General features: G+C 38.7%; 1 protein-coding gene across 1 annotated transcript; it reads right to left on the bottom strand.

Moving 5' to 3' along the window:
- Positions 1 to 32,408: 32,408 nt before the first annotated feature.
- On the bottom strand, positions 32,409 to 33,629 carry b3galt6.L (Beta-1,3-galactosyltransferase 6 L homeolog). The gene has a single exon (XM_018226045.2). The coding sequence runs from the start codon at positions 33,478 to 33,480 to the stop codon at positions 32,467 to 32,469; it is 1,014 nt and encodes a 337-aa protein (XP_018081534.1). The 5' UTR covers positions 33,481 to 33,629; the 3' UTR covers positions 32,409 to 32,466.
- Positions 33,630 to 72,089: the final 38,460 nt, after the last annotated feature.

The following is a 72,089-nucleotide window of genomic DNA, read 5'->3' as shown; positions in this document are numbered from 1 at the left end:
CGGAGATGGGCTTCTGTTCAAGCAAGGACCGCCTTTACATAAAAGGCTATCGCCAGGTAAGGCTGCTCTCTAAAGTGGCTGCTGACAAAGGTACCCAAGGGGTTAAAGGGACTACTAACCCAATAGATAGATATATAGAAATATAACAGGGTTTAGCTTAGTGTTTGCCCTGAGCGTTACATTTCCCATATTTAGTGTTAGAACTTATTAGTGATAGTTGCCATGTTATTTGCTCTTTCTATAGAGATCAATGTAACAGCTCCCCTAGTGGAAATAAATACATATTGTTTTGCTTATTGGCCTATGTAAAGACATTTTCACTTTCATTATTACTGGGGATTAAACACAAACTGCTGGAAACCTTAATGTCTTCTTTTTTCTTACATTTCTCTAGGACTCACAGTGGATCTACAGGAAGGAGGAGGGGATCTGTGAGAGGACGGATTTGGAGCGCATGAGGAAGGAAATCAAAGGCGACCTATGTAGCTTAAAGGTGCTCGTGTGTATGCTGCCATATTACCTTCTATTTCCATTCCCTCCATTGCAATTCCAACCACAGTGTCCCTTCTTTCCCCCTAAATATGATTCCATAGACAGGAGCACCTTTAAGCCACTCTGTAGACCAGTGATCCCCAACCAGTAGCTCGTGAGCAACATGTTGCTCTCCAACCCCTTGGATGTTGCTCCCAGTGGCCTCAAAGCAGGTGCTTATTTTTGAATTCCTGGCTTGGAGGCAAGTTTTGGTTGTATAAAAACCAGATGTACTGCCAAACAGAGTCTCAATGTAGGTTGACAATCCACATAGGGACTACTAAATGGCCAACCACAGTACTTATTTGGCACCCCAAGAACATTTTTCATGCTTGTGTTGCTCTCCAATTCCTTTTACTTCTGAATGTTGCTCACGGGTTCAAAAGGTTGGGGATCCCTGCTGTAGACCCTGCATTCCTGTCCACTCCATCCCTCAGACTGCAGAAGCCGGGTCTACAGGCTGCCTGGGGTCCAATAGAATGGAATGTAGTGTTCACCTTGTAGCTTAAAGACACTCAGGTGTATGCTGCCATATTCTCTTCTGTTTCCCTCACCCTGCTTCCCTTGATTTAATTTGGCACATTGATCCTCGGAGCAAATCCGTTAAGGGGTCAGGAAGGAATTTTTCCCTCTAGTAAGCAGATTGTCCCAAGCTTGCCAGAGGTTTTTTGAATTCCTCTGGATCAAATAGCGCATTTTATCTAATTATTATGAATCAAAATGTGACTTAAACAGATTTAACATCAAGTTGCTTTGTGTGTGTCTTTATTCTGGGTATTGGTCACATTTGGGAGGGGTAACATAGATGGGGTGGGTGGGGTGAGAATGGAACAAATAAGAAACACTAAAAAGTTAAAGAAGAATGAAAGTGAAATCTACTCATGTTCTTGTTTTATAAGAAACCCAATCAGTGGAAACTAAGTGAGCTTCAAAGCAGGAAGTAGTTTTCTGTTCTGTTAAACATGCAGTCACTCCAGTCTTTATACATTACATTTTTGGCTAACTAACCATATTAGAAACATTTTTTTTGCACATCTATTTACCCAGTTTTTATTTTTATTCTGAACAATTCCTTTAAGTTCAGCATAGCAGAGGAATTCTAGCTGCCGTCACCTTTCTGCTATGGAGCACTTTGGAAGTCAGATGCAAGCTCAAGATTTAAAAAAAAAAAAATTAGAGTAAACCTGACCTAGTACTATAGCTATTTGAGGATGAATTGAGTGCTAAAAAATGTTGGTGTTACCGTTCCTTTAAAGATAAGTTCTGTCATCCCAGTGTCTTTACTATAGAGACTTGACAGGGCTGGTAAACACTTGTACGCTGCAGCTACATTTATATGCAAAATGTATTTCAATTAGTGGGGAGAAATTATTGTGGAAAGGGTTACTACAAAGGACAGGATATGGTTAAAACTTAGCTGCACATGGGAGATGAAGGCAAATTATAGACTAAGAAAACTGAAGGGAAAGGATAAAGTGAATGTATGTGTGCACTTTGTGGAGAACGTGAGATAACATGATATCTTTTCCCTCCTATAAGTATAATGGAACACCAAAGGTTTTGTTAAGCAAAATTTTTGTCAATTCATTCTTATGGGAACAGCTTGCAAGTGCTACCTAATGCAATAATGTATTTACAGGCACAAGCAATTTCTACAGAAATGAATTGGGTGGGGGTGGCAATTTGGAGTGGTTTGGTGTATGTTCACAGCACTGAAACCACTCAAGCGGCAAAATGCTGGGTACACATCAATGACTGTTCCATTAAAAGAGGCTAGTATGTGTATAGGATATATTTCATTAATTAGGCTAATCGAAAGGCTGAAGAATTTGTTGCAATTTCCCTTTGATTGAAGCTTGTGGTCTAGGGTACTACCAGACGTGTTCTTCACACTGCTGCTACTTCATCTACTTACCTAAGAGAGCTGCAAAAATTGGAAAGTGGCTCATCTTTTAGGCCAAACTGCTTGGCAACTTCCTGCATTAGAAACTGATTGGTGGTCAAATTCTTCCCATTCCAACTGAGTTTGAGGGCATGGGAGCTGTAGTATGAAGGGATGTTACAGAGGGTTTACTCAGAGTCATGAGAAATTAGTCCATGAAAACTATTCTCATGAAAGAAGGATACTACCTCCAGGTGATGGTCCTCCAAGCTCTGAAATACCTAAAATGCAGAAACGGAGTTTCAGTAAACATATTCAATACATGTTATTATATTTTAAGACTAGAAAGTAGTCGCTGACCCTCTCCCAATTCAAGACATAAGCCTTCATGCACATGATTGACACGTTTCCCAGACAGCACCAGCGGCCCTGTACAAGTGAAGAATGTGATGCTCGGGTGGCACCAAGGAAAAGGCTGGTCAAGATAAGACATATTGAGCTTCACAAGGAAACATGGGCCTTTACTGCATTAGGGCTGCTGTGTATCTGAACTGATAACATCACCCCTAGCACGAGAAACATTATTTCTATTCCAACACTTTTTAATCCATAATACATCATTTAAAGCCTTCTTACCAGGTGCAAGCTTTAAAATGTATCAGTACTGAGATTAACTGGCCACTGCACAGATTACACTTCAAATTCAGATTGTAAAATCCTGCATAGTTCACACCTCTAACCCCTCTATTGTTCACACTCTTAAAGCCCTTTACTGTTCACATCTCAGACTGAAAGTGCCCACACTGTTGACACCTAATGCAAACTGCTGGAGGGGCACCAGCATTGTGTCACTGTATGTAGCACAGTATGAACTGCCAGGGCTGGTTTTATAATGCAGGTGCTCCTCTGCCTACTGCCGCTCATCACCCCCATCCCCTCCCCTTCCTTTGTGTACATGTGGAAATATTTAGCATCGGGTCTGGAGTACTGGTGATTGGTGCACATGGCATTTTAAAAACTATTGTATCTCCTGCAAATTCCCAGTGCTTCCGAACCAATGCGGGCGTGGTTGGGCGGCATGCCACCCCTCTAAAATTCTGCTGCCCTAGGCTCAGGCCTATCTGGCCTTTCCACAAATCCGGGCCTGTGAACTGCTCATATTAGAGTCGTTCTGATAGGTTTCCCTGTCTCCAGCTGTAGTCTGCCTTCCCTATGCTCCCTGTATGTGCCATACTCTGCCTGCCCTATGCTCCTTGTGTGTGCCATACTCTGCCTTCCATATGCTCCCTGTGTGTGCCATACTCTGCCTGCTCTATGCCTCCTGTGTGTGCCATACTCTGCCTGCCCTATGCGTGTCAGAGCTGTGTGTCACACTCAAAGTACAAAGTATGCCCTTGTATTTCAAAGTCTTGTAAATCTAGGGATTGTGAATCCCACTTGGGGTTGTTTGCCTTAAAGGGGTTGTTCACCTTTAAGTTAACTTTTAGTATATTATAGAATGGCTTATTCTAAGCAACTTTTCAACTGGCCTTTATTTTTTATAGTTTTTGAATTATTTGCCTTCTTCTTCTGACCCTTTCAACTTTACAGCTTTCAAATGGGTTTACTGACCCCACGTAAAAACAAATGCACTGTAAGACTACACATTTATAGTTATTGCTACTTTTTATTACTCCTCTTTCTATTCAGGTCTCTTCTATGCATATTCCAGTCCCTTCTCTCCGCGACCTAGGGTTTTCCTGATAATTGATCTTTCCGTTATTTGGATGTTCATACCTTAAGTCTACTAGAAAATCATGTAAACATTGAATAAATCCAATAGGCTGGTTTTGCTTCAAATAAGGATTCATTATATCTTTGTTTGGACCAAGTACAAGGTACCTTTTATTATTACAGAAAAAAAGGAAATTATATTTAAAAATGTGGATTATTTGGATAAAATGGAGCCTATGGGAGAAAGTCATTCCGAAATTTGGAACTTTCAGAATAATGGGTTCCCGGATAATGGATCCAATACCTGTACAATTTTCTGCTATAGGTTGTTTCCCATCACCCAGTATATTTACATCCAATTAGTATTTAGCCAATCACAGCCCTACAGTCACACAAGCAAAGACTGGCCTTAGTCCCCTACCAGGTCAGCCCAGCTGCTGATCCCCCAGTATCTGTCTATATTGCACTTGAGTACTTGTAATGTACTTGTAAAGAAGAATTATATCCCCTCGCAAGTGTCTTCCCCCCCAAGATAAAACCAACACAATAACAGTCTGCCCTCATAATTTAAATCTTCCACCAGTTTAGTTACATATCTTTGCATTTTCTCCAATTATTTATATCCTTCTTTAAGGGGTGGTTCATCTTTAACTTAACTTTTGGTGTGTTATAGAATGGCTAATTCTAAGCAACTTCTCAATGGGTTTTCATTGTTTTTTTTAACTTATTTCCCTTCTCACAGCTTTCAAATATGGGTCACTGACCCCATCTAAAATCAAATGCTCTGTAAGGCTACAAATGTATTGTTATTGCTACTTTTAATTACCAGTGTGGGATCCGTTATCTGGAAACCTATCATGTAGAAAGCTCCAAATTACGGAAAGGCCATCTCCCATAGACTCCATTTTATCCAAATAATCCAAATTTTTAAAATTATTTCCTTTTTCTCTGTAATAATAAAACAGTACCTTGTACTTGACCCCAACTAAGATATAATTGATCCTTATTGGACACAAGACAGCCTATTGGGTTTATTTAATGTTTACATGATTTTCTAGTAGCCTTAAGGTTTGATGATCCAAATTACAGAAAGATCAGTTATCCAGAAAACCCTGGCCCCCGAGCATTCTGGATAACAGTTCCCATACCTATAGTGTCCTACTGTAACATTATTATGGTATTTTGATTTACTAATTTTCTCACATTTTATTTTGTTTAGACTGCAACATCTTAAGCTGGCCATAGACTCAAAGATCCGCTCGTTTGGCGACATCGCCAAATGAGCGGATCTTTCCCCGATATGCCACTAACGGCATGACTATATCGGAGGCAATTCAAACGTTCGGCCGTATGGTCGAACGATTGAATTACGATATGCCAAGGGGCTCTGTCGGGTCGGTCGGGTAAAAATCAAACCTTCCCGATCGATATTGTGGCCAGATATCGTTCGGGAAGACCCAACGGAAGCCCCCATACACAGGCAGATAAGATGTCAAATTGGTCTAAATGACCGATATCGGCAGCTTTATCTGCCCGTGTATGGCCACCTTTACACTGATAACAATTCTTATGTTAACGCACTTTAATCAAAAGGATTGTAACTTAATATGTTGCAAAACCAATAAAAATACTGAAAAATATAGTAACAAGAGAATAACCCCTTTCTAGCCCATTAGTTGGCATCAGAGATAATCTCGAAATAAGCCAGCAGAGAAAGTGCCTTCAAGCAAACTTTACGATATCTTTTAAATTTCCATTATGCAGAGAGAAATGTATTCAGGTGTGGGATCAATTATCATGAAATCCGTTATCCAGAAAGCTCTGAATTGCGGCAAGGGCATCTCCCATAGATTCCATTTTATTTAAATAATGCAAATTTAAAAAAATAATTTGCTTTTCCTTTGTAGTAATAAAACAGTACCTTGTACTTGATCCAAACTAAGATATAATTAATCCTTATTGGAAGCAAAACCAGCCTATTGGCTTTATTTAATGTTTACATGATTTTTTAGTAGACTTAAGATATGCAGATCCAAATTACGGAAAGATCTATTATCTAGAAAACCCCAGGTCCTGAGCATTTTGCATAACAGTTCCCATACCTGTTCTGGTTAATAGGTCCCAAGCATTCTGGATAACATGTCCCATAATAAATGTTATTAAACAGCAATCCAGAAGGCAAAGAAAGGAAAAGAAGAGAGCTTTGCGGTTGAGGCTAAGACTAATCCAAAAAAGTTTTTTAAGTATATTAATAGTAAAAGCAGGTTATTTGAAGGCTTGTTAAGTGATTATGTTCAAAATGTCCTAGTGAATGGCTTTATGAAGGATAGGTCATGTAAGACAAGTTTAATTGCTTTTTATGATGAGGTAAGTAAGATGCGGGACAGTGGGGGGGCAGTAGATGTCAACTATTTGGATTTTGCCAAATCATTTGATACTGTGCCCCATAAACTAATGCTTTCTAAACTAAGGTCTGTTGGGCTTAATGAAGTCATTTCCACATGGATAGGAAACTGGCTACAGGATAGGGTTCAGAGGGTGGTTGTTAATGGGACATTCTCTACTTGGAGTAAGGTTCTTAGTGGGGTCCATCAGGGCTCTGTATTGGGTCCACTTTTATTTAACTTGTTCATTAATGACTTAAGGGAGGGTAGTGTAAGTAATGTATCAATGTTTGCACAAAACTATCCAGCCCAATTAATTCCATCCAGGATGTGGCACTTGCAACAGGATCTTGACAAACTGGCAATCTGGGCAGCTAAGTGGCAAATGAGATTCAATGTTGATAAATGTAAAGTCATGTACCTGGGATGTAAAAATATCCACTTATACCCTTAATGGGACTGCACTAGGCAAATCCATAATGGAGACGGAGCTTGGCATCTTTTTAGATAATAAACTTGGCTGTAGCAAACAATGCAAGTCAGCAGCATCAAGGGCAATTAAGGTCTTGAGCTGTATTAAAAGGGGCATAGATTCACTGGAGGAGGGGGGTCATTCTTCCACTTTATAGAGCACTGGTAAGGCCCCATCTAGAATATGCCATACAGTTTTGGTCTCCATCACTCAAACAGGACATTATTGAATTAGAGAGGGTACAGAGAAGGTCAACTAAGCTGGTAAATGGTATGGAAAATCTTAGCTATGAGGTAAGACTGGCCCAGTTGGGGATGTTCACACTAGAGAAGAGGCAGTTAAATCAATACTGACACAATCCTTTCAAAATCATAGGAACATGTCAGTATCAGGTGCTGCACCCGCAATAGTTCCCCTCAAAGCCACCGCCAGCCCGGGGAGTCAACCAGGGGAGTCAGGTAAGTAAATAACATACAGCCCGGGGAGTCAGGTAAGTAAATACAATTACTTGGGGGTGCCTAAATTTTGGCACCCCAAACACAAAAATACTTTCCATGTCATTTAAAGAGAAATTCACAGTAGAGTGCCTACTAATCACATGCTGACATGGTCCCATATAGCGTACTCTCACCTGCGCCAGCAGTAACATTGAACAGTGTTATAGGGTAAAAGAGTGAAAATTCTGAAAATGTAATATGAGCATCAACTCATGGAAATAAAGAACTTTCTAAATATAATGAATTACAAATTATATACCCTTTCTGAAAACAATATATGAGTCAGTCATTTACATAGGTAGCTCTGGCTGTTATTAGATAAGGTCAAATTAATATATTATAGAGAGAAGATATACATTGTTTTTTAGTAAGAAACCCATAATAACCTATTAATAAAGGGTTAAACTGATTTGGAAATAAAAGTGAATGCCAAAAAGACTCCGTCTCACTTTATCACCCAGGCTGTTATGCACTGACCATTCACAGGTGCTATCCCACTACTGATCAGCATGGGGGCTTTGACCTGCTCTGTCTCCGACCTGGATCGGTTCACCTCTCTTTAGACAACCTGGTGACCCCAAGCTCCCCCAGGAACACCATATTGATACTGAACTTAGTGCGGACACCCGATCGACATGGCTCAGGGCAGACTAGAACTTCTGGACTCAAGCAATCCCTCAGCCTTAGCCTCCCAAACAGCAGGATTACAGGCACACGCCACTGTGCCTGGCGAAGCCAAAGCCCTTTTTACTTTAACTTGAGCCTCTCAGACGTGATTCCCAGTGGGCGTGGCCTAGTTAATTACATTAAATACCCCATTTAATTTAGATTAAACATTTTGAATAAAATCGGAAAGAAAAAATTATTTGCCAATTGTATCTGTATTTATAATTGATAAAAGCAACAGGTTATTGTATGAAAATGGTTGCCGAATGAAAAAAGATAGTTGTTAGAACCAACAGGGGACAGCTGACATACTGTAAATGGTTCACAACAGAAAGCAACACATGTACATGCAAGATACTTTGTATACTAAATTATTATTCATTAAGCACAGTTGGGAGCAGCACATATTTAATCATGTTCCTCTGTGAACATGTCGCTATTTTATCATTAGGGCCAAATCAAAACACTAAAGAGTGAGAGGAGATGTAGATTTGTTTTTAGTAAAAAAAACTACATAAGAACCTGTTAATAAAAAGGTTAAAATAATTTAGAAATAAAAGACTGTGTCTCACTTTATCACCCAGGCTGTTCTGCACTGACCATTCACAGGTGCTATCCCACTACTGATCAGCATGGGGGCTTTGACCTGCTCCGTCTCCGACCTGGATCGGTTCACCCTTCTTTAGACAACCTGGTGACCCCAAGCTCCCCCAGGAACACCATATTGATACTGAACTTAGTGCGGACACCCGATCGACATGGCTCAGGGCAGACTAGAACTCCCAGACTCAAGCAATCCCTCAGCCTTAGCCTCCCAAACAGCAGGATTACAGGCACGCGCCACTGTGCCCGGCGAGGCAAAAGTCCTTTTTGCTTTAACTTGAGCCTCTCAGACGTGATTCCCAATGGGCGTGGCCTAGTTAATTACATTAAATACCCCATTTAATTTAGATTAAACATTTTGAATAAAATCTGAAAGAAAAAATTATTTGCCAATTGTATCTGTATTTATAATTGATAAAAGCAACAGGTTATTGTATGAAAATGGTTGCCGAATGAAAAAAGATAGTTGTTAGAACCAACAGGGGACAGCTGACATACTGTAAATGGTTCACAACAGAAAGCAACACATGTACATGCAAGATACTTTGTATACTAAATTATTATTCATTAAGCACAGTTGGGAGCAGCACATATTTAATCAGGTTCCTCTGTGAACATGTTGCTATTTTATCATTAGGGCCAAATCAAAACACTAAGGGTGCGGACACACTGGACGATTTGTCGCCAACGTTTTAAAAAAGTAAATCGCGGCGACAAGACGATCGTCTTTTTTGAACAGACGATTCACAGCGACTATTGGCACAGAGCGATTTGTATCCCATTACTCTGTGCGGTACGTGCTCCACCCAAACCGGAAACGGTTTGTGCTTCCCGCTGTAACCTGGCGTCTTTACGTGCTTGTGTTCTTGCGTCATTGCGTTCGCATTGTAATTTGAATACAATTGCTGCTACTTATCTGTATGTGTGTGCGTGTCTAGGAGATTTCAGTGCTTTTCTAAGTACATGCTATTTCTGATAAATCGCTCGGAAAAGGGTCTCAGTGCGTTTCGGAGCTACAGGCGATTCACAAACACGCTGTGGGCACAGGAGCTGGCGTCTTTCATTTGGTTTTGTTCAGAGACAAAACGAGCGATATGTTGCCGCGATTTGCTTTTTAAAAACGTTGGCGACAAATCATCCAGTGTGTCCTTACGCTAAAGAGTGAGAGGAGATGTAGATTTGTTTTTAGTAAAAAAAACTACATAAGAACCTGTTAATAAAAAGGTTAAAATAATTTAGAAATAAAAGACTGTGTCTCCCTTTATCACCCAGGCTGTTCTGCACTGACCATTCACAGGTGCTATCCCACTACTGATCAGCATGGGGGCTTTGACCTGCTCCGTCTCCGACCTGGATCGGTTCACCCCTCTTTAGACAACCTGGTGATCCCAAGCTCCCCCAGGAACACCATATTGATACTGAACTTAGTGCGGACACCCGATCGACATGGCTCAGGGCAGACTAGAACTCCTGGACTCAAGCAATCCCTCAGCCTTAGCCTCCCTAACAGCAGGATTACAGGCACGCGCCACTGTGCCCGGCAAGGCCCAAGTCCTTTTTACTTTAACTTGAGCCTCTCAGACGTGATTCCCAGTGGGCGTGGCCTAGTTAATTACATTAAATACCCCATTTAATTTAGATTAAACATTTTGAATAAAATCAGAAAGAAAAAATTATTTGCCAATTGTATCTGTATTTATAATTGATAAAAGCAACAGGTTATTGTATGAAAATGGTTGCCGAATGAAAAAAGATAGTTGTTAGAACCAACAGGGGACAGCTGACATACTGTAAATGGTTCACAACAGAAAGCAACACATGTACATGCAAGATACTTTGTATACTAAATTATTATTCATTAAGCACAGTTGGGAGCAGCACATATTTAATCAGGTTCCTCTGTGAACATGTCGCTATTTTATCATTAGGGCCAAATCAAAACACTAAAGAGTGAGAGGAGATGTAGATTTGTTTTTAGTAAATAAACTACATAAGATCCTGTTAATAAAAAGGTTAAAATAATTTAGAAATAAAAGACTGTGTCTCACTTTATCACCCAGGCTGTTCTGCACTGACCATTCACAGGTGCTATCCCACTGCTGATCAGCATGGGGGCTTTGATCTGCTCCGTCTCCGACCTGGATCGGTTCACCCCTCTTTAGACAACCTGGTGACCCCAAGCTCCCCCAGGAACACCATATTGATACTGAACTTAGTGCGGACACCCGATCGACATGGCTCAGGGCAGACTAGAACTCCCAGACTCAAGCAATCCCTCAGCCTTAGCCTCCCAAACAGCAGGATTACAGGCACGCGCCACTGTGCCCGGCGAGGCCAAAGTCCTTTTTGCTTTAACTTGAGCCTCTCAGACGTGATTCCCAATGGGCGTGGCCTAGTTAATTACATTAAATACCCCATTTAATTTAGATTAAACATTTAGAATAAAATCGGAAAGAAAAAATTATTTGCCAATTGTATCTGTATTTATAATTGATAAAAGCAACAGGTTATTGTATGAAAATGGTTGCCGAATGAAAAAAGATAGTTGTTAGAACCAACAGGGGACAGCTGACATACTGTAAATGGTTCACAACAGAAAGCAACACATGTACATGCAAGATACTTTGTATACTAAATTATTATTCATTAAGCACAGTTGGGAGCAGCACATATTTAATCAGGTTCCTCTGTGAACATGTTGCTATTTTATCATTAGGGCCAAATCAAAACACTAAGGGTAAGGACACACTGGACGATTTGTCGCCAACGTTTAAAAAAGTAAATCGCGGCGACAAGACGATCGTCTTTTTTGAACAGACGATTCACAGCGACTATTGGCACAGAGCGATTTGTATCCCATTACTCTGTGCGGTACGTGCTCCACCCAAACCGGAAACGGTTTGTGCTTCCCGCTGTAACCTGGCGTCTTTACGTGCTTGTGTTCTTGCGTCATTGCGTTCGCATTGTAATTTGAATACAATTGCTGCTACTTATCTGTATGTGTGTGCGTGTCTAGGAGATTTCAGTGCTTTTCTAAGTACATGCTATTTCTGATAAATCGCTCGGAAAAGGGTCTCAGTGCGTTTCGGAGCTACAGGCGATTCACAAACACGCTGTGGGCACAGGAGCTGGCGTCTTTCATTTGGTTTTGTTCAGAGACAAAACGAGCGATATGTTGCCGCGATTTGCTTTTTAAAAACGTTGGCGACAAATCATCCAGTGTGTCCTTACGCTAAAGAGTGAGAGGAGATGTAGATTTGTTTTTAGTAAAAAAAACTACATAAGAACCTGTTAATAAAAAGGTTAAAATAATTTAGAAATAAAAGACTGTGTCTCCCTTTATCACCCAGGCTGTTCTGCACTGACCATTCACAGGTGCTATCCCACTACTGATCAGCATGGGGGCTTTGACCTGCTCCGTCTCCGACCTGGATCGGTTCACCCCTCTTTAGACAACCTGGTGATCCCAAGCTCCCCCAGGAACACCATATTGATACTGAACTTAGTGCGGACACCCGATCGACATGGCTCAGGGCAGACTAGAACTCCTGGACTCAAGCAATCCCTCAGCCTTAGCCTCCCAAACAGCAGGATTACAGGCACGCGCCACTGTGCCCGGCGAGGCCAAAGTCCTTTTTGCTTTAACTTGAGCCTCTCAGACGTGATTCCCAATGGGCGTGGCCTAGTTAATTACATTAAATACCCCATTTAATTTAGATTATACATTTTGAATAAAATTGGAAAGAAAAAATTATTTGCCAATTGTATCTGTATTTATAATTGATAAAAGCAACAGGTTATTGTATGAAAATGGTTGCCGAATGAAAAAAGATAGTTGTTAGAACCAACAGGGGACAGCTGACATACTGTAAATGGTTCACAACAGAAAGCAACACATGTACATGCAAGATACTTTGTATACTAAATTATTATTCATTAAGCACAGTTGGGAGCAGCACATATTTAATCAGGTTCCTCTGTGAACATGTTGCTATTTTATCATTAGGGCCAAATCAAAACACTAAGGGTAAGGACACACTGGACGATTTGTCGTCAACGTTTTAAAAAAGTAAATCGCGGCGACAAGACGATCGTCTTTTTTGAACAGACGATTCACAGCGACTATTGGCACAGAGCGATTTGTATCCCATTACTCTGTGCAGTACGTGCTCCACCCAAACTGGAAACGGTTTGTGCTTCCCGCTGTAACCTGGCGTCTTTACGTGCTTGTGTTCTTGCGTCATTGCGTTCGCATTGTAATTTGAATACAATTGCTGCTACTTATCTGTATGTGTGTGCGTGTCTAGGAGATTTCAGTGCTTTTCTAAGTACATGCTATTTCTGATAAATCGCTCGGAAAAGGGTCTCAGTGCGTTTCGGAGCTACAGGCGATTCACAAACACGCTGTGGGCACAGGAGCTGGCGTCTTTCATTTGGTTTTGTTCAGAGACAAAACGAGCGATATGTTGCCGCGATTTGCTTTTTAAAAACGTTGGCGACAAATTATCCAGTGTGTCCTTACGCTAAAGAGTGAGAGGAGATGTAGATTTGTTTTTAGTAAAAAAAACTACATAAGAACCTGTTAATAAAAAGGTTAAAATAATTTAGAAATAAAAGACTGTGTCTCACTTTATCACCCAGGCTGTTCTGCACTGACCATTCACAGGTGCTATCCCACTACTAATCAGCATGGGGGCTTTGACCTGCTCCGTCTCCGACCTGGATCGGTTCACCCCTCTTTAGACAACCTGGTGATCCCAAGCTCCCCCAGGAACACCATATTGATACTGAACTTAGTGCGGACACCCGATCGACATGGCTCAGGGCAGACTAGAACTCCTGGACTCAAGTGATCCCTCAGCCTTAGCCTCCCAAACAGCAGGATTACAGGCACGCGCCACTGTGCCCGGCGAGGCCAAAATCCTTTTTACTTTAACTTGAGCCTCTCAGACGTGATTCCCAGTGGGCGTGGCCTAGTTAATTACATTAAATACCCCATTTAATTTAGATTAAACATTTTGAATAAAATCGGAAAGAAAAAATTATTTGCCAATTGTATCTGTATTTATAATTGATAAAAGCAACAGGTTATTTTATGAAAATGGTTGCTGAATGAAAAAAGATAGTTGTTAGAACCAACAGGGGACAGCTGACATACTGTAAATGGTTCACAACAGAAAGCAACACATGTACATGCAAGATACTTTGTATACTAAATTATTATTCATTAAGCACAGTTGGGAGCAGCACATATTTAATCAGGTTCCTCTGTGAACATGTCGCTATTTTATCATTAGGGCCAAATCAAAACACTAAAGAGTCAGAGGAGATGTAGATTTGTTTTTAGTAAAAAAAACTACATAAGAACCTATTAATAAAAAGGTTAAAATAATTTAGAAATAAAGACTACATCTCACTTTATCAACCAGGCTATTCTGCACTGACCATTCACAGGTGCTATCCCACTACTGATCAGCATGGGGGCTTTGACATGCTCCGTCTCCGACCTGGATCGGTTCACCCCTCTTTAGACAACCTGGTGATCCCAAGCTCCCCCAGGAACACCATATTGATACTGAACTTAGTGCGGACACCCGATTGACATGGCTCAGGGCAGACTAGAATTCCTGGACTCAAGCAATCCCTCAGCCTTAGCCTCCCTAACAGCAGGATTACAGGCACGCGCCACTGTGCCCGGCAAGGCCCAAGTCCTTTTTACTTTAACTTGAGCCTCTCAGACGTGATTCCCAGTGGGCGTGGCCTAGTTAATTACATTAAATACCCCATTTAATTTAGATTAAACATTTTGAATAAAATCAGAAAGAAAAAATTATTTGCCAATTGTATCTGTATTTATAATTGATAAAAGCAACAGGTTATTGTATGAAAATGGTTGCCGAATGAAAAAAGATAGTTGTTAGAACCAACAGGGGACAGCTGACATACTGTAAATGGTTCACAACAGAAAGCAACACATGTACATGCAAGATACTTTGTATACTAAATTATTATTCATTAAGCACAGTTGGGAGCAGCACATATTTAATCAGGTTCCTCTGTGAACATGTCGCTATTTTATCATTAGGGCCAAATCAAAACACTAAAGAGTGAGAGGAGATGTAGATTTGTTTTTAGTAAAAAAAACTACATAAGAACCTGTTAATAAAAAGGTTAAAATAATTTAGAAATAAAAGACTGTGTCTCACTTTATCACCCAGGCTGTTCTGCACTGACCATTCACAGGTGCTATCCCACTGCTGATCAGCATGGGGGCTTTGATCTGCTCCGTCTCCGACCTGGATCGGTTCACCCCTCTTTAGACAACCTGGTGATCCCAAGCTCCCCCAGGAACACCATATTGATACTGAACTTAGTGCGGACACCCGATCGACATAGAACAGGGCAGACTAGAACTCCTGGACTCAAGCAATCCCTCAGCCTTAGCCTCCCAAACAGCAGGATTACAGGCACGCGCCACTGTGCCCGGCAAGAGCTGTAGCCTTTTCACTGAAACTTGAGCCTCTCAGACAAGAGGGTGTAGTTTATATCATTATGCTGATTTACAGACCCCTGCTGACCAAAAAATGAATTGCATTGCATTGTGCATTTGCATAATAAAGGATTACTGGTTTGACATCTGGTCTTCCACAGGGAAAACCTACATTTATATATATTCCAATGAACCATATTGCAAATTCAGATGTCTTATAGCTCCATTTATAATTCCCATAGTCAAACACACCTAATGATCATTGCTGTCAGATTGCAGCAAAGTGTTCTGTTGTCTGTGTTACACACAGCAATATGCACCCATACAGCACTCTGTCACCTTTGCACCTTCGTCAGCAGTACCTGAAGGAAATTGCTCAGTGTCTAGTATTTTATATATAATATTGTGAACCGGTAACTGGAGCACAGTGTGAAGGGAGATATATCTCCCCTAGGACCGGAAGAAGAGAGGGAAACCACCCTGTGTATTAGTTAGAGCCCAAGTGTGGCAAGGATTATGTAAACCTTTAAGATAAAATAATATAACATTGATCACTGCTATTCTAAGCATTACATTCATAGTTTTTACTTCCATTCATAGTCTTTTTTTTTAAGATTTAAAGATATAGAGGAAAATATTTACTGTTAATAAGAACGTTGTTACAACAGCACCACCTGCTGGCCAGTCCAACTGTAATACAGTCAAATACAAAAAAATTTTTGTAAACTTTTTATTTAACATTTTGACAGTCAAGTGATACATTTATCAATTTGTTACATATTTTGTGTTGGAACTGCGAGATTGCAATCTTCATAATTTCTGAGATGTAATAGCTTATTTTGTTCCAGACTGCAATATATAAGGTTAAATAAAAATAGAATAGGAGAAGAAGGAAAAGGAAAGATAGAAAAGGAGGGGGGGGGATAGGAAGGGATAGGTCTCCCGCCAAATTGAAATGGCATTTTTCACAAGGTATAGTATATATTGGTAACATATTCATCCTAACTGTCATACTTAGGTAGTAATAATAATAGAGTAGTTTCATACAATATGTACTTCAAGTTAGAGATCTTGTAAAATTATAAAATTAAAGGGGTTGTTCACCTTCCAAACACTTTTTTCAATTTAGTTGTTTTTAGATTGTTCCCTAGAAATAATGACTTTTTCCAATTACTTTCCATTATTTATTTTTTACGTTTTTTCCAAAATCTAAGTTTAAAGTTGAATGTTCCTGTCTCTGGTGTTTGAGTCTGACAGCTCAGTAATTCAGGTGCAGATTCTGAACTGTTACAATTTTGCAACATTTAGTTGATACATTTCTCAGCAGCATCTCTGGAGTATTAGCAACAATTGTATCAAGTCTAACAGCTGCCTGTAATGAAACCCAGAGATTCTGCTCAGCAGGGACAAAGATTAGAAATGTATCAACTAAATGTATCAATTTAGAACAGTTTACAGGATCGGCGACCCCCCCTCCCAGAGCTGCTTCAGAAGGAGAGAAATGACACTTTATACTTCAATATTAGAAAAACCGTGACACATAGAAAATAGAAAGTCATTGGAAAAAGTCGTTATTTCTGGTGATCTATCTGATAACAACTAGTTGTTTGAAGGTGAACAACCCCTTTAAGAGAGCTTTGGGTCTCACACCAAGATAGCCAGAGAGTCCAAATTGCGGTAAAATTGTCCATTTTGTGATGTATCATTGCAGTATGTTTTCCATCGACGACACCCACCATATCCTCCTTTTAACCTCCAATATTGTAGGAATGCCTTCCTTCCATTTGTGTGCTATAGTGCACCTGGTTGCCAGGCAAATTTGTGAGCACAATTTGTATCCCTTTTTGGTGAGGGAATCAGATTTGAAAGTAAGAAGAGCCAGCTAAGGATCTGGACGAACATTTTTCTCTAGCAAGACGCTTAAGAGGGCAAAAATTTATTTCCATAAGTTAGAGATTTGTGGGCATTCCTACCACATATGTAATTCGTCTCCCACCGTTTTACAGCCCCTGAAGCAAAGAGGGTCAGAGTCATATATTTTGTGTAAATTTTGCCGGAGTCAGGTACCAGTCATATAGTATTTTATATGCGTTCTCTTTGATAATTGTGTTGATAGAAGCTTTTCTGATATGATCTAACGTGTATTCCCACTGTTTTATATGCTGTATGGCATTGAGTATCTTTTCCCAGCATTAGTAGAGAGATAAGATATAGAATATAGTAGAGAAGATATAGAATTGTTTAGTAAAAAAAAAAAAAACACACATAAGAACCCATTAATAAAGGGTTAAAATGGTTTAGAAAACTAAGTGAATGGCAAAAAGACTGTGTTTCACTTTATCACCCAGGCTATTCTGCACTGACCATTCACAGGTGCTATCCCACTACTGATCAGCATGGGGGCTTTGACCTGCTCCGTCTCCGACCTGGATCGGTTCACCCCTCTTTAGACAACCTGGTGATCCCAAGCTCCCCCAGGAACACCATATTGATACTGAACTTAGTGTGGACACCCGATCGACATGGCTCAGAACAGACTAGAACTCCTGGACTCAAGCAATCCCCCAGCCTTAGCCTCTCAAACAACAGGATTACAGGCACGCGCCACTGTGCCCGGCAAGAGCTGTAGCCTTTTCACTGAAACTTGAGCCTCGCAGACAAGAGGGTGTCGTTTATATCATTATGCTGATTTACAGAACCCTGCTGACCAAAAAATGAATTGCAGTGCATTGTGTATTTGCATAATAAAGGATTACTGATTTGATTACAGGCACACGCCACCAGGGCCGCCATCAGGGGGGGACAGGGGGGACAAGCGTACCGGGCCCGGGCATGAAGGGGGGCCCGGCAGCGCTGCATTTTTTTGAAGATCCGGGCCCCCCTTACGAGCGCCCGAGCCGTACGTCTTGCCTCTTCAGTGCCGAATGCGGAAGTGCCGAAAAGCCGAAGCCGATGCGACGAAAAGACCCGAAGTCACGGAAAAAGCCGAAGTCCCGAAGTCACGAAGCGCCGAAAAGACCCGAAGTCACGAAAACAGCCGAAGCCGAAGTCCTGAAGCAGCGCAAAGACCCGAAGTCACGAAAACAGCCGAAGCCGAAGTCCTGAAGCCGTGAAAAGACCCGAAGTCACGAAATGAGGCGAAGTTGAAGTACTGAAGCCATGAGTTCAATTCTACTGAACACCAGTTTGTGTTTTTTTTTTTTTTTAATCCCCTGGCCACCAATGTATTATTTTAATATTCTATAGGCCCCTGCCACCAATCTTTTTTTTAAAAACTTTTGTTTTTGGGGCCCAATTTTTTTTTTAACTCGTAAGGGCCCTTGCCACCATTGTTTTTTTTTGGGTTTTTTTTTAAAAAAAAAAATTAATTTTCTTTTGGTGGCCCCAAATTTTTTTAACTTGTAAGGGGGCCCCTGCCACCAGTTTTTTTTTTTTCAAAAAAAAATTATTTTTTTTTTAAATTTTTTTTGGGGCCCCAATTTGTTTTTAACTTATAAGGGGGCCCTGCCGCCAATGTTTTTTTTTTTTTTCAAAAAAAAATTAATTTTTTTTCAAATTTTTTTTGGGGCCCCAATTTGTTTTTAACTTATAAGGGGCCCCTGCCGCCAATGTTTTTTTTTTTTTGTCAAAAAAAAATTAATTTTTTTTCAAATTTTTTTTTGGGGCCCCAATTTGTTTTTAACTTAGAAGGGGGCCCCTGCCACCAATGTTTGTTTATTTTTTAGTTTTTTTAAATTTTTTTTGTTGGTGGGCCCAAGTTTTTTTTTAACAGGGGGCCCTGCCACCAATGTTTTTTAAAAAAAAAAATTTTAATTTTTTTTTTTTTGGGGCCCCAATTTTTTTTATAAGGGGGCCCTGACCATCAATAGCTTTTACAACTTGTGTGTGGGGGGGTTACTTTTTAGCGCTGATGTCTGTGTGGTCTTTTAACTGCGATGTGGGCGGGATATGGGGCGGAGCTTGGTCGTCAGTGTGGGCGGGGCCCAGGGGGCCCCAAAAATTTTGTTGTACGGGGCCCCGTGATTTCTAATGGCGGCCCTGCACGCCACTGAGCCCAGCGAGAGCAGGAACCTTTTCACTGTATCTAAAGCCTCTCTGAAAAGTGGGCATGACTTTTTTTAATATTCTGATTGAGAGAACCCTGTTGACCAAAAGAAGAATTTACAGAGCACTGTACATTAGTGAAATAAAGGATTATTTGTTAATCTTGTCCATTGAAAGAAAACAACTGTGAATATAGAAATGTTTATATATTAGTCCCAAAGTGCCTGCACTATTATCCAGAGATCAGCACTCTCTGTGAATATAGTGATACAGTAGAACCCCATTTTAAATTTTTCAGGGAAATAAGAAATAATAGTGTAAAATCAGGAAATGTATTAACAACAAATTCTTCAAGTACTTAAAATATAAAAGCACAGGAGACAGTTTTACTGTGAAATATATTAACGTTGCATTGCAGTAATAATGTTACACAGGGGGGGGGCAGGTGCAAGGCCTCTCTGCCAGTCACAAGCACAAGCTAAAGCAATAAGTGATTGGTACATGACTGTATGAGCTGTAGACTGATTGGACTTGATTATTTACAGGCAGAACCTTTGCAAAATATGCATCTAGTTAGTATTTTAAATCTCTTAATTTCACTTATAACATTCACAGAGGACAAAAAGCCATTTTTGGGAACATTGGGACACAATTTTGGTGCAAAATCCAGGGAAAATGATGTCAAATTAGGGTAAAGCACCAAATGAAATGCATTATAAATTGTTGGGACCACAATAAAGGGAAATGCAGGAAAACTTAAAATCAGAGTATGTAAAATTAAGGTTTCATGTATTTTTACATCATTACATTATCTTTGTAATATAAATATTCTACAGTATGGTTATGTCCCAGTGACCCATACTGTAAATTATATTCTTAAAAATGTCACATGTCTGATGTCTGAAAGTTCCATTCACATTAGTGCGTAAGCCTCCTTATTATGACAGTGCCCCCTGCCGCTGCCATTTCTATTGTACCTGTGAGTGATGTTACAGGGTTAAAGGATGACAATTGTGAAATTAAATTTATTAAAAGCGTCATGGAAAAAAGGTACTTTCTAAATACAATCAATTAAAAATTCTGTTCTCTTTCTAAAAATAATTGAGCTACTTGAAAGTATTCTCCTCTCTCCACATGCAGTCAGATGTATGGTCCACTCTGGCTATTATTAGAAAATGTCAAATGAAAATACTAAAGCAAAAGAGAGAGATAGCTTTGTTTTTTGTAAGAAAACCATAAGAACCTGTTAAAATAAAGGGTTAATAGGATTTAGAAATAAAAATGAATGCCAAAAGACTGTGTCTCACTTTATCACCCAGGCTGTTCTGCACTGACCATTCACAGGTGCTATCCCACTACTGATCAGCATGGGGGCTTTGATCTGCTCCGTCTCCGACCTGGATCGGTTCACCCCTCTTTAGACAACCTGGTGATCCCAAGCTCCCCCAGGAACACCATATTGATACTGAACTTAGTGCAGACACCCGATCGACATGGCTCAGGGCAGACTAGAACTCCTGGACTCAAGCAATCCCTCAGCCTTAGCCTCCCAAACAGCAGGATTACAGGCACGCGCCACTGTGCCCGGCAAGAGCTGTAGCCTTTTCACTGAAACTTGAGCCTCTCAAACAAGAGGGTGTAGTTTATATCATTATGCTGATTTACAGACCCCTGCTGACCAAAAAATGAATTGCATTGCATTGTGCATTTGCATAATAAAGGATTACTGGTTTGACATCTGGTCTTCCACAGGGAAAACCTACATTTATATATATTCCAATGAACCATATTGCAAATTCAGATGTCTTATAGCTCCATTTATAATTCCCATAGTCAAACACACCTAATGATCATTGCTGTCAGATTGCAGCAAAGTGTTCTGTTGTCTGTGTTACACACAGCAATATGCACCCATACAGCACTCTGTCACCTTTGCACCTTCGTCAGCAGTACCTGAAGGAAATTGCTCAGTGTCTAGTATTTTATATATAATATTGTGAACCGGTAACTGGAGCATAGTGTGAAGGGAGATATATCTCCCCTAGGTTCATGTCTTACTCCCATATGTACAACAGTACTGAGTGGGTTAATTCTCCTAGAAAGTCTCACCTGGGGAATAATTAGCAGGCTAGGTCTGCTAGCTGCTAGAGAGGGGAGTCTCAGTATATGATTGAGCTACAGACTGAGAGGGCTGAGACCTGGGATCTGAGGGTCGCCATTGGAAGCGGCTATTTGTTTTTCCCACAGGAAAAGGACACTGTAAAGGTACTGTGGCTCTGGGGAGTTGTACTTGTGTGTTTGACCGGGAATCCAAGTAGGGGACCGGAAGAAGAGAGGGAAACCACCCTGTGTATTAGTTAGAGCCCAAGTGTGGCAAGGATTATGTAAACCTTTAAGATAAGATAATATAACATTGATCACTGCTATTCTAAGCATTACATTCATAGTTTTTACTTCCATTCATAGTTTTTTTTTTTAAGATTTAAAGATATAGAGGAAAATATTTACTGTTAATAAGAACGTTGTTACAACAGCACCACCTGCTGGCCAGTCCAACTGTAATACAGTCAAATACAAAGATTTTTTTGTAAACTTTTTATTTAACATTTTGACAGTCAAGTGATACATTTATCAATTTGTTACATATTTTGTGTTGGAACTGCGAGATTGCAATCTTCATAATTTCTGAGATGTAATAGCTTATTTTGTTCCAGACTGCAATATATAAGGTTAAATAAAAATAGAATAGGAGAAGAAGGAAAAGGAAAGATAGAAAAGGAGGGGGGGGGATAGGAAGGGATAGGTCTCCCGCCAAATTGAAATTGCATTTTTCACAAGGTATAGTATATATTGGTAACATATTCATCCTAACTGTCATACTTAGGTAATAATAATAGAGTAGTTTCATACAATATGTACTTCAAGTTAGAGATCTTGTAAAATTATAAAATTAAGAGAGCTTTGGGTCTCACACCAAGATAACCAGAGAGTCCAAATTGCGGTAAAATTGTCCATTTTGTGATGTATCATTGCAGTACGTTTTCCATCGACGACACCCACCATATCCTCCTTTTAACCTCCAATATTGTAGGAATGCCTTCCTTCCATTTGTGTGCTATAGTGCACCTGGTTGCCAGGCAAATTTGTGAGCACAATTTGTATCCCTTTTTGGTGAGGGAATCAGATTTGAAAGTAAGAAGAGCCAGCTAAGGATCTGGACGAACATTTTTCTCTAGCAAGACGCTTAAGAGGGCAAAAATTTATTTCCATAAGTTAGAGATTTGTGGGCATTCCTACCACATATGTAATTCGTCTCCCACCGTTTTACAGCCCCTGAAGCAAAGAGGGTCAGAGTCATATATTTTGTGTAAATTTTGCCGGAGTCAGGTACCAGTCATATAGTATTTTATATGCGTTCTCTTTGATAATTGTGTTGATAGAAGCTTTTCTGATATGATCTAACGTGTATTCCCACTGTTTTATATGCTGTATGGCATTGAGTATCTTTTCCCAGCATTCCATGTATTTGTTTTTGTCTGGAGCATCATATGATCTAAGTTTGGCGTAGATCAAGGAAATTTGTCCCCTATTAAAGGGATGTGCACAAAGATATTCAAAGAGTGTCCTTTGTTTAGGGTTCTTCCCCATCTGCGACCTTATAAAAAGGCTAAGCTGTAGATACTTATAGTGTTCCCGGAGAGGAATATTGGCAAGTCCTCCCATGTTAGTATGCTTCCAAGTGGAGTCAAACTATTTATATCCAAAAAGTCATTGTGTAGCCACCAACTGAAAGACTTCAGGTCTTGGCCTGGAGGAAAGGGTGGGTTATGAAATAGTGGGGTAAATGGAGATGGATTTGAGCAAATTACATCTTTATACTTGAGTTTCATCTTATCCCAGAGATTAATGGTGTGTTTCAGTATCGGATTCAAGAGTGATGAGGAAGGTCTAGCTTCCCGTGCAGACCATAAGAGGGTTCAAAGAGATAATGGTGTTAACAATTGGGCTTCTAGGTAGACCCATCTGACAGTATTTGGTGGGCAGTGGCTCTTGACCATTTGAGACAACTGGGATGCTTTCCAGTAATGATGAAGATTGGGAAAATTAAGTCCCCCTGTGGGATAGATTGCATACGTATCTTTTTGGCTACCCTAGGATGTTTGTTTGTTCCAGAAAAATCTGAACAGTTAGTTTTGTAGCTTATCTATATCTACGATATTTATTGGTATAGGGAGCGTGCGAAATAAGTATAGAATCCTGGGTAATATTACCATTTTTATAGAATGTAGCCTTCCTAACCATGAGATCTGTTTTTTATGCCAGGAATGAAGTGTTGAATTGAGCTGTTTAACCATCGGGAGGTAATTCTGAGAGTTCTGCTAATTTTGGAGTTAAAAGGATCCCTAGGTATTTTAATGTTTTTCCTGCCATTTAAACGAGAAGTTTAGCTCCAAAAGTTTCTGAGCGGGCTTGGTTAAGGATATAGCCAATGCTTCGGATTTTGTATTGTTAACTTTAAATCCTGAGAAGGCAGCATATTTATTGATTTAATTAAACAGGTTAGGCAGAGATGTTTGTGGGAGAGTAATTGAAAGTAATGTATCGTCTGCGAAGAGGGCAATTTTATAGGAATCCTTACCTATGGTGATTCCTGAGATATCTGGATTAAGTCAGATTTTTTGGGCCAGGGGTTCCACGCATAGGGCGAAAAGAAGAGGGGACAATGGGCACCCCTGTCTTGTCCCATTCCGAATAGCAAAGGATTCTGAATAGTGCCCCTCATTGCAAACCCTAGCCGTAGGACAATTATATATGGACATAATTGCCTCCCTACATTGAGTGGTGCAGCCCACTGTATCCAAGACAGCTCTCAAGAAAGTCCAATCCACCATGTCGAAGGCCTTTTCCGAATCTAATGACAGAAATATACTTGGAATATGTACGCTTTCGACATGGTGGCATAGATGTGTCATGATTCTGATGTTATCCGCTGCATCTCTACCTATTACAAACCTCACCTGATCTGGGTGAATTAGCATTGGCAGGACTCTTGCTAACCTGTTGGCCAAAATTTTGGCATACAATTTAACATCATTGTTAGAGGGATATCAGAAGATAATTTTGGCAGAACATTGGGTCTTTTGGATACTTTGGAAGGACCGTTCTATTGGCTCTGAGCATATCTGGGGGAAGATGGCCTTTGTTATGAAGTAGATTATTAAATAAGGATAACATATGTGGGAGTAATTCCTAAATTTTTTATAATATAGCATGGAGAAGCTGTCTGGGCCCGGGACTTTCCTGGATTTACTCTGTTTGACAACTTCAATTATTTCATCTTCTGTAATATCCGTTTGTAATTTTTGAGAATCGTCAGTAGATAATTTTGGTAAATCACATTGATCTAAGTAGAGTTTTATCTCATCTATATTTCCTTCTGTCCTAGGTGTCTTGTTCCCTTCGTAGAATTTTGAATAGTAATGTGCAAATTCCTTCAGAATATCGTCTGTCTTATAGTGTATTTTCCCTTTTGGATTTTTTATTGACCCGATTAATGATTTTGGGGATTTTTTGGTCAGGAGTTTGGCTAATAAAGAATCTTTGTTTCCTTTCTCATAGAACATGCGTTTTCTGTATGTTAAAAGTTTTTTCAGCTTTATCTATCAGGATTTGCTTAAGCTCTCCTTTTTTTGAGGCTAATGTCTCTAGCGTAAGGGAATCCTGATTTGTTTTGTGAGAAGATTCTAGGTGGATAATTTGTCATAAGTGATTTAATTTTAGATTCTCTCAATTTGCGTAAGTAGGAGGCATGTTTTATGAGTATCCCCCTAATAACCGTCTTGCGAGCAGCCTAGACTGTCTCTTTGGTCACTTCCCCATTGCTGTTTTCAGAAAAATATTGTGGGATAGCCTGAGTCAGTTCCTGGATAATCTCAGAGTTATTTAGCAGATGTTCGTTTAATTTCCACTCCCCTCTTGATTTCGAAATATTAATAGAAGGTTAAGAGGACTATTTTAATGTTCTTTTGTTTAGGAAAGATATCTGAACCCTCAGGTTGTCGGGAAAGATGTGAGAAAAGCTAAGAATATATAAGTATATGGCAAAAGTGCTCAGAGTAACCAATTTTACATTAACTTATTTTCAAGGTTTAATTATCCTGAAAAAAAGATGGCCTTAGTGATCATTTATAAACACAGAGAAAATCTAAACATGGGCAGTAACCCATGGCAACCAATCATAAGTTTGCTTTCACTGGTGAACCTGCAGCTGCCTGAGAAACCAACATGGCCCCTAAAAAAAAGCACTGGAATGGGTTTCTATTCAAATGCATGCTGAATGTATTCAAATGTTTAGTATATTTATATTATTAAAGATAACAAGTGTGGTTAATCTAAATTTGATGTGCATTTTTCTGTTTTAAATATGAGCAGTAACCTATAGCAAGCAATCAATATTGGTTACTGCTTTTGTGCAAATTTGGACAGTTTGATGCTTTAAACTTGCATTTCAGTAAAAATATATTCAAATGTCTGTGTGTAGCGACCATGCTGATTTTTCCACTGATGAAACAGATTCATTAAAAAGAAACAAAGCGGTTCAGATGTAAAGGATGTTTATTAATAATACAAATAAACATGCACAAGATATACAGACACGATGCTGTAAATGGCTTACAACAAACACAAACAGCTCACCAACATTTAAATAAATATTAATCAATTGACTGTTTTTACAATCCATCTGAGAATAGGATTGGTACAGTATTTACAATGTGTACATAAATATGCTGTACAGCAGTGGGACTAGCCTTATAATGTACATTTTAATGCTTGCCTAATTAGTGTGGTACAAAGCATAAACAAATTTACAAAACTGGTATTAATTAAGCCAGAACAGTGACCCATAGCAGCTAATCAGCCACCTGTAATAACATGAAAGAAAACAAAAGCCTAACTGGTTGCTTTACATAAGAGCTTTACTTATTTTGTGAATTCATCATTAGAAGACTCTAGTATTTTTAGTTGAACAGGTACAAAGAACCTGTGAATTTTCCAGGGTGCTTTTGTTTGCTTCAAACATCAGATTTGCTATTCATTTGCATTGTGTCTTAAAGGGGTTGGTCACCTTTACATTGACTTTGAGTATATATGATGTACAAAGTGATATTATGGGACAATTTTCAATTGGTTTTAATTTTTTATTATTTGTGTTTTTTGACCTATTTAGCTTCCCGTTCATCAGCTCTCCAATTTGCAGTTTCAGCCATCTGGTTACAATTGCAGCAACCAAGCACGGATTTGCATAAGAGACTGAATTATGAATTTGTTTTTTTAGATGGGGTCAGTGACCCCCATTGGAAAGCTGGAAAGAGAAGAAGGCAAATAATTAAAAAACTAGAAAAAAAAGTCCAATTAAAAAATTGCTTAGAATTATCTATTCTTTAACATACTGAAAGTTAACTCAAAGGTGAACCACCCCTTTATTCACCACAATATTGCAAATTGCTGTAGATCAGGGTGTTAAGCACGTAATGTTGTTTCTAACTATATATATATATATATATATATATATATATATATATATATATATACATACATATATATACATATATACATATATATACAAATGACTGTGCTAAGATAGCTGCCATAGACAAGAATATTCTCTAGGTTCACAGTAAATGCATTCTAACAGTATAATGTAAGTTATTCAACAGTTAAGTACTGATTTTTAAACTGTAATATACAGTTACCATCCCTTTGATGGCAAAGTAGGTTCAAGTTTGTTAGACATATTAAGGGAATTTAAACTGTTAGCCGTAAGGTATGTATTTAATTTAACTGCCTGTCCATCACCTCTATCCCAAACCATTGGTATCAATATGATGATAGTCCTGCTTTTTTTTTTTTTAATAAACTCTACTTTTCTGGAAAAGCAAGCCGCTAAATATTGAAACATTACTGGTGCCATAAGCTTCATTTAATCCATAAGAGTAGCAGTAAGGTTGGGCTCTAATTTAGTGAGACCAGGCCTGTCATGTACTGCAGTTAGCGTCCCATTAACCCCATAGGTGTTCACTTGGGTTGAGGTCAGGACCCTGTGCAGGTCAGTAAAGTTCTTCCACTTCCCTCTCTGCAAACCCATTCTGTGCATTGGGGCATTATTGTGTTGAAACAGGTAGGGGGTCTTCTCCAAACTGTTGCCAAAATGCACAAAGCATGCAATTGCCACGGATATAACTGTATGCTGTAGACAACCTGGTGAGGCTGCACAAATGCTCAAAAGTACAGAAGTTTGTGGCCATCCTTAACCCTTTGTGACGCAACACATTTTACCCACAGCTTACAATTCAAACAGCCCCAGATAGCTTCTCCACTAAATGTTACCCTTGAATTTTGCATTACCGTAGGTAGTGTCCTCGTGGCTTTTTCCAAACCTAGATTTTGGAGTTACAAGAAAATAACAATTTATCATGCCATATCAAATGTTTCCACTGTTTGAGTCCCATGGCAGCAACCTTTACTGCAGCAAATGAAGGTAATGTGCATGAAGTTACTCAAACCTCACACTCTCCATCAATAGTTCTTGTTCTGATCTTGATTCCAGAGACAGTTTGGAACTTAGCTGTGAGTGTTTAAACAGAAGACTTCATTTTAGATGGCATGGCTAGATACTGTTGGCGCTATAGTGTATCCAGTGCTGGGCCAAATCTAAGGGGCACCCTAGGCAAACCTTCAAAACTAATTTCTCCACCGCAGTGAGGTGATAAGTGGAGGGGCTGATGAGGAGGAGCCGCTATGCAAGATGGAGACATGAAGGGGGGCATTGCATTCTGTGACAGGTAAGAGGTTAGGAGCATATCAAACGAATATAAATAAGAAAAGAATGAAATGCAGTGATGGGTCTTTAATTACAAGGCTCCCTGGAATGAAAAGAAATCTTTTTCCATTTTCTATCCATGTAATAGTAATGAGGTATATATAGGCTCTGTACATTTATTCTCTCCAGACACATTTACCTCCCAGCTTGACCCATTCTCAGGACCTGGACACATGCAGAAACCCTATACAACACCAAAACAGAAGCAAAGTCTTTGGTATCTGAGAAAGGGAAAAATACACCACTAAAACTTGCATGTACATCTATTGCACTGTAAAGACTTTACAGCCATTCAAATTAATCACATAAATGGGGTTATTTACTAAAATCCAAATTTAATTCATATTTAAAACATGATTTAATCGGATCATGGGAAAAACTCAATAAAAATTAGCGAAAACTTCAATCATTTGAATTTTCTGGACTTTTTCTCGAATTGCTGACCACAAAAACTTCATAATTGAGATAGGTGCCTCTCCCATTGACTTATACAGGACCTCGAAAGGTCTGAAATGGCAGATTTTTGGATTCAGGCTTTTTGCATTGGGGTATAATAAATCTTGAAAAATTTGAATTTTCTTTTTTCCTCTAAAAATTCGATTTTTTTTTTTAAGTGGGGAAAAAACTTGAATTTTTCTAGATTTAAACATTCGGATTTTAATAAATAGCCCCCAAAATGTCCTTTAGCTGGATGAAACTTAGTGACATCCTTGTCTCTTAAGTTAAAATTCCAAAAATACTTAGGTAAAAATAAAATTATAGCAGCAGGGCATGCTTTGCTTGCCTTTTCAAAGTAATTTTAAAATAAGGTCAAGTAACATTAAATATTTAGGCAGTTGCACAGCTGCTCCATTGACATTTTATGCACCAGGCAAAGTAAAACCTTTGGTGCTCATACACCAGCATTAAAGACTGTACATTCTGGCTTTGCCCAGGAAAGGTATTGCTCGATTAATACTGACACTTGAATACAGTGAACACCTGTCAGTATCTTCTTTCATTCTCTGGTGGATGCTAATTCCACAGATGAGAAAAGCTATGACAAGGAAAGTGCATTCTTCTAAGCGGGGGTTGTTCACATAAAAAATAACTTAGTATGATATCCAGAGTGGTAGTAGAGACTGCAGTTTAGAAATTTTTTTTGTAAAGCTATCTGCTTTGGAATTATGGATGCACCGAATGCACGATTTTGGATTCGACTGAACCCCCGAATCCTTTGCGAAGGATTTGGCTGGATACCGAACCGACTTTGCATATGTAAATTAAGGGTGGGAAGGGAAAACATTTTTTACTTCCTTGTTTTGTGACAAAAAGTCATGTGAATTCCCCTCCCTGCCCCTAATTTGCATATGCAAATTAGGATTCGGTTTGGCCAGGCAGAAGGGTTCAGCTGAATCCTGCTGAAAAAGGCCGAATCCCAAACCGAATCCTGGATTTGGTACATCCCTACTTGGAATGTTAACGGTAGGGATGCACTGAATCCAGAATTTGGCCTTTCTTAGCAGGATTTGGACAACCGAATCCTGTCATGAAGGAAAATCACTTGACTTTTTGTCACAAAACAAGGAATTAAAAAACGTTTCCCCTTCCTAAATTAGAATTCGGATTAGGTTCAGTATATGACCGAATCTTTCGCGAAGGATTCGGGGTTCGGCCGAATCCAAAATAGTGGATTTGGTGCATCCCTAGTTAAAGGTGATCTGGTTGCTAGGTAAAAGTCAGAGTGAGACATGAATCGTAATGACCTTGAAATGAAAATACAGATAAAACTAAAGCTCACAGTTTTTCTATTGTGGATCAGTGATCCCCAACAACTTGAGACATTTTAGCTAGAAAGAGGCAAAATAGGAACACTAATAACCGACAAAGCTTTAAAGGAGAAGGAAACCCTTTAGGTGCAAAACCCCTCCTCCCCCCCCGGCAAATGCCGCTAACTTGTTAGTCACCCCTCCCTGCAGGTCCTCTCTTGCTGAGTTCACGGGCGACATCTTCGTCTGATTGCTCCTCTTCCTGTATTTGGCGGTGCAGTAGGAGGCATATTTGCCGGTTGAATTTACTGCGCATGTGCCGAAAGTCACGAAGTTTCTGAAAAAAGAAATGGGAAACTTTGTGAAATTCGGGCGCATGCGCAGTAGATCCAACCGGCAAATGCCTCCTACAGCGCATGCGCCGCCAAACGCTGATCAGTACAGGTAGAAGAGCGCTTGGATGAAGATGGTGCCAGTGAACTTGGCAAGAGAGGACCTGCATGGAGGGGTAACTAACAAGTTAGGGGCATTTGCCTCGGGGGGGAGGGCCTACGGGGGAAGGGTTTTTGCGCTGAAAGGGTTTCCTTCTCCTTTAGATATAAAAAAATGCCTACCAACTGAGCCTATGCTTAGAGCAGGATCATCTATAAAATTGCACAGAAGTAGGGTGATGGGGAGCACCAACCATCCAATACAGTGTTTGGTGTACAGGGTCAGATAGTAATATGTATATCAAGAAAAAAGGAAAAGAAAGAACTGGCCCATATAACTGCACCTGCCCATACAGAAACTCGTATGAAGTATTAGAATTAAGACATAACCTTTATTAAGTCATTAAAATAAATGTCCAAACTGCGACATTAAAAGACCAGTTAGAAGCAGGGGACCAATTGACCAAGTAAAGGGAGGGTTACAGAGAAAAAGTGCTAAGCACCAATGTAACCAGTGGTCATTTATTGGTCACAGCGGTGTTGGGTATTTAGACCACAACCGGAGACTACCCATCAAATTGCCAACCCCTTCACCCACTCAGAGATCCCTCCCATAATGTGAGAAGCTGGCTCCGTTAAGGAACTAAGTAGCAATAAGCCAAAGGCCAGTATCTTAGTGATGCGTAGAAAAAGAAATGTGTCTCCCGCACAATAAATTAACAAATGGCTGCCAAGCAGCGTTGTCGGGTTCTCTTGGTGGTTTCAGTTTAAATACAATGTGCCTCAGGCACTTAATTATAGCAAATAGCTTTGAGTTCTAACCCACAGATCATCCAGCCAATTCCAACCCCTTCACCCGCAACTGACAACCTACCGATCTGTAAAACCCTTCTGGTCCCTATCGGTCATCCTGCCTAACTGAAAGCTAAAATTGCGCCCGGTCAATTGGTCCCCTGCTTCTAACTGGTCTTTTAATGTTGCGGTTTGGATATTTATTTTAATGACTTAATAAAGGTTATGTCTTAATTCTAATACTTCATAAGAGTTTCTGTATGGGCAGGTGCAGTTATATAGGCCAGTTCTTTCTTTTCCTTTTTTTCATCTATAAAATTGTAACTGTATTGTGTTAGTTGTGCTCAGTGCAGCAGTATGTCGGGACTCTAGTGGAAGATGCTGCATCTCGTGCTGCATCTGGGTGTGCTTGTGTTATGTTTATGGATGTACACACGTTCTTTTCTCTGCAGGGTAACTTGGTCCTCTACAAATACACCTAGGGGCAGATTTATCAAGTGTCGAATTTCGAAGTAGGAAAAGCTTTGATATTTGACCATCAAATTGGAATACTTCGACTTTGAATATCGAAGTCTTTTTACATTGAATTTGGCCATTTGCGGTCGAAGTAAAATCCTTGGGATCGAACGATTCGAAGGATTTCATCCGTTGCTCGAACGATTTTTCTTCAACTTCAAAAAACTTAGAAAAATGCTCTAGAAGGTCCCTTTAGGCTAACATAGCACTTCGGCAGGTTTAATTTGGCGAAGTATTGAAGTAGATGTTTTTTTTAAAGAGACAGTACTTTTATTATCGAATATTCGATATTCAAAACGAATTTGAAGTCGTAGTATCCTGTTCGATGGTCGAAGTATCCAAAAAATGACTTCACATTTTTTTACTTAAAAAATTCCTTTGAATTCACTTCGACCATTGATAAATCTGCCCCCTAAATAGGGTTGCCACCTGTTTCAAAAAAAATTCCGGCTGGTGGGGGCGGGTACAAAAGGGGGCCGTGGTGTGACGTCAAAGGTGGCGGGGTTGTGCCGCAAATGGGCGGGCCATGGTGCGGCCAGGACAAAAACCTAAGGACAAGGTAAGTTTACAGGGAATTGGGGGCAGCCCGAGGGGGCCTTTTTAAGGATATAACAAATTTACCGGCAGCTACATTGCTGGTAAATTTGTAATACCAGCCTTGGCAGGTGTTTTACCGGCTAGGCCAGTAAAATACCGGCCGGATGGCAACCCTATCCCTAAACCTTTGAAAGGTCCAAACTGTTGGGGGGAATGAAGCAATCCCTGTGCAGCATCATTTGCCAGAGATAAAAGTAATAAAAAAATAAAAGGGATGAGTCAGGGAATTCCATCCTTCCTCTGGCAGCACTGGGATGGGGGCACGGCCCAGTCATAGATATAGGAGAGGCGGAGTTTGATCTCTTCCTTGCACAGTCTCCCTTCCTTAGCCAAGGTCTGATGCTTCTCTAACATGTCCTCGATGCTCTGCTTGTGCGTCACGAGATACTTGTTGTTACAGCCGCGGGACTTGTACTCGGTATCAAAGCGAGGGTCGTGCAGTCTGTTTAGCGCCACAGGTGCTAGCCACGCCCCCAGGGACACGTCCTCGCTGAGCCAATGTGCCAGGAAGTGCTGAGTGAGGCTGAGATATTGCACCAGATCCCAGGAGAGCACGTAGCCGCCTCCCAGCGCATAGGGCAGATAGGAATCGCACAGCAGCCAGCCGCTCTCCTTCCACTTCCCCGCTGATTTGACTCTGCCCCGGCCGGAGAAGAAGCCCCAGTAGAGCCGATGCGCTTCCTTGGGCCGCAGTTCCTCCAGCAACAAGTCGAGACGGGCGAACGTGTCATCATCAGCCTTCAGGACGAACTTGTAGTCCACGTTGTGCTCCAGCCACACGTACATCCGCAGCAGCTTGGCCGTCAGGTTCTCGTACGAGTCTCGGAGGTCGGAGAGCAGCAGTAAATCCCCGTGTCGCCGCTGCTCCATCTCCAACGCAGCCGAATCCTCCTCGCCCAGGCCCTCGGTGCCGATCACAAAACGAGCCCATACATCTCCGTGCTCTGCCCGCGACTTGACGCCGGACAACCAGGTGCTGCGGATGATACTCCGCCTCTCCGAATACTTCGGGCCGCTGGCTATGAGCACGACAAGGAAGGCAGAGACACTCTTTTCTGCGCCGTGCTGCTGCTGCCGGTGACTTGCCTGTTGGTATGGCAGAGCCCGGGGACTCGCCGGCTTTAGACTCTCCGACGTGCACTTGGCCAGGTACAGCAGCACCACCAGGAACACTGACACAGCTCCCAGGCCCAGCGCCGTCTTATGACGACATATAACCCGCACAAGGTTCATGACTCGTCGGACTGTCACAATACTATTAGACTAACACATAGCGCCCAATATTGCTTAAAAGTCCCGCAGCGCCGCGATCATTCAGTTCCTTCATTCATTCCGGACAGATAATCTAGTTCACATCTCATCTCGCGAGACCGTGACGTCACAAGCGCGGTGACGTTGCACGCAGTGGCGCGCTATATTACTGAGTAGAACAGTGTTAATTAGTCGAGGTTGACAGAGCCTATTTTTGTAGTTGTAAAACAACTTTTTATTTTTGTGGTGGTTGCCAGCAAGTATCACTGCCCCATAGCTGCTGCTCCATGTAATACATAGTTTTCTTTGCTGCCTGCAATTCTTGTGCCACTTTCAGTTGGAGGGTGCATAGCTACCCAAGGAGCCTGTGCTCTGCTGCTAGGAGTCTGTTTTGGCTCATGGTTTCTACTTGTGCAGGGGGAAAAGACAAATTTTTCCCTGGTTGCTCAAAGTTCGTGTGCTGATAGCACCTCTTCTCCCAGTGTGACCAAAAGGGAAGAGCTTTTTCACAATTTGGAGACAAAACAAATACCCCCCTAGCTGTCCCGTTTTTAGAGGGACAGTCACTCTTTTGACAGTTCAACCTGCAGTCCCTCATTTGTACTGAAAAGTCCTGTTTTTCTCTGCACTGAACAGCCAGAAAAATAAACAAAGTTTCTTAAGTTATTGGCTTTTGGCAGAGATCCCAGAACAGCCTCAGCTTCAGATAAGATATTTTTGTAACAATTTGGAGATAAGCAAACAAGTAATTGTAACAATATAAGATAACAGGTCCTTTGAAAAGTTAGACTCGCACCTTAAAGGGCAATTCACCTTCATTAGCAAAACTGTAATAACTGGGGGAAAAAACACAGAAATATGTTCAAAATTTTATAAGCTGCGAAATTTTGTAAAATGAACTTGGTAATTAGGGGGTGTGGCCACAAAAATGGGTGTGGTCAAAAAAATGTCACCACGCTACACGCAGCAACTTTTGTGTCCCTCTTTTTATTTCCAAAATGTTGGAAGGTAGGAGAGAAGACTGGGTGAAACTGGCAAAAACGTATTCTTTACTCTTCATTTACTCCGAGCCTAAAGGTGGCCATACACGGGCAGATGAAAGCTGCCAATAATGATCATTTAGACAGATTCAGCTTCCGACGGTCCCTCCACGATCAATATTTGGTCAAAAATCGGGCAGATATCGATCAGGCAAGTTTGATTTGTTTTTCTGCGATGCAGCATCGGTCCAGTTGATGCGATCCGTCGCGCCCATTTGCAGCATTTTAATCCGATCATTCTGCCCTTGGACTGAACGGATTCACCGATATCAGCCATCTTTTAGTGGGCATATTGGGCTAAGATCGCCAAATGAGCAGATCTAATAGTGTATGGCCGCCTTTACTCCAACGTTTCACAGCAGAAAGTTCTTGGGGCAACCATTGCTGACAGGGGTTTTCCCTGTTTCACAGAGGCATTACCCCACCTCAGCTATCACCTTAATACATTTTTAAATAGTCTAACTCCCCAATTCTTGGTGATTGACAAAAAGCTATTTAGGTTTAGGATTTATAATCTGGAATACAACCTGCAGAAAGGATAACTAATTTCCATGAGGTAAACTTCTCTTAAAAAGGATGAAGTAGTGTTAATTACCACATAAACTACACTCAAGTTATCACACCAGGAAACTACTTCCTTTTGTAAGCTCCTCTTTCCATAGTTCTAGGGCAACTGTTATGACACAGTCCTACTGAGTCCATTGAATTCTCAATTTATTTCCTGCAAAATGCATCCCACATCAATAGATATTTTTTCAAGGAGAAGGAAAGGTAAAAATCATCCTAAATTTAGAATAACATTCTGTGATTGGTGCCTGTTGGCTTTACAGCTTCACATTCTGGATTGATTATAAACCTTTATCTTTCTCCATTTACATTTCTTAAAGGGGTGGTTCACCACAGCATACTTTTAGTATGCTATAGGCTAATTCTAAGCAACTTTTCAATTGTCCTTCCTTTTTTTTTTTTGTATAGTTTTTGAATTTTTTGCTTTCTTCTTCTGACTAGGGATGGGCGAATGTGGCCCGTTTCGTTTCGCCAAAAATTCACCGCCGGCGAAATTTCGCAAATGGCCATTAAAGTCTATGGGCATCAGAAAAATTTTGTAGCGCGGTGCGTCTATTGGCGTAATTTTTTCAGTGAAAAAATTTGCCAATCCCTACTTCTGACTCTTTCCAGCTTTCAAATGGGAGTTACTGACCCCATCTAAAAAGAAATGCTCTATAAGGCTGCAAATTTAAAATTTTTGTTATTTATCTTTCTATTCAGGCCCTCTCCTATTCATATTCCATTCTCTTATTCAAATCAATGGTTGCTGGGGTAATGTGAACCCTAGCAACCAGTGCTGAAATTGCAAACTGGAAAGCTGCTGAATAAAAAGCTAAATAACTCAAAATAATATAATAAAAATTGAAAACCAGATGCAAATTGTTTCAGAATATCACTCTTTACATAATACTAAAAGGTAATTTAAAGGTGAACAACCCCTTTAACTCAGCCTTCGATGTCAGCTCAGTTTATGCTATTTACCATTCCCTCTTGCGAGGTATTTCAATCCCCTGTGCGAGAAAGCATCGCTTCTGGGCTCTGAAAATACATTGCTCAGAATGTTAAAATGCTGGGGTAATTTACTGGGCCTGGAGGTGAAAGTGCTAGAGTTCTAAAGCCCCCAAAAAGGGCTAAATCACTATGGAGCTGGGAACTGATAAGCATGTATTGTGGATCCACTGTGCTTACAGCATATTTGCATCAATAGTCCTCCTTTTACTATAATTTCGGTTTCATACTTAGAGAGTCTTAAAAAAGAACTAAACCCGTGACCCTCTGCACCCCCCTCCACTGCTCACTTTATTGCGCCTGATCCAAGCTCCCTTTCTGCAGTATTTATTCTTTTTAGAAGTTTCCCTTCTGCTGACCTGCTATAAATTTGTAGAGTTGTAAGAGTTTTGATCCTCTTCCGCAGAGCGGCGACACGGATCTTGAAGGAGAATGCGCAGTTCAATCTTTGTCCTGAATCAGCTTCTACTGCTCATGCTCCCACAAGATCCATATCGGCAACTGAGGATGAGAATACAGAAGGAAGATGGTCCCTTTGAACTCCGATGCATATCTCTGCAAATTTTTAGCAGGTCAGCAGAAGGAAAACATCTAAAAATAATTAATACTGCGGGCAGGGAGCTTGGAGGGGAGGGGGTGGAAGTGGTTTATTTCTCCTTTAACCACTACTGTACAGTTTTATATTGCATTTGAAATACTTATTTTCAGGTAGAATCAGAAATTTAAAGTCTTCTATGTTATTTTGATTCCCAAGTTGCTGCCTAATTCTGTGCATGCACTATTGGGGACTCCTTGTTTAAACTAAGTGTAGTAGAGTGGAACCTCAGTTTTACATCTCCTGATTTAGATTTTTCAATAGTTTCTCTATTTTTAAGTGTATGTCATTACTTTTAACACAGTATAATATACATCACTCCAGTGACTTTCATCCATAATTCACAATATCTCTTTTGGTGACAAGCATGTCCTGTTCTTGGACTTTTATCCGATAATGCATTATGTACAGGGCTTCCTTACGAGACAACATGCAGCAAAGATGATTGGAATTGAAAAGTCTTTTGAAATGACTAGTCTTAATGAGGGTCCCAATGTATGCCAGATCAAAAAAGACATGCTGGGCCAGATTTATTAATTGGTCGAATTGAAAATTCATGGTCAAAACTGCCAAATTCGACTAGGGAATTATAAAATCTCAATTCAAGTTTTTTTAAAAAATTCGAATTTGATTTTAGAAATGTATTAAACTCTGGCCCTTTAAGAATTCGACTATTCGGCACCTTAGACCTGCTGAATTACTGTAAAGACAATGGGAGAGGTCCAGTGACCAATTTGGAGATGTTTGTAGCCTTCCTGACATTTGAGGTTTTTTTGGAGAAAAAACTTGAAACGAGTTTGATTGAATTCGAGTTTTCTGGTAGGTAAAATTTGTCCATGTTTTAGAAATTTGATTTTTTTTTATAATAACCCCCCCAGTCGAGTTTAAATATATTCAAATTAAGGGAGTTTAAAAAATCTCACATAAATTTGAAATTCGACCCTTGATAAATGTGCCTTTTGCACTTTGTATCTTGTCCCACCATAATAAATGAGACCAACTATGTAAAATTTTAAAAAGTACTTTTAAATAGGTTAGATAAAAACTTTTATCCATTTCTTTGTCCTTTAAAGTTACAGAAGAGTTGGTAACTGTTTTTGCTTTTAATCTACACATATTTAGAAATATGCTTATTAGCAAAGCTCTCAACTATTTTAAGAAAAGTTACAGTTTTTTCTGTCTTCCCCAACCAAAACACAAAGAACTGATAAGATACTTAGGTGAGAACGCATGTCTTTAATCAAAATTCACAAGTTGGCTCTAGTTTATATATTGTTTTTATTATTGAAACCAGCTGCATATGGTTTTTGCCAGCGGCCCTTTTAATCTTCCTTCCCTATCTTTTTCTATCCTACAACTGTCAGCGGAAATCGAGAATGAATCAGTTACTTGCTTGCTTTGATTCTGAAGGATATTGCCAAGGGGCATGATGAATTATTCAGTGTAATGCTTAACTATTTCAGTTCTGTAGAGTTTGCAGTGGACAGGTCAAACAGGTAGGGGAGCTGTTATCCACAATGCTCAGGACCTGGAGTTTATCGAATACGGGATCTTTCCGTAATTTGGATCACCGTGCTTTAAGTCTACTGAAAAAATAATTTAAATATTTAATAAACTCAATAGAATTGTTTTGTCTCCAATAATAATTATATATTAGTCGTGATCAAGTACCAGGTACTGTTTTATCATTTAAGAAAAAAGGGGAATAATTTATGAAGTCTATATAGAGTGCAAACGAACACTAGTGATGGTCTAGTTCGCTAGTGAATTGTCCTCTACACCTGTTTTTCTGGTGAATTGACAATAACGTTGGCCACTTTGCCCCTTCAGTAAAGCTGCCTCTCAGGCTTCACCTGATGTTAACACAAATGGGTATCTTCTTTAATGTAAAGTACATTTTAAATGTTCCAGGAAAAAGCAGGCAGGTCTCTGAATATAAGGTCACTAGTGATGGGCGAATTTGCGCCATTTCGCTTCACTGAAAGATTCACGAATTTCATGTGAAATTCGAGAAAAGGTGAAAAATTCGGGAAACAGCACCGGTGTCCGTTTTTTGATGCCGGCGAATTTATTCACCGGCGGCGAATCACACAAATTCGCAGTTAGCGAATAAATTCGCCGATCACTAAAGGTCACCTTTTAATTTGTCGAAAAGTCTTTACCAGAATGTCAGGACATTGTTTCTAAAGCCAGTTTTAGCAATGTTTTTGAATTTTATTAAATCCAAATGTAAGAATGTTCAGGGTGAATTGGTGGAAAACAGAAACAGTAATTCACCAAAAGTAGAACATGGTAGCCCCTACCCCTCAACATGGGCAGCAGAATACAATATGCTCAACATATCAGTTGCCTAAGATGTGTCAATAAAGATTTTTGATTTTAACATACATTTTGGTGATATTTTTTCAGTACCCAAACTATCTCAAGTATACTGTTATTCTCTTATGGGTGATGCCCATTCCAGTGCCTTACCTGCCAGCAGAGATAATGTATCCCACCTTTGTGTGGGTGGGCTTGAACTCAAACTTTCTCACACACTGGTTCAAAAAGACTCTGCAGGTCAAAGGGTCACCATTGTAGCGTAGTGATGCCGTAAATGGCAACATATAATTAGGTAGTATGTTAGAGCTCCAAGAGCAAAAACTTAGTTTAGCTGTGAAGAGCATGATGGAGTAGTTCTTTACAGGTTAAATTTAGGGATGAAAGTTGAGAGGCAAGAGTATTTTGAAACTCCAGAAAGGTTCAAAAAGATATACCAGGATGGTCAGGCAAGTCAGACAAAATGGCCAAAGTTACCAGGTATATCTTATTGCATATGGCTAGCCTAAGTACATTTTGTATAGCCAGTATAGCATAGCTGTCAGTTGCTTTCTTGACAACACTCATGTTTTTTCAAGAACACATATACAAAGAGGGACATTCAAGATCTGAGCTGTTTATGAAATACAAGAGCAAATTACTTACATACAGTATATAAATACAGATATCAATACTCGTGTAGAGTGAGGCTACATCCACATCTAGGCTACTTCTGGGTCCAGATGTGTGCAGATCCAGGCACGCATGCACCAGAGCTCTCTATGGTGGGGCAGGTTCAGCAAAGGCTAGTGGTGTCACTGGATCTGGCCACACATACCTTGCCTGCCTTCTTCTCTCAGCAGGTTTGCCCGACAGGACCCAGCAGCACAAATAAAAATAAAGCTTACGAAAAGAAAATAGAAATGTTAATTGAAAAAACCCGAAATGGGCCCCTGATCACATTGGGCCCCTAAGCTATAGCCTAGGGGAGCCTGTGCATTAATCCATCTTTGCTCGCCACACACTTCTCTTTGTTCATGTGCTGATCAGTTGTGTATAAATACAAGCAGTTATGGACCTACAGACAGATTTTTATTTTCATAGTACAAAAGGTAGTGTAATTCTGTGTGTGCCATTACTTTTTTCCTGGTCATGGAACACCAAAATTACTTATTTTTCTTCATACTATACAGTATACAGAGGGGTTATTTTTATGATATACAAGTTTCAATGAGTGATGAGACAAATTAGACCACTAAGCACCATTTATACAGGTAGATTTTACAGTGTGGTATATATATATATATATATACACGCACACACACACACACATATACAGTATATAGTTTGTTTTCCTTCTTTGTAAACATGTTTAGAAGAGGCTTTTTGGCCTCATTTGAGTCTGGTTTGGTTTTAAAATAAATTGAGCCATTTTACTAGAACATAAAAAAAATACTAGTGAGTTCCAAAATTCTATTAAGTTTTAGGTTTTCATACCATCAATTTAAGCTTTCCCAACAACAAGTTCTGGGGTAATGCCTTGTTTTCATTTTTATTGGGTGCAGTGGCATAAATATTGCAGGCCAATTATAGATTTTTCCATATTTTTGTAAGCTAATATAAATACTCCACAACAGATGGGGAATTGTTGCCACTTTCAGCTTGGACTATAAATTGCACTAATGCTCTCATCTGCAGTCTGACTAGAAGAAAAAACGTTTACAAATCTTGCTTGTTGCCAATAAAACAACTGACAGGCAGTGAAAGAAGTGTATGTTTATTTTATGCTGTAAGTAGCAAGATATGATCATGTCATTAGGTTGTAAATAAAGAGTGAGTTATGCAGAATAATGTTGGAACTGAAAACCCAAGTGAGAGGCTAATGACTGCATAGTTGGGAAGATACCTGCAGGGAAATGAAACTCTATAAATGGCAGTTTGCTTTCTGAATCCAAGAGTTTGTGGCAGGCAAAGTGGTTACAAGACTTGTACAGTGTAGATGAGAGATGCTGAAGCCAAGTGTCACTCACAGTTTGAAAAATAATTTATTTACTTAGACACAGACGTTTTGTCCCAAAGCCTAAACCTATTTCCCAGCGGGTTATTTGGATGAATTACTTTCATAAGCATTACTGAGTGTTTTGCAGACCATGTAAGTCTACCTGGTGAAGATGTTTAAAGGAAAGTAAAAACTTAAAATTATTTTTCTTCTGGGCACTCCTTCATTTGAGGGTAAACCACACTTCTAGGGAAAAATACTCGTAGTACACCAAATGGCATATTGTTTTAGGGCTTTGCATACTGTTGAATGGGGAAATTACTCCAAACATTGTCCCATTTGGGATGAGTATAATAATTTTAAAAAAAGCATTGTTCATCAAAATTTCCTGGAATCGAGTGTATAATAAAGGAATTTTCCTTTACTAAACCCTTGTATTGGTTATTGATATGTAATTTGTATGTACAGTGTATGCACACATTAAGGGGGTTATTTATTAAAGTCAGAATGCCAAAAACTCTAAAAAAAAAAAACGTAAATTTTTTTGGCATTTGTTATACCTCGAGTATGGAAAAAGTCAGAATCTGAAAATTCGGCATTTCAGACCTGCAGATTTTGTACTGTATATACTTAAATCAATATGAGTCCCAAAGATATCCTGATCTGCACTGGGTTTTGTGCAATAAGATTTTGTGGTTTTCAGGAAAAAATTTCATGGTTTTCAGTGGGAAAATCCGAAAAAATTCATACAATTCGAATTTTCGTATGATTTTCACAAGTTTTTTCAAGTTTTTTTTTCCTGCACTGAAATTTTTCATGAAACTGTATTGATAAATAAGGGTCGGAGTATATTTCAGGAAATAATGAGATATTTTCTGATTTTGATAAATAACCCCCTTATTATCCAGCTCTGCAGAATATGTTGGCACTTTATAAAGATGAGCTAATAATAATAAAAGAGTATACCCTATTATAAGTATACTTTTCATACATTTACCATTGTTTTAGAATTCTTGCAAAAGTCTACTGTAAGCCCCATTTAAAATGACATTTTAATAGAGAACATAACCCTTAAACTTCCAGAAGAATATTGCAGGGAATACTTATGCTGGTAGAGTAAACGGGCTGTACTTTTCAATTGTTCTGCCCATTCACTGATATCCATATTACTACCGCTGAACTTTGTCACTCCAATCATAGGCATAGGTAACATTGTCATGGTGGTTCCACTAGCTGGTTTAGCTTGTGAACTGCCGGATCTTTCCATCTTTTCCTAAAGGGCAAAGCAGGCAATAGTACCCTGCTCAGCAGCGCCAAATTATGTAAGGACTATGTCACCACCAAATATGCTTTACTTCTTTGTCAAATGTATTAGCCTTATATTGTCTTTGATATGTTGCTTCTCCTTATAGCAAATATGGAGTTGGAAGAATCCCTGTTAGGTTCACAGTTGCTGATTTACCAAATGATTGGTGATTCCAAAAATAAAGAACAACACTGGAAGCTTAACTGCAGTTTACTGGTTTTACAAAGAAAATATTTACCTTTTTACTTATGTAGCCAACAGACATAACCTCCACTGTTAACATTCACAGCGGTGTCTGAACAGTGTGCATATAATATTACTTGGTATAGTCATATACTATATAGACACAATACATAACATGCTTAATAACTCACGGAATAGCAGTTAGCTTCTAACTTCTTCTTATTTCACTTAGGAAGAATTATAGATAACCCTAAGATGATCCCTTCTGCAAGATTTTATCCCAAGTGCTGCTTTCCTTGTTTCTTGTTAGGGAATTATAACAGAATAAGAAGGTATCCAGAATGCTCGGGACCTGGGGCTTTCTGGATAATGGTTCTTTCTGTAATTTGGATTTTCATACCTTAAGTCTATTAGAAAATCATGTAAACATTAAATAAACCCAATAGGCTGGTTTTGCTTCCAATAAGGATTAATTATATCTTAGTTTGGATTAAGTACAAGGTACTGTTTTATTATTACGGAGAAAAAGGAAATAATTTTTAAAAATCTGTATTATTTGGATAAAATGGAGTCTGTAGGAGACAGCCTTTCTGTAATTCAGAGCTTTCTAGATAATAGGTTCCATAGTTAATCAGAGAAGGATTTGCTCACTATTACTACTAATGTTTGGAGACTTGTCATGATGAAATCTCTTATTACTCCTCAGGTAGTCAACTACTGATATATCTCAAGATGATACATACATCTGTGTTCAACGTTAGCCCAATAAGTAAAGTTTTTGTTTTTTTATATAGGTCTATTTATTCCATTACTATTGTTTGGAGCATGTAGTGATAATATTAATTTCACTGCCTGCCTTCTTAATTTTCAGCTCTGCTTACAGGACTGAGGGGCAATACAAAAATAAAAGGAAAAACAAGTAAAATAAAATAAACTATTAATTGGAATTAATTCAATTACAGTACAATATTACATATAAAACAGTGTTTATATGAAAAAAACATGTTATGTTTAATGAGCCTTTGATGCTGAAAAAACCCTGTGTTAGATAATAAATCTTACTTTGTGTGTCTTTAATATAGTTTGTCTGTCCCTGTGTTTTGGTGTGGAAGCCATCATCCTCAGCATACATAGAGCTCATTAGCAATTAAGTTGAAAACAGTGCTGACCAATCTTCTGAGTTATTGGGCATCAATCATATGTGTATCACTGTTGGCTACACTCATTACTGAACCCTGACAGTGCTGTTTTGCTTCATCAGGAGAAACAAAGACATAACACTACAAATTATATCTAAAGGATGTAAAGGCATGTGGGATCTGAATTAATGAGGAGAATAATAGAGAAAGTTAACAGTTCAGCAGATTTACCGGATGTTGCAAGCGGATGTTTTTTTTCTTATACTTTTTATACTTAAGCCCAGGGATGCCCATGATCCATTCTCCTCAGTTCTAGTAATATTATTAGTATCTCTTAAAACATACGGCAAAATGTTAAACCAATTAAATGGGTTGTTCACCTTCAAACTTTTCGTATGATATGGAATGACCATTTCAAAGCAACTTTTCAATTGGTCTTCATAATTTTTTTAAAAATTATTTGCCTTTTTCTTCTGATTCTTTCCAGCTTTCAAATGGGGGTGACTGACCCTATCTAAAAAAACAAATGCTCTGTAAGGCTACAAAAACTCATCCTTCTATTTTGATTGCTGAAATTGCAAACTGGAGAGCTGCAGAACAAAAAGCTAAATAGCTCCAATACAAATAATAAAAAATGAGGACCAATTGCAAATTGTCTCAGAATACCAACCTCTACCTGTAAATCATACTAAAAGTTAACTCAAAGGAGAAAAGGCCCTTTACAAGGCTAAATAGATATTTTCCTAGGACTCACCAGGGCAGGTTTCTCCTTTCCAACAGTGCTCATTCCCTGTAAATGTCAAAGCCACAATGGCAGGTAGCTTATTATATAAATCTAACTCCGGCTTTACTACTTCGTGGGTCCAGTCTTGTGCCAGCCTCTTTTGAAGTTTTCTTATATAAATACTCCAAAATGTTTCCACTATGGTCAAAGTACACCTAAAACTGAACTTTAGGCCCATACTAAGGCATTGATACCTTAAAAGGGTGGTTCACCTTAAGTTTCTAAGCCATTTCTAAGCAATTTTTCAATTGGCCTTCGTTATTTATCATTTATAGTTTTTTAATTATTTGTCTATTTCTTCTGACTCTTTCCAGCTTTCAAATGGGGGTCACTGACCCCATCTAAAACAAATGCTCTGCAAGGCTACAAATTAATTGTTATTGATACTTTACTTTACTCATCTTTTTTTCAGGCCTCTCCTATTCATGTTGCAGTCTCTTATTCAAATCAATGCTTGGTTGCTAGGGTAATTTGGACCATAGCAACCAGATTGCTGAAACTGCAAACTTAAAGGGGTGGTTCACCTTTTAGTATGTTATAGAATGGCTAATTCTAAGCAACTTGTCAATTGGTCTTCATTATTTATTTTTATAGTTTTGTAATTATTTGCCTTTTTCTTCTGACTCTTTCCAGCTTTCAAATGGGCGTCGCTGACCCCATCAAAAAAAACAAATGCTCTCTGTAATGCTACAAATTTATTATTTGCTACTTTTTATTTGTTATCTTTCTAGTAAGGTCCTATTCATATTCCAGTCTCTACTCAATGAATGGTTGCTAGGGTAAGTTGAACCATTAGTTACCAGATTGCTTAAAATTCAAATTGAAGAGCTGCTGAATAAAAAGCTAATCACGCAAAAACGATTAATAATAAAAAATTCAAACCAATTGCAAATTGTCTCACAATATCACTCTCTATATCATACTAAAAGTTAACTCAAAGGTGAACTACACCTTTAAGAGCCGCTGAATAAGACGATAAATATCTCAAAAACCACAAATAATAAAAAATCAAACCAAATTGCAAACTGTCTCAGAACATCCCTCTCTACATCATAATAAGGGGGTTATTTATCAAAGTCCGAATTTATCTCAATATTTTCTGCTACAAACTCCGATCTAATCAACTCAGGTTTTTTATGCTTATTTATTATTACATTTTCCCGAAAATGTTCTTTCCAGGAAAATTATTTTTTGGATTTTTCCATCCCATTTTCATGATTTTTTTGGAATTTTCACCCGAAAACTTTGGGGTATTGCACGAAAGCCAGCGTACATCAAAAATTCATTGGGACTTTTCCCATTGACGTATATGTAACATCAACAGGTCTCGGATGCCGGATTTTCGGATTCGGACTTTTCCATCCTCTGGGTTTAATAAATTTTTTAAAAATTCATGTTTTTTTTTAAAAGTCCGATTTTATATAAAAAAAAATCACAAATTTTTCATGATTTTTGCATTTGGAGTTTAGTAAATAACCCCCTTAAAGTTCATTAAAAGGCGAACAACCCCTTTAATGCAGAATGAAATGAAAGTTGTTTCCCTATTCTCTGATTATTGTATTTATTCTGTGGTCAATGAGTTGAAGTTACTTGATAAAGGGGACCTTTACACATGCTGACACCATATCATTATATTATGCCGTTCTGTTAATAAATGCATTGACTTTTCAGGTTGTTTTTAATTCAAAGCCTTCATTCAAAGCTCTCAGTGGACATGAACCATGTATCTTGACTTCCATCCATTATGCCATTTTAAAAGTTGTTGAAGCTTAGTCTTGGTCTCTGTCACTAGAGGAATGCAAGAGGCATTTGGAAATCAATGTTTCGGAAGGTATCAGTTATACTGAGAGCCAACAGCTCTGATTTGCAATGGCTCCAGCTTGAGTTCATCTCAGACATAAACAGTGTTATTGGGAGTTTAAAGCAGCTCGTTCCAGCTTTCTGTGCCTTTTCCTATAATCCCTCTGTGGTTTCCAGCCTTGTTTAACACCAGTCATAACTACAATAGAGAGAGAATAAAATAACATCCATTAAATGAAAAACACGGTCTGCAGTTGTCCTAACACAACATACGCTCACTGCCAGAAACAAATCAAAATGGAAATATTAAAGATGAATGATCTGGTCATGATTAGTCCATTGGCTTCTAACTTCAATGAAAAAAAAAAAGAAGAATGGGAAATTAATCCTTCAGGGCAGACAAAGAAACGGTCCCTAAAAATAACCTACGATTCTAATGCATCGCTCACAAGGGAGCATTCAGTCATCATGCACTGTGTTTGTTTTAAATCAGATACTTTTAAGAAAACACATGCTATAGGGACAACATACGCTTATTAAAATTGCTGCTAGTCCTCTGGCCTGTCTCTAGTAAAAGAACAAAATAAACCCATGGATGATTTAATGAAGTTACTTAGCAGACTGATGTTTTTTCCATTCTGACACTACGTACCAAAAATGGTCAGTTCACAGGAGCTGATAAATGAAAAAAAGTTACGTGTTTGTTATGGAATCGTTAAACCCTGCTTGTAAATTATATATTATTTTTCTATTTTATATACCCTACTTTTTAATATGAGGATATAAGAAGTCATTGCAGAACACCAGGACATTCATAAATATATTAGGTCTACATCCATATGATCACAGAACTCTTCCATGACTAGTACCCTTTGAGTACACGTTGTTTTACAGGTATAGGATCCTTTATCCAGAAACTCGTTATCCAGAAAGCTCAGAATTACGGAAAGGCCTTATGCCATAGGCTCCATAAAACACATTTTTTTAAATGTTTTCCCTTTTCTCTGTAGTAATAAAACAGTCCCTTGTACTAAGATATAAAAAAATCCTTATTATACAGGTATGGGATCCGTTATCTGGAATCCCATTATCCAGAAAGCTTCAAATTATGGAAAGGACATCTCCCATAGACTCCATTATAATCAAATAATCCAATTTTTTTCTAATTAACTCCCTGTAATAATAAATCAGTGCCTTGTACTTGATCCCAACTAAGATAGAATGATCCTTACTGGAAGCAAAACCAGCTTATTGGGTTTATTTAATGTTTACATGATTTTCTAGTGAACTTAAGGTATGAAGATCCAAATTACAGAAAGATCCGTTATCTGAAGCTAAACGGGAAAACTTTGCTCATCACTATACACAACTATACAGAAAACAGAATACTACAAGTAAGATATATTTGTATTACCAGCACTAAACCTTCTGCATTGTATTGATTTTACTGTACACATGGGGAGTGAGTTCTCAAAAATAGATTTGTTTTTTTCTAGATTTGATAAAAATGCAGAGAAAACATGCTGCTGCAAAAAAAGTTGAATATTTTCTGAAACCTTGAATAGTTGGTATTTATTAAAGAGAAAAAGAGAAAAAACCCTAAAAAGATGCCTGAAAAAAACTTGGCAAGTAAAAGCTATTTATTTTCACAGTTTAGTAAAACATTGAAGATTTTCAGCCTCATTGGAAATGAATGGAACTTATTAATTTCCGGCTCTAATGCAACTTTTGTGCTGTGAATAAACGTGCGGGAATCTTTTGTCATGTTTTTTTTGTTTAAACAAGAATTCGAGAAAAATATTGCTGATGTTTTTTGTTCATGTTTTAAAGGAGAACTAAACCCTAAAAATGAATGTGGCTAAAAATGCCATGCTTTATATACTGAACTTATTGCACCTTCTCAATAGCAGCAATGATCCAGGACTTCAAACTTGTCACAGGGGGTCACCATCTTGGAAAGTGTCTGTGACACTCACATGCTCAGTGGGCTCTGAGCAGCTGTTGAGAAGCTAAGCTTAGGGGTCGTCACAAATTATCCAGCCTGTAATATAAGATGATGCTACAGGGCTGATTAAATTCTCATGCTAATTGCACTGGTTTCTGTGCTGCCATGTAGTAATTATCCATAATTATTACTATTCAGCCTTATACTGTGACATTTATATTCCATGTGTACAGTATATTGTGAGTGGGTTCATAAGCTCAGTAAGTGACAGCAGCGCAGAGCATGTGCAGTGAATTAGCAGAAAAGAACATGGGGAGCTACTGGGGCATCTTTGGAGACAAAGCTTTTTACTGCTAAAGGCCTGTGGTTGCCTGGGGCTGGTACAGAAGCCTAAAACATAATGCACAATATTTCTAGCCTATTTCGTTTAACTTTCTTTGTCCTTTAAAAAAAAGTGTTGATAAATCTGCCCCATAGTGTATAGCAATCTGAATTATTGAACATTGGCACTGCTGCACTAAATGCAGAGTGCCCAGCATGGCAAGGACATTCTGCAAACTTTTCCAGAATATACAGGTATGGGATCTGTTATCCAGATTGCTTGGGACCTGGGGTTTTCCAGATAATGGAAATTTCCGTAATTTGGACCTTCATACCTTAAGTATACTAGACAATCATGTAAATATTAAACAAACCCAATAGGCTGGATTTGCTTCCAATAAGGATTAATTATATCTTAGTCTGGATCAAGTACAAGCTACTGTTTTATTATTACAGAGAAAAAGAAAATAATTCTTTAAAATTTGTATTATTTGAATAAAATGGAGTCTATGGGAAAAATATCTTTCTGTAACTCGTAGCTTTCTGAATAATGGGTTTACAGATAACGGGTCCCATTCCTGTTAGGTACCCGTAAGGTAAGGTAAGGTAAAATATAGTTTAACCATTTTCTTTCTTCATGAATGATCACCTAGTACCTAGTCCAAATAAGTTGTAATGCATTTTTTCTCCATTATGCAGAGCAACAAAATTGAGAATGACTTCCAAATTTTAGTGTGTTTGGCTTTCAATGGATATTGGCAGGTGTCATTCAGCAGTTGGAAGCATGCAGGCTGGGCATCCCATTTCTTTTTTATTTGCAGATCTGCCTGCAGGGGGCACTCTAACTCCACATTATTAGGCATAAAGATTTTAGTATTTATTCTCTGTATAAGAATACTATTAATCTTATTTCTACTCCTGAGGCTTCATTGTTATAGAATATCGGCAGCTTTGTTTCGTATACTAAGGGGCAGATTTATCAAGGGTCGATTCGATAGTCGAACTTTTCTTTTTGAATTTTTTAGGCCGTTTTCGGTCAAATTAAAATTGATTGTCGAAATCGTTCGAATCGAACGTTTCGAACGAATTAATCGATCGAACGAACGATTTTCAAAAAATATATTTCGACTTTTTAAAGGAGGTCCCCATAGGCTAACATAGCAATTCGGCAGGATTAAGGTGGCAAAGTGTCGAAGTCGAATTTTTTTAAAGAGACAGTGCTTCGATTTTCGAATGGTCGAATATTCAAAGTATTTTCAATTTGATCGAAGTCAAAGTACCCAAAAAATACTTCGAAATTCAAAGTTTTTTAATTTGAAAATGCACTTCGACCCTTAGTAAATGTGCCCCTAAGAGTTGCATTATCACTATAATAAGATATTACAGTTATTAATGATTTACACAAATGTAACATTTTGTATTTTGGAAACAGCAGATCATTGATGCCTATGCAGCTTATACAGATGTGTGTTATTTTGGTTGGCGACGTAGCTGAAAAAAAGAATAAACACATTAAAACGTTTGGTTGCCATTACTTCTAAACAGTTTAATTCCCAGCTGACAGATCTCCGTATATTAAAGTCATTTTTAAATAAAAAATTGGCAGTGTTTGAGTGACTTGGGTGTGTTGCATTGGACATTTCTGTGGCACCGAGTGTGGTTCCATTTATTATTCATGACAGCATTCAATAAATGATAGATGTGGAAAATGAAAGAAATTTAAACAGATCTGTCAAGATTTATCTAAAATGATTGCAGCGTGGTGGGACACCATAGGACTTAACAACAGTTTCTTTTTAAAGTACACATATTTAAACAAGTGTTAGCTAAATATTACTCATTTATTTAAATATGACTTGGTCCCTCTGCCAACCCCCTACTACCAACCAATGTTTAGTATCCGGGCCACCATCAGGGGGGCACTGGGGGGGACGTTCATCCCTGGCCCGGCGGCTAGTAAGTGTTAAGGGGTGCCCAGCCATGCTGCTCTTCCTAGATTTGCCAGGCCCCACTTGAGTTGTCGATGTAGAAGTTACCACCAAAGTAGGAGCTGAACCGCCGAAGTAGGAGCCAAACAACCGAAGTGGGAGTTGAAGCCAATGAAGGGAACCGAAGAGGGTAAGAAAAATTGAAAGGTAAGTTTCACCGAACACCAATGTTTTTTAAATCCCTGCCCACCTTTTTTACATTTGTGGGGGACCCTGGCCACCATTTTTTTTAAAACTTTAATGGGGGGATCCTGCCCACCAATGTTTTTTTATCTTTATAAGGGGACCCTGGCTACCAATGTTTTTTAAAACACTTTTATGGGGGAACCCTGGCCACCAATGTTTAAAAAAAAAAATGGGGGGTCTGGCACCAATGGATTTTTTTTTCATACAGGGCCACCCAAATTCTTATGGTGGCCCTGTTTATTACCATAATTACCATTGGGAAAACTATTGCTTGTCTTTGTTAACTAATTTATATAGGCTGCAATAATCCTGAAGTTCTTATAGTCTCATTCATAACCATAGTGACACATTATTATCTATATGTAAAGTGCTTTAGATGTAAATGTACTTTGGATCATAGTGGCATACTGGCTAGTTTTACAACAGCTGTCTTGCGGCAGTTGATTCCTGAGTTTTATTCCGACTTGGACATTATCTACATGGAGTTTATGTTTTACTGTGCTTTCTGTGCCTTTCCTCTGGGTACTCCAATTTCCTCCATCACACATCACACAGGTTGTAAAGGGATAAAACTCACCCTAGTGTTAATATGATGGGGACTGATGTGAAGTAATTGTGTAGGAGACAGTGGCGTAACTAGATATTACTGGGCCCCACAGGAAATTATTTTTCAGGCCCCCAAATTATTTAGAGGTTGGCTTGTTTTGCCAATATTTATTGAAGCTGTATATGAATTAGGGCCTCGTGGGGCCCCTATACCTCCTGGGTCTGCTTTCTCTATAGTTACGCCCCTGGTAGGAACTATATAAATATAGGATAATGGACTGATACAGAAAGTAAAGAGGACTCTGCTCTTGCTAAATTTACACTCTTAAAGGAGGTGACGGGTGAGACAAGGGTTGGGCAGGGTAGTATAGGAAAATATGATATATTATGTATTGAACTTTGGTGGTGAGGTGGTCATCAGCCAAACTGGGAAAACAGAAACGCAACACTTATGTTATTAATAAAAAAAAAAGGGCCAATATTTTGTTGGTAAGTGTTGTAAGTGTTGGCACTGGTATGTGATAAAAGAAGAGTAGGTAGAGGGCCAGGCTAAATGAGTCTAAACTTTTTAAATGAAGTTTATTTCAAGAGAGCGATTGAAGGGTGCAAAATTGGGGGACTCTTGATGAATTGTGGAATGACATTTCAGAGAATTGGGGCAATGTATATTATCTTAAAGGGCACCTATCACAGCCAAAATCAAACACATATTAACAATCTGACCAGTACAACATAAACACGTTTAATCAAACTACATATATAGTTTTTTGAAAAAAGCTGCAGGTTTTAAAAAATCCCTTACTTTGTCAAATGGGTTCTTTCATTGAGGGAGGCCATACTGAGACTATAACAGAGACTATAATATGCAAATTTCAGGAGCATGCTCAGATTGTAACACTGCTTTGAGTATTCTACCCAGAATGCCTTGTTTTAGTAAATGTTTGTATAAACCCCAATATTTAATCAGATTCATTATCCAGAATGCTCAGGACATGGGATTTTCTAGATAACTGATCTTTACATAATTTGGACCTTCATACCTTAAGTCATCTAGAAATTGTAAACATAAAAAAAAACCAATAGGCTGGTTTTGCTTCCAATAAGGATTATCTTAGTTTGGATCAAGTATAAGGTACTACAGAGAAAAAGGAAATCATTTTTATAAATCTGAATTAAATCTGTCCATAATTTAGAGCTTTCTGGATAATGGGTTTTCAGATAACTGATCCTATACCTGTACTATACAGCAATTTGGGAAAATTTTAATAATCTAATGAACTTGGTTTTCTGAATATACACTTTTTTAAAAATTTTTATTTCAGTTAAGTAAACATACTATAAAACGTATTCCTGGAAAACATTAATAGCCTGTGTATACGTCGTACATACAGTACGTAGTGCATATATTTCTGTATGTATTGTTAACAATTCCTTTCAATACACTTACCTGAGTAAAAATATGCATTTACTGTCAGTTCTAAGGTAAAACCATCTTGATTATACATATTATTGAACAGTTGAAAAGCTGTTTGGAGACGTCAAACTTTGTAGTATAGGCATGGCCTGGACTCTGAAGCAAGCCAGCCACTTTGTAATTGTTAAGTGCATGTCAAGTGCATACAGATCACTTCTGCTTCAATTGTACATGTTTTCTAACATAAATTCCACAGTCAGGTGACATTAATCCTACTGTATTTGCTTAAAAATGTTAACAAGATTGGGCAGTTTTGTAATAGTTTTTCACTAACTTGTGCACTGTAATAGAATGTCGTTTGAAAAATACAACTAAATAAAAACATACATTTTATATTAAAAAAAAACCCACAATGAATATCTTTTAGAAAGACATATACCTTGCAGTGTGCTTGTTGAAGTGTTCTTAGTACAGAGCAACTCGTAGGGGCATATTTATCAAGGGTTGAATTTCGAATTGAAAAAACATTGAAATTCGAATTCAAAAAGACCAACCAAAATTAAGTCGAAGTTTTTTTTGGGCGAATAGGTCCGTTTTCGATTGAATAGGTTTGTATTCGGTTCATTGAATGAACATCGCATGAACATCGCATGAACATCGCATTCGACCAAATTCGATTAGAAGTTTTCCCCCCAAAAAAACGTTGATTCCACCAATTGACTCCAAATAGGTTCTAGGAGGTCCCCCGTAGGCTAAAACAGCAATTCGGCAGGTTTTAGATGGCGAATGGTCGAAGTAGAATTTTTAAAGAGACAGAACATGATAAATTTTAAAATTTGAATTTTTGAATTTTTTTCAAATTCAAATCGAATTTGGACTATTCCCTAGTCAAAGTACACAAAAAATAGCTCAAAATTTGAATTTTTTTAATTCGCAAATTCACCTCAACCCTTGATAAATATGCTCCTTAGTCTTACATATAGCTATGAGCTAAGTTGGTGGTTATTTATGCTCTTGGATTGTCTGGCCAACTTCAGCATGCCAAACTCGAGTGCCATCACACCACACCCCGTACTGCCAGTTTATACCCCCTGCTGCTTTTCTGTAAGGGAATTAGCAGGTTAAGTGAGGTAGGATGGGTGTGGGAAGGAGAAACAGACAATAATGGCAGTTTTGGTACAAGTTGGAATCTGGAAGGAGACACAGAAACACAGAGATGCTGGGAAAGATTATTATTATTCATTCATCTAAGTATTTTTATTAAAAAAAACTACAAAGGAAACATAAAAAGGAAAGTCTAGAAGCCCCTTAATTATGTTTGTTCATTAGTTCTTTGTTGACTTGACCAAAGTTCTCCATTTCAATGGCATTTTCGAGAACTAATTATGTCTTTCTTTTGCCTGCACAAAACTAAACTTTCATTAGGCAGCGTTTCTGTGTAACTATTTTGTGTAATAAATATCCGAGGAACAGCTGGCAAAATCAGTGTTTGTTTTGTAATCATTTGATGAGAACACTTAAAGGACTCTACAACCTTTATTGTTATCAGAATTCCTTCCATTGGCAGAGATAAAGAGGAATCTGGGCCGCACTGAGGCGACAAGGTGTCGTTGTTGCAATGCCTTTAGGGGTTGGTTGGGGGCGGTGGCCATGTTTCCTGGTGAATGAACAATGTTCTCAGCCATAAGAACACACCCCATGTATTCTCTCAGCAACTCATGCCTCTCTAAGCATTGCTACTGTTCAATATGCATTCAATTGTTTTGTCCTTGTACTGTACATACAAGCTACATTTAAAGCAATGTATTCTGCATTGTTGTTATGGATTTACATGAAAGGGGAACTATCGCGAAAATGAAAATGTAATACAAGCATCAGCATACTGAAATAAGAAACTTTGTACATACAATCAATTACATTTTCTGCATCATTTCTGAAATAATAAAGTTTATGTTCACTAAATGGTGTCAGATATTCATTGACAGTTAGATCCAATATATCTTATAGGGGGGCTTCCTTTCCTAGCAGATGTATTAGAGCTCATTCAAATAACTGATTCCAGTACAAACAAAATCTAACAAAATAATAGTTCATAGTGAAGATGAACTTGATTATTTCAGAAACAGTCCAGAATTTTGAATTGATTGTATTTAGAAAGTTTCTTATTTCAGTATACCAAAGCTTATATTCAATTTTCATTTTTGCGATAGCTCCCCTATAAGGGGGGTATTTACTAAAACTTGAATTTATCTCATTTTTTAATTAAAACCACTCCCATCCACAAATTTAACTCATCCATCAAATAATCATCTCAAAAAAGTAATTGCGGGAAAAGTCATAGTAACATAGTAAGTTAGGTTGAAAAAAGACAAACGTCCATCAAGTCAACCTTTTAAGTCTATATATAACATACCTAACTGCCAGTTGATCCAGAGGAAGGCAAAAAAAAACATCTGAAGCCTCTACATTTTGCCTCAGAGGGGTGAAAAATTCCTTCCTGGCTCCAAAATGGCAATCGGACTAGTCCCTGGATCAACTTGTACTATGAGCTATCTCCCATAACCCTGTATTCCCTCACTTACTAAAAAGCCATCCAACCCCTTCTAAAGCTATCTAATGTATCAGCCTGTTCAACTGATTCAGGGAGAGAATTCCACATCTTCACGGCTCTCACTGTAAAAAAAAAACCTTCCGTATATTTAGGCAGAACCTCTTTTCTTCTAATCAGAATGGGTGACCTTGTGTCAGCTGGAAATAAAGCATTAGAGAGACTATTATACGGTCCCCTTATATATTTATATATAGTTATCATATCTCCCCTTAAGCGCCTCTTCTCCAGTTGCTGATATTTTCCATAACTTTTACCAGCTTAGTTGCCCTTCTCTGGACCCTCTCTAATTCAATAATGTCCTGTTTGAGTGATGGAGACCAAAACTGTACGGCATATTCTAGATGGGGCCTTACCAGTGCTCTATACAGTGGAAGAGTAAAGCTGGCCATAGACGCAAGATCTTCGATTTGTAAGATTTTCGGAACGTGTGTGGAGAATCCCTACATTTTTCGTCCGGTGGAGATCGGTCGTTTGGTCGATCGGACAGCTTAGAAAATTTCTGTCGGCTGCCGATAATATCTCTGCGTGTATTGCCGATTGTATGATTTTCAGTGGGAGACTGTCACTAGCTTTATCTATTGTACGATTGCTGTCAGGGGCAGAACATCAGCTGATCTGTTCTTTAACTACTTTATTTGGTTGGAATGGTAAGACTTTGATCGAATGGTTAGTGGCCGGGAGATGGGAAAGTCCGATCATACATTGATTTGTACGACAAAACTGTGAACCATTCTACTTTTTTTTCGGATTTTGAAAAACTCAACCAGAAAAAAACGAGGTTTAATAAATAGGCCCGTAGATGTTTTACTGAACAATCAGTGGCTGTTCCCCTTTCAAAAGTAGCACTGACTGGCTGACAGGATAAGAAGTATTGTAGGAGAAGTTGGTTAAAGGGATACTGTCATGGGAAAAACATTTTTTTTCAAAATAAATCAGTTAATAGTGCTGCTCCAGCAGAATTCTGCACTGAAATCCATTTCTCAAAAGAGCAAACAGATTTTTTTATATTCAATTTTGAAATCTGACATGGGGCTAGACATTTTGTCAATTTCCCAGCTGCCCCAAGTCATGTGACTTGTGCTCTGATAAACTTCAATCACTCTTTACTGCTGTACTGCAAGTTGGAGTGATATAACCCCCCTGCCTTTCCCCCCCAGCAGCCAAACAAAAGAACAATAGGAAGGTAAACAGATAACAGCTCCCTAACACAAGATAACAGCTGCCTGGTAGATCTAAGAGCAACACTCAATAGTAAAAACCCATGTCCCACTGAGACACATTCAGTTACATTGAGAAGGAAAAACAGAAGCCTGCCAGAAAGCATTTCTGTCCTAAAGTTCAGGCACAAGTCACATGACCAGGGGCAGCTGGGAAATTGACAAAATGTCTAGCCTCATGTTAGATTTGAAAATTGAATATAAAAAAATCAGTTTGCTCTTTTGAGAAATGGATTTCAGTGCAGAATTGTGCTGGAGTAGCACTATTAACTGATGCGTTTTGAAAAAAACATGTTTTCCGATGACAGGATCCCTTTAAGGTACTCTTTAAACCATTTGAAAAAGGTCTGGCTCTGTTTGACAGTACACCTGGTTTTTATGCAACCAAAACTTGCCTCCAAGTAAGGAATTCAAAAATAAGCACCTGGTTTGAGAGCAAAATCCAAGGGGTAGGTGAGCAACATGTTACTCACAAGCCACTGATTGGGGATCACTGCTGTAGCCTTAAGGTTTGCCTCAAATGGAACCAGGGGAGCTAGTCCAAACCATGGAAAGCAGCCCCAGACTATCATTCCAATCCACAATGTTATTGTTGGTGATATGCATTCACACAAGTAGTGTTCTCCTGGCATCTACCAAACTCACACATTTCCAGTTAGAATACCACATGGTGAAATTACTTTTTATACAAGAGGACCTCTTTTCATTACTTCAGAGCCCAATAACAAGGAGCTTTACATCACTCTAGTTGACATTGCACACGGTCACGTTAGCTTTTTTTACCTCTGATTACCCATAAAAACCCTGAGCACCCTAGGAATAGTTTGTGTCCTCACATGCTTCTTCAGATGTAGTGTCTATAGTGTACTATTGGTCCTATTGGTCATAAAGTCTTGGGTGGATTATAAATAGATTTATAATTATTAGCCCTTTGTGGCAGATACATTGTTATTTGCTTTTCTGTGTAATAAATGGGTTCAATAAAAAAGCATTAGTAGTATCCTAAGATTTTCAAAACAAAAATAAGATTTTTGTCCTAATCATACTGAATTGAACTTCTTTACTTTAAGGTTTTTGTGTAAAGTAATGAATGATTTATTATACATATTTTAAAGTCACTATTTAGGTTATATGTGTGAGTTCTACAGCTCCATAGTGTAACCATTTTTTTAAACACACATTTCATTTTGCATAATAAACCCACACTTCCCAGCAGCAGCAATTTTTATGTTTGTGGAGAAAAATATTAGGCCTTTTACCCAATGTCATATATGGGTTAAATCTATCAAGGCAACTATTGACATCACAGAGCAAAAATGTCATTATGTTGTTTTAATTAGAGTTCATTAACTTAAGGGAAAAAAACACAAGACGTTAATTACATTAATAAAGTGCCTTGTGAACAAAACAGGTTCTTGTCTCTGTCTGGGTCCTGAGACAGGAATAGAGTAACATGCGGTGTTATGAGTTTAGGAGTCTTTAAACAGTCTGTCTTTGCTCCAACCTGTCTCCCTCCCCTGGGCTCCTTGCTGCAGTCCCCTGCAAAAGTGAAATAGAGCATGTGTGTCATGTCTCAGTCACCATGTCACTGTCACTTTCTGAACCATGGAATAAATTAACCTCATCGCTTTTCTTAGAAGCTTTGTGGCTACACGTTTTTAAAGTGTTGTTAGAATTAGACAGAATTAGGTTGAATATATAGGAGAAAATAATTCTTCTCAAGTCGTTGTCAATAGGAAGAAGTTGTTTTAGCTAGAAGGTCCTTACAATACACAAAAGTGCAATTAACTTACAGGCAATGTTAAGTAATAACAGACTAAAGCAAAAGAGTACAGATCCGTTATCCAGAAACCCATTATCCAGAAAGTTCAGAATTTATGGGAAGGTCATCTCTCATAGACTCCATTTTAATAAAATAATTCTAATTTCTAAAAAGATTTTCCTTTTTCCCAGTAATAATAATAAATAATACCTGTTGGAGGCTATGAAGCAATAAAAGATCTTCTGAGGTAGACAGCAATTTAATGAAGGACATATTCCAGTTATACCATAATTCAGTGTATTCAGATTTTTAAGGGGCATCAATAATTTGTAGCAATAAAAGGAGGTCCGGACTGGGATATTAAATATGCCCTGGCATTTCAATTACAAAAAGGGCCAAACAGCCCCCCAGCTGCCCAAAAATAATGACTGGAGATGAGATCTTATAGCAGCCCTTCTAGCATTTGCCAGAAACCACAGATTGCCAGTCCAGGCCCGAGCCTGCACAATAAAACCCTCCTCCCAGTTAGTGTTATACAATCAAACATTTTAAAGGGGTTGTTCAACTTTAAGTTAACTTTTTGTATGATGATGACTAGTAGACTAATTTCTTTAATTATTGAACTAGGAATACACTGAATCCACTATTTTGGTGTATCCCAATTGGCACACATCTGTATATGAATCTGCTGTATGTCTATGCTGAACTAAGAAAGAAAGGAAAGGATAAGCAAGATGTTAGGAGTCTTTCTCTTAAACAACTGCACACTGTTAACCAGGACCTGTAAGTAAGTACTAAGGCATTGATTGCAGTTAAAGCGATACTGACACATTCCTATAAAAATCATAGGAACGTGTCAGTATCAAGTAGTTGCTGCACCCGGAATAGTTCCCCTCAAAGCCCCCCTCAAAGCCACACCCAGCCCCGGGAACCTGCGTTCACCCTACCCTCCTACACTGCTAAATGATCTCCTGTGCAGTTTCAGTGACGCTGGTCTGGGGGCGGCGTGATCCTTCCATATGCTAATTACAGATGAAAACAGGACTTCAGTCTATGGAAGGATCGCTCTGCCCATAGCCCAGCATCACTGAAGCAAGACAGAAGATCCGTTAGTAGTGTGAGCAGGTTGGCTGCCCTAGGCCAAGGAACCCCCTATCCCCCCTAGGATGTGTCCCTACCATTCAATTAAAAACAAACGTATAATGGCTTTATTTAACAGTATCAAAGTCTAGGTACACCGTGACCCCAGCTGCGGCTCTTATTCTCCAAACGTGGGCTCACTGCCCATAAAATTGTATCTCAAAAAATGTGGACTCACTGCCCAAAAACTTTCCTAGCATGAAGCAGGGATCATGGGGCTGAGTGCCCTCAGTGACCACCTTTTTAGTCCATCCCCCTGCTCCCACATTGTGCATAAATGGCACTAACCCAGTTTCTTGCATGCCTCAGACAAGACCGTGCAGTCAAAGTCTCATGCACATACTAGCTACTCACTAAATGTAGGCCTGCACCAAAACCAATTCGTACTCCGAGAGCCGTACTAACGCCAACCAATGCAAAAAAGGGGAGGGTTGACACCAATCCTTTTTGAATGGCACAACTACCCGCCCTTGACCTCCACCATAAGGAACACATTGATGTTCCCTAATGAGCAAACCCAAACCTTCCTCTGATAAATGCACTCCGTCTTCCCTGTACAGCTATGTCTGCTTACATTTTATTTTTCATGCCTTATTACGCTTCCTCTTGAGGCAACTTCGGGCGACTTCAGAATACGAAGCGCTGCGTGTGCCATGCCGAGGCGACTTTTCATTATATCCGGCGCAAGACAGAAGGAAGGCGTTCGGGGAGATTAGTCACCCCAAAGAAGAGGCGATTAGCCGCCAGGCGACTAAATCTCCCCGAATCGCCAGGTGTGCCCTTACCCTTAACAATGGGCTCCCTTTTATCCACCTGAGGTCCCTCCAATCTACTCCAACCTTTCATCACTTTCCTAATGATAGGACTATGCGTCAAATCTTTTTTACCTTCTGCAAAAGAAAAATGAGATATCACCACTAATGTAGTAGCAACCACCGCCTTGGACTTTCCTTCTTTGTAACGTTGCCTCAAAAATGCTAACAAATCCTTAAAGGCATAATTTTTCTTACCGCCATTGATGAATAGCTGCCATCTCTCCCATTACCTTTTGTAGCTGGAAAAAGTTGTTTCTGATAATGACCTTGCGTATAGTTCTTCTAATATGGCTTCACTAGCTGCCACAAATTACCAGGGCACACATGAACAGATTGTTCTGCATTAGGGGCCAGCCTAAAGAAAAGTTCCCATTTTTCCCTAGACAAGGCGTCCGCTATTGTGTTCTCTACACCTGGCACATGCTGTGCTTTTTAAATGATATATTAAACTTCATGTATATTAGCACCAGCTGCCTCAGTAGTCTAATTACTGAAGGTGAATCAGATGACAGATTATTAACTGCCTGAACTACTCCTATATTGTCTGTTAAAAACCTTATTGCTTTATTCTCCAATTCTGCAGCCCACAATTCCAATGCTACCAAAATAGGGAAAAGCTCCAACAGTGTCAAATTCTTCGTTAACCCTTTCACTTGCCACACCTGCCGCCATCTACCAGCACTCCACTTTCCAGCAAAATAAGCCCCAAAACCAATGCTACCTGATGCATACGTGAGGAACTCCAATTCTTGGCTAAGCCTAACCTCAGAAATCCATATTCTTATCCCATTAAACTTGGACAGGAACTTATTCCATACCATCAAATCCTCCCTCAATTCCATCGTAATTCTGATTTTGTGGAATGACTTTCCTTATCTTTTCCCAAGCTACTGGCACACCCAAATCGTTTAGCATTTACAAAAATATTACCAACGTCACCTGGCAAGTACCCCCATATCTCGATCCAACAATCGTCCAAATAATGGGCTCTGGCTATGCTCCCTGACCTTTTGTACAATAACCAATGTAGGCATGTGCTAAATGCCTCAAAAAACTAGCACAATATCCCATACTCAATTGGAAGGCACATATCCACATAAAAAGCTCCCTGGAAACAACAACCTGTCAACTATCCTGGTGTAATGGTAAATGCTGGCTCTATGTCAACCTTTGCCATCAAAGCCCCTTCCCTATGCAACTTAACTATCTTCAATGCCTTCTCAAAAGACTGGTTCTGTACCCTACATTGCTCCTTGTCCAATGCATTGTTTACCGATGCCCCTTCTGGATATGACAAGTGCTGTATCATCCTATATTTCCCAGGCTCTTTTTGGGAACTACCAACTCCTTTATAGGCACCTCCTCAAATGGGCCTGCCATCCTCCCTGGGCTTAACTCCTTCTCAAGTTTCTGTTTCAAAGCTTCCTCATGCTGACTGGCTGATTTTAAATTTTTGTAAACTTTACTGGGGGGTGGAACCTCTAAAACTGGCATCCTGAAACCTTTTGAAAACCTTTTTTTCTAACAAATCCGCTGTATCCCGATCTGGATAACCCTGTAATGGTTCACTTAACTTGCTCATCTGTATTGGCATTTCCACTCTTCTGCTGAGCTGCCCAAAAGGGCTGCCTATTCACCTGCCCCTCCTTCCTTTTGCTACATTCACTTACTACATGGGACAATCATCAAGAAGAAGATGTCTGAATTTACAAGCGTACCCCCTGTTACATCCCTTTTCATCGTAGGCAAAACAAACATCCCTTGGTTTATACGCCATAGACCATTTACTCACATTGTTAAAACCTCCTTGCTCCTTTGATACCCATCTGGTCCATAAATCTATGTCTTTTGCCCAAATGATAACACCTTGCTATTAACAATCTTTTCCTAAATGCTCTATCATAATCAGACCATGACGTGCCATTGTAAAAAAGTTATGTATTCACTATTGTATCTATGTACTTTATCACATTCAAACATTGCTCTGATTTTCTTTCTAGATAAATGCTAGTAAAACCCCCTTCAACCTTCTCATTCTTAACCCCATTCTCTTTGGCCTGTACTGCTTCCCTTGTCAGTTCCTATAAATTTTCCCGTTTCAATTGCTTTCCTCAATTTTCTAGGCAAATGCGCCTCTGTTTCTGTCAGAGCACATGCATAAGTATCTGCCGCTCCCAATCATCCCCTTAAACCCTGCTGTGCTAACACTCCTCCCCTTTTCTCCTCCCCCAGCCTGCCTCTCTTTTTTCCCACCGCTGCTAGCCCCCTCCATTGTTATTAGCTGGGGGCGGGCTGGGAAGGATTGGGGGAGGCTTGGCTGGCTACAATTGAGGGGGAAGAGGGCCTCGTCTAACTCCATTCCGGCCCTAAACGGGCTTCATTCCTCCAAAGGTTCGCAGGGCTGGGGGCAGCTTTGAGGGGGCTTTGAGGAGAAAGGAAAGTGTCATTATCGCTTTAAGCTTAGTCCATCTGTTCATGCATAGTGATTTTCTGCTTTATGTTACACAGACTTACCTAATGTTCATAACATAAAGCAGCAACTCAGAACATGTACACAAATGTGCTAAATGTAATAGAAATCAGTGCTTGAGCAAATTTACAGGCCCAGCAGTAGGTTTACAAAGGAAGAGAAAGCAGATGATTTACTGCTTACTGTCACTTTCAAGCAAAAGCCAGATACTTTGTAATTCCACAAAATGTTATAGTAAATTTACAGTAAATGTAAAAAGTTACAGTAAATGGTGATGATATCTCCAAACAAATGTATTTTTTGTTAGATTTGGTAATAATGTGCATACCCACAATGGTCATTTGGTGGTCATTGTAGGGCTTGTACATGGCCACAAATGGCTTTCAGCCAATCTTCGCTTTTGTGTTGGCACATTCAAAGATCAATATATCACACAGCACCACCCAGGGCCAGGAGCAGACCAGAAACGTTGTAATTTTTGCAGATCATAAAACCATGTGTCAAATAAATGCTTTTTAAACTTGGAACTTTGAATGGTGCTATATCATATATGAAATCCAGTTGGAGAGTGGACCATGGGACATGTGCACCAGCTTGTTGAAAGAGTTAGAAAAGTGGTGAGTGCTGACTGAAAAACCATTGGCAAATTCAAAGATCACATCCCAGTTATTTCTAGCCTGGTCATTCTTCCTCAGATACTAAACTGTCCATTACTTGCCCTATCCCCTATATTCACTAATTACTTCAGAAATCTCAGAAATTATCATAATACACTGAAGATGAGAACATTTAGAAAAGTAATGGAAACTCTAGTAAGTGGGGGAGAAAATCAATGGCCATAACAATTCATAAATTAAGATGACTGTTTAATATTTGTTAACTCATCCTTGTTATTACAAAATCAAATGATTATATCAGGGCACAGTAATGTAATAGAATTTGTCTATATTACAAACATTTTTACAGAATATTGGGCCAGATACAAATCAAGGAGAAAGCATATTTTAAAGTTTATTACATGAAATATTATAGGAGAGATTCAATTCAAGGTGAAAACTTTTCTCCTAAATCATAGTAACATAGTAAGTTTGGTTGAAAAAAGACACTAGTCTATCAAGTTCAACCTTTTAAGTCTATATATATATATATATATATATATATATATATATATATATATATATATATATATATATATGTGTGGGGGGAATATGTGAAAATCATTTTTCAACACTAAAACCTGCGAGTGCCTCCAATCTCTACAAGTATTGAATACATTTTGGGAGCTGCACCCAGGAGTTGATAGAAACTTGGCCAGTCTTCCCTCATAGCTAAGATTTCCATACCAGCTTAGTTGCCCTTCTCTGGACCCTTTGTAATTCAATGTCCTGTTTGAGCACTGGAGACCAAAACTGTACGGCATATTCTAGATGGGGTATTACCAGTGTTCTGTACAGTGGAAGAATAACCCCCTCCTCCTGCTAATCTATGCCTCTTTTAATACAGCTGAAGACCTTGTTTGCCCTTGAAGGTACTGACTGGCATTGCTTGCTATAGCCAAGTTTATTACGGTACCATTATTTAAAAGGAGCCACACTCTCAACCTGCATCTTTTAACTATTAATATACTTTAATATACTTTAAGAATAACTTTATGGGGTTAGTCTACGCCTCTGCCGCAATGCGCTCCTCATTTCCAATCTTTGCCTTCCTGATTGCTGTTTTACAACATTTATTATAATGTTAATATTGGTTAAATTCAGCTTTTATCCCCACAGAGTTGTAGTTTTTAAATGTCTTTTTCTTAATTCCTATTAACTTCTTTACTTCTATATTAAGCCACATAGGGTGGTTCTTAGTGCTTCTACATTTACTTCTTAAAGGGATCCTGTCACCAGAAAACATGTTTTTTTTTAAATGCATCAGTTAATAGTGTTACTCCAGCAGACTTCTGCACTGAAATCCATTTCTCAAAAGAGCAAACAGATTTTTTTATATTCAATTTTGAAATCTGACATGGGGCTAGACATTTTGTCAATTTCCCAGCTGCCGCTGGTCATGTGACTTGTGCCTGCACGTTAGAAGAGAAATACTTTCTGGCAGGCTGCTGTTTTTCCGTCTCAATGTAACTGAATGTGTCTCAGTGGGACATGGGTTTTTACTATTGAGTGCTGTTCTTAGATCTACCAGGCAGCTGTTATCTTGTGTTAGGGAGCTGCTATCTGATTACCTTCCCATTGTTCTGTTGTTAGGCTGCTGGGGGCAAAAAGGGAGGGGTGATATCACTCCAACTTGTAGTACAGCAGTAAAGAGTGATTGAAGTTTATCAGAGCACAAGTCACATGACTTGGGGCAGCTGGGAAATTAACAATATGTCTAGCCCCATGTCAGATTTCAAAAGTTTGCTCTTTTGAGAAATGGATTTCAGCGCAGAATTCTGCTGCAGCAGCACTATTAACTGATTCATTTCGGAAAATTTTTTTTTCCCATGACAGTATCCCTTTAAAGGAGTAAATTGAGAACAGTAATGATTTAATTTTTTTTTTTTTTAACGTGTTTTTATTTAGTTTTCAAATAATAGTAAATAACAAAATAACAAAAGGAAATTTGGAGGTACATAATAGATTCCAAAGTCAATACATTCTTAGCGATTTATCTAGAACAGATCCAGTTACAAGTTAGTATAGCTAACCTTAGTGAGATGATAAGTTAGACAACAATATTTTCTCTCATCATAGTCTAAAAGTAATTAATAACTTGTATGTAACATCCAATTCATTTGGTGACTCCTGGGGGGTGATCGTCGACTCTGCTCCCATCAGGCCTGGACTGGCAATCTGTGGGTTCTGGCAAATGCCAGAGGGGCTGCTATAAGGTCCCATAGAAAGTCATTATTTAGTGGGCTGGTGGGGGCTGTTTGGGCCTCTATGTGGGCAGATTGGGCCTCTATGTGGGCAGATTGGGCCTCTGTTTACCTGAAATGCCAGGGCCTATTTTAATTCTCAGTCCGGACCTGGCTCCCATGGATGGGAAAGGTTTTGGATGCATAGATCCATCTCTTGTACGATGGGATTATTAGATAATAATTCCATGTCAAACCAAGTGGTATGTCTAATGGTAAGGTGTTTAATGTGTGTAGGAAGGGAGGCAATGTAACTCTTCCAGGTTAAGAAAAATGTTTCTGTATGTTGTTCTTTATTTGTCATAAACTCCAACCAATCCATGTGAAAAATCTGATGGAGTTTTTGTTTGACTAGTGAGAGTGGGGGGGAGGATGAAGAGAGCCAGTGATGTATTTTCCTGGTTGCCACAGTTAATCATTCTGCTAAAAGCCTTTCCGAACGTGTAAGATTTAATTGCGCGGGGGGGGGATTCCTAAAATTGTCCATGCTCATGTAAAGGGACCTGTCAGCTGTGTTAGAGATTTCCAATATCCCTGAACTTCTCCCCATAATTGTTGGATACTAGGACAGAGCCAAAGGCTGTGTACGAGGTCAGCTCTGGGCTGGTGACATCTCAGGCACTTGTCTGTGCTTAAGGTGCCTATATGATGTCTCCAAAGCGTTGTCATGGTAAGATTGATGTAATATCTGTAAAGACATTTCCTGGTATTTACTAGCAGGTAATGTTCGCATAGTTTTTGCATGAAATTGAAGTCTCTTGGCAGCATCTGTCTGCTAAATTCCAGAGGTCCATTTGCTTATAAAATTATCTGGAGCATCAATTAATAACGTGGTCCTAATTGTATGATAGATTTGAGATGTAGTCTTAACCGTGGTGCCTCTGGGCCACAATGTGTTTATTGGGTTGCTTTTATCAGAAAGGTGTAAAACTTTTGTAGCAAAATGGAGGATTTGGATAAAGAGTAAGTGATCCTCAGATAGAAATCTGAATTTCTGAATTAAATTTTCTTTGGTTAGTATTGTGGACTTATCAGTATAATGTCTTTGATCAATTTCAGGTTTTGATTTTGCCAATTTAGTAGTGTTTTATTGTTTTTCCCCATTGGAAAGGTTGGATTACCCAGCCATGTGAGATAGACAGAGTAACCTGATGTGATCTTAAATCTGTGCCTTACCACATTCCAAGTTTTATACGTATCTATGAATAGAGGATGTTCATGCATATCCTGGGGGATATCTTTTAATGGAGAGTGAAGCAGAAAATTGAGAGAGAGACCTCCTGTCAGTAATTGGTCAAGTTCTGTTGAGGTGTATATGTTTCTATTGTATATCCAATCACCTGCAAAACATAAAAGTGATGCCACATTGTATTCACGTATATTTGGGAAATTTACCCCACCCAGTTCTTTAGTTTGTTGCAACTGAAACAGGCTTATCCTAGGTCTTGTTTGTTTCCATATAAAGATACGGAATATTTTGAGTAATCTTTTGTAATCTGAGGGTTTGATGCTATATGGTAGCATCTGTAGTTGGTATAGTATTTTGGGGAAAATAATCATTTTTATTAAGTGTATTCTACCCAGAAAAGTTAAATGGAATGTCTCCCATTTTTTGAGCTCTTGTTGTGTATCATCTATAGTGTGACAAATGTTCAATGAGTATATTTCCGTGTGTTTTTATGGTAATTTAATACCCAAATACGTTATATATATGATTACATTAACTTAAAATCGGTCCTGTTTATGATTTAATATTTTAAATGACAACCATTGCTGTTCTGTGTTTTAGGTTATGGACACACATGCGTTTAACCGTGCGCTTCTCACTGCGGTTTTAAAAAAAATATGCCAACCGCTGCGTAAATATGCTAGCAGTAGTGCCATAGCCTTAACTTGAGGCTTAAGCTCTGAATTCGGTTCCAGTTTTTCTCACACACTTCAATAAAGTTTTCATGTGATAAACAGTGGGATAAGTTTTTTTCATTGATTAGCTTTAAATAGCTCTATGGGGAAATCTGCAATTGAATTAGTTAGTTAGATAAGCTTTTCTAATCAAAATTCAACCTGGCCCATTATTTCAAAATGTTAGTAAGATTTGATTACTGCTTATGTGACAAAACATTCTTATGGTAATGTCTTAAATTTCAGATTTTATCAGTATTGCACCATCTGCAATGTTCTTTTCAGAGTTATATGTGACAAAATTGATTATGTCATTTGCGATTATTTTATTACTCCAAAACAAACCTGGGGCAACAAGCAACCTTAACAACCAACAAGATTCATTTTCAGATTGTTCCTAAATTGAGTTATTTTTCTGATACAAATTGTGGCATTGTATTAAAGTGGCAACGTTTTTTTTTTTTAACAAGCTCACAATAATTAAGGTTGATGTTCAAGGTGTTTCGAACTCCGTTATCCTGACCCGTGCCTGCCTGACCATTCTGATTGATCTCCTGGTTTCTGACCCTTGCCTGTCTGACTCTGATTGAACTTTGCCTGCACCGACCCGACCTGCTTGACTATGCTTTGTCTATTCCAAGAACTGTGGTTTTCGTCCTAATTCTCGCTAACGATCGTGCACCATTGCTCGTCAAGAACCTTCACTTTGCTCCTCTCTTAATAAGACCTGGTGGCATCTGAGTAGCCGAGGGCTCCTCCCGAGATGAAAGGCGGCTGTTAAAGACGGAAGCAAAAGCCGTGACCAGAGAGACTAGCATTGGTTCTGGATTCTGAATGCAGTTCGTGACAAGTAAGTAAGATTAAAAACTTTACTTCTTATTCATTTCCATTTTTTTCCCAAATAGAGGTGAGATAAGTTTTTCTGAACTGAATCTCGTCCATAAACCTTTCTCCCAATGGGCCAGATTCAATTTAGTGAGAAAAAGTTATCATCATGTTAAAACTCATAGATGAGATTCAATTCAAGAAGAAAAAACTTTTTTCCAAATTCACGTGATAGACAGATAAATTATTCTAAATTGAATTGCTACTCATCCATGAGTTTTCACGTGATAAACCCTTTTCTCACTTAATTGAATCTGGCCCTATGTCTGATATATTTATTTTGGAGATCCGGGGGGCACACATGGTAGTGTTTTGAGAAAAAAATGATATCAGCCTATAGTGCCATTCTTATGTGCATTTATATTTATAAAATGCTGAAATGCAGTAATGTTATTTGAACTGTCTAGGTTTTAAGGGTAGACACTTTCTTGCTAATTCATACATGCAATTGGAAAATTCCTTGGAAATACTGAAATGTATTGTTACCAGAAAAACCATAATTCAAAACACAAGGAAACCAGTTCTATGTTTTTTCTTAGCTTAGCTACAGCTCTATATGCATTCACTGATCTGGCCTGAATTTTTAAGGTTAATGCAATGCTGCCAGGCATGGGATATACATACATTAATCAATCAGAGATAGAGCAAGGCTCTGAATACAAACGTTTGACTTACACCCCTTTCTAAACACATAGCAAGAGACCTGAAGTCTGAGGGTAGATATTGTTTGATATTTCTTTGCTTCCCTCATTAATCTCTGCCTCGTGCCTGAGACATGAGAAGGGAGCATGGATTAACATAGAACTGTGTAAACAAAACTGAAATGAGAGTAAGAGAGAGAGAGCTGGAGCCCTCTAGGCTATGAGGGAGGGAGACACTGAGAAAAGTAGATAGAAAAAAAAGTGACAGCAGGAGACATTGAGTAACATAGTGTGAGTGAGTGGTAGCGTGCAAATAGGAGCTGTAGAAAGACAGGTGGCAACACACAACTGGATTTTTTTTAGATTCAGCACGTTGGCTTTATGTGGACTGAACTCCAGTATTGGATGTAGACTGGAAAGGTGTACACAATTTATTTATTTACAACACTGTATTATATTGTACATAGATCCATACTGCTAATTTAACTTGCAGTTAACAATGAACTTGCATTTAGAACGGAAAGTCAGAGTGTATTTTATCAAGAACTCTATAATCCCAAGAAAAGATTAAAGGGGTTATTCACCTTTGAGATTTTAGTATGATGTACAGAGTAATATTCGATACACTTTGCAACTGGTTTTTGTGTTTTATTATTTGGGGTTTTTGAGTTATTTAGCTTTTTATTCAGCAGCTCTCCAGTTTTCAGTTTCAGCAATCTGCTTGCTGGGGTCTTAATACCCCTAGGAACTATGCACTGATTTTAAAAAAAACTGGAATATGAATGGGAGAGCCCTGAATAGAAGGTTGAGTAATAAAAAGTAGCAATAACAATATATTTGTAGCATTACAGAGCATTTGTGTTTAGATAGGGTCAATGATCCCCATTTGTAAGATGGAAAGAATCAGAAAAAGAAGGCAAATAATTTAAAAACAATAAAAAATAAAAAGTGACGACCAATTGAAAGGCTTAGAATTGGCCATTCTATTACATACAAAAAATTAACTTAAAGGTGAACCACCCTTTTAAACAACAAGTCACATAGATCCAGCGGTGGTGAGAAGAAAAGTCCAGTAGGGCCCTGAGTGATGTTTTGTTTGTGTTAGATTTTAAAGGGGCCCAGTAAGTTTTAATTATGTCACTACTTGAAGGTGAAACAGAAACAGAGTTCAAGAGACTGACCTTATTGAAATATATCACCTTTTAGCAGATAAGTGGCAATTAGGTTACCTGTCATCATTTTTTCACATACTTTCAATGATATCCATCCTTCAGTCTCAGTTTGTTACTTTTTCGTGTGTTTATAATTTCTGTGCACATATATAAGTCTTCTTTGTAATTAAATTGCTGTGTGCTTTCATAAAATAATTCTAAGGCAACGTTTTGGTGTGCGCATTTAATAACCAGTCTCTAGCACGTAAACTGAACTGGTGGCCATGGGACAACAATTTTCTAGCTTTTATTGAAGGATTAATTAACTAAGCCCTGAGCAGTGCAGCTAACAGAATCAGCTGGCAGAAAATAAGTGAGAGCTTTGTAAAATTAAACATTATGTTGACAGCACCTCTTACAGCCAGCCACCAGCACGGTGCGGCTGGGTGTGTGTAATGGGAATAAGCTACTGTTTGTAAGTGTGTTTGTGCTAGGAAACTTCAGCTGCAGTAATTTAGATGATCATGTCATACTAAGGACATTGAATCCCCCACGAGCATGGCATCATCTTTTAGACCATAAACAATCAACGCACAGTGTTGGCTTTCCAATACATATGAGGTATTTCCAACCCCCTGTAATCTCCAACAAACATGCAGCCCTAATTAAGCCACTTTGTCCACGCAAGCAGTATAAATCATATTTTAAGCGTCTGGACGCCTAAATATAACATTTTGCTCAGTGAAAGATAATGTAATTCTAAGCACTCTTCCAATACACCTTCATTACAACGTTTCAATGATATTTCAGTTATTGCAAATGTAATTGTATCCGTGAGCAGTAGCTGTCTGTCCTTTTAGGGTAAGTCCACACCGGTTGTTTCGTTTTCTGAAGTCACCCGAAGGAAACTTCGGAAAACGAATCGCTGCATGTTTTTGCGCCGGCATTTTTTCATTTTAGCCGACGCAGAGTCAGGGAAGGCGTTTGGGGAAATCGGTCGCCGCAAAAACGAGGCGATTAGTCGCCAGGTCACCAAATCTCCCCAAAACGCCCTGTGTGGCCTGATCCTTACTATTATCTTCTTCTGTTTTTCATTGTAATTGTGTAATTAAGGCATTAGAGAATTGCTTAGAATCATATTTATTTTCATTTTGCAAACTATTATAGTGTCTATTTACAATCCAGTTAATGAGAAAGAAAAAATAAGTGGGATTGTGTCTTTTGTTTCTGTATCAGTAAGCTAATTGTGAATTTAAATTAAGGAAACTAACTTGTCCCTAATCGGATTCATTCTGCTGCCTCCCTGAGTTACCAATTGATTTTTTTGGAGTAAATGAGTTGTTGCAGGATAAACTGGCAGCACATAAGTTATTGATAAGTTATTGATTGGCTTCAGTATAGAAATTACTTAATTTATGTACTTACCCTTATCTCTGTCTGACAGATTTATCAAAATTTGAGTTAATGAAGAAAAGTGGACTTTTTTTTGCGAATGCTAGCTCATTAAAGAATGCAACAAAATATTCCTGTGTGCTTTTTTCAAAAAGTCTGCCAGCACAAAATACATTGGTCCATTCATTTTCAATAAGGCTTAAACTTTTGAATGTTTAAATAAAAAAGGAAAATAAATAAAGAGAATATTCCCATTGATTTTTTATACAACCATACCAGCTTTGACTTGCCACGTTTCTCTGATGAGTTTTCATGTTTTTTCCTCTTTAATAAATTCTGACTATTTGAGGTTTAAGAAAATACTCTACTTTTATGGGGGGAAAACAACTCAAAGCACAAACAAACTTGGGGACAAGTTTATTCATTTATTGCAATGTTTGTCCTCCCTTTTTCACTTTTCTTTTTTTCTGTATTGTAAAAATAGACAGAGCTGTGCATATAGAGCTATATAAAGTTCCATATACATACATTATTTATTGGTTGCATGTTATTCACTGTCTGTATAGTTAATGTATTGCATTGTAAGAAATATGCAGCACTGTGTA

This window comes from Xenopus laevis, chromosome 7L, assembly GCF_017654675.1.
Source record: "Xenopus laevis strain J_2021 chromosome 7L, Xenopus_laevis_v10.1, whole genome shotgun sequence".
Classification (NCBI taxonomy): domain Eukaryota; kingdom Metazoa; phylum Chordata; class Amphibia; order Anura; family Pipidae; genus Xenopus; species Xenopus laevis.
Note: the sequence above shows the minus strand (reverse complement) of the source record. Positions and strands in the feature narration are given on the sequence as shown.

Excerpts from the sequence above, each read along its gene's own strand:
- b3galt6.L (XM_018226045.2), bottom strand. The coding sequence starts at position 33,480 with ATGAACCTTGTGCGGGTTATATGTCGTCATAAGACGGCGCTGGGCCTG.